Below are 72,089 nucleotides of genomic sequence, written 5' to 3' on the forward strand. Positions count from 1 at the left end.
TAATTGTGCCACATGGGATTCTATAAAACCATTCAAGAGCTAGCCTGACCAAGCTTTTGTGAAAGAGACATAAGAGGAAGACATCACTGTATGCCACTTCTTGGCAGTGCATGTAAAATTCTTTGATGTGGGTGACTAGGTCTCCATTTCCTCTAAATTTGTTAAATTTAGGTATCTCAAAATGCTTGGGGAATGGATTCATAGTAATGGCTCTATCAAATGGATAAGGACACACAGTCTCAAACTTGAATGTCTTTAGATCATTCCCTTCTTGGATGGCTTTTAGAGCTTTCTTCATTTGTTCCCATTCTGAATTGATAGGTGATGGCTGGGGTGCCCCCAATGTAGGAGAGCCTTGAGGTAGGTATGCGCTAGATGGGGCCACTAAATATGGATGGCTGTGAGGGATTTGCTGATAGGGATTGTACATTGCTTGGTTAGCTACATGGTGGATGACAGGTTGCTGAGGTGGAGGTGGCACATATTGCTACATGTGCTGTGAGGCTTGCTGTTGATATGGGATTTGAGGTTGGGATTGAGGAACATAAGCTGGCTGTGGGATAAATGGATTGTTTTGTGGAGGTAAGGTATAAGATGGTTGTGAAGCTTGGGGAGCTTGTGGAATGTGACTTTGGATTTTAGGAGTTTGACCAATATACATGGGTTGTGCCCCCATCTAGGAAGGTATCTGCATGGCAAAAGAGGCCAAGTAATTGGTGGTTGGTGGTGGTGGATTTCCTCCTAGAAGTGGCATAGAAAAATAGTTAGTAATAGGAGGTAATGGATTAGTTGGTGGTGGAGGTGGTGGGAATTGAAAGCTTGGGAATGGAACTAATGGGGTTTGATAGCTTGGTGGCTGGATTTGAAAGCTTGGTAGAGTGGTGGCAGGAGCTTGGGTCACTTGAGAGCTTGGCAGAATATTGGTAGTAGCTGGTGGGGTTTGATAGCTTTGTGGAGTGAGGGTAGTAGCTCATGGATTTGTGACTAATGGCATTGAGCTCAAAGGACCTAGTGGAAATGATGGAATTGTGTTCTGAGTTGAGGTAAAAAAGATGGGGGTGATGAAGGGTTGATTACTTGGCCCCATGGGTGGCATCCTTGTTGTATATTTCTGAGGTTGGCCAAAGATACTAGCATTGATTTCGGAGATGGGTGGATTTGGAAGGCTGGGTTGGAGAGCAGCAACAACAATAGTGACGGGAGTGAATGATGAGGTGTTTTGGGTGAAGGGGGTTTGGGATGGAGTGGTATGGACCAATGGTGGAGTGGTGGTGGCTAGATTGGCTTGTGGAAGGGAGATTCCAACTTGAGTGGAGGCTGGTATGTTTGGGTCTGTTGGATCATATGGGGTGGGTTGAGGCTCTTCTTTTGGCACATATTGAGGATAATTCAAATCATAAGAGCCCATGGGTGGTGGGAGTTGTTCAAATAGTGGGTGAGATGGCTCTGATAGGGGAGGAGGTCTTCCAAAGTTGAAGGCTCCAATGTTGTCCCTTCGAAATTTAGCCATGATTGTTTCCTTGTTTTTTTCTATAATGGTGTTCACCAATACTGCATTTCCTGGTTGGTTCATGAAAGCTTCAATGTCAGTAGGTGATGGTATAGTGTTCTCTGGGTTGAAGGATGGTTGACTGCTCAAGTGGAGCAATGCTGTTTGATCCAAATGATAGGGCTCCATTATTTCCTTCTTCTTCTTGGCTAAGCGAGTGACGACTGGCATGAAAATGCTCCTAGGGATGAGATGCAACAATGCTGGTGGATGCAAAAAGGGGGGGCTTTTCTATGCAAATGATTTCCTAGGTTGAGGCAAAGCTATGTGAAAAAACCTAAGGAGGATTGAGTTGGGGATTCTAACTTCAAAGATATGTTGCCAAAGCATGAAAGGTCTACGTTCCTATGTGCAAGCTTGGTGGTGATTGTGTCAACTTAAGGATAGACTGATGACCCTTTAGGAAGAAAACGAGATTGATCACTTGTAGAACCCAACCTTTAGCTCAAGGTGATGAGGGATAACAAGTGACAAAGCTAGATTACCATAGACAAAGCTCTATCAAAGGGATAGTCTTGGTGAGATTGATGGATTTGGAAGATGTTAGGAATGGAAAACTTTTGGCAAAGTGATAACAATTTTGAAGGCTTGGATGTGAAGTTTTTGGATTGCTGGCTAGATGGTTTGGTTCTAAATGAGATGGATGAGCTAAAATTCTTAAGGGGAGGGCTAAAGATGGCTAGCTTACCTACAAGGATGACTCTAAGGTGAAGCTTATGCAAGAAGATGTGGAGAAACAAAGGGGTCTAATCATAGAAATCATGCCTAGTTGGTAAGGCATAAGCAAGGTTAACTCCTGGATGTTGGATAAATTTGATAGTGTGATCTAACTAGGCTTCTTGAAGGGCTTCATCGATAGCTTTGTCTTCTACTTTGTGGAGTTTGGCAATTCGAGGGCTTGGTGTTATTTCCTTTCTCTTGGCCAAAATTTCTTGGTATACCTGAGATGGCTTGAGTTTGACTTTGTGAAACTTCTATTTGGGTTTGGGTTGTTTCGACATAAATTCTTGAATCTTCTTGGCTTTGGGGAGATTTATGTTGTTTTGCTTCAACTTGTTCAACTCTAAAATAGGTAATGACTATGCTAAGTGTGCCCTAAGCTAGGATTGACCAAGTTTGGCAAACATTCATTTAACAAGTAAAAAAACCAAGCAATAGATAGGAACAACCAAATAGAAGTTTGTGATTCTTAGAATGTGATACTTGCGCTAAGGAGTGTGTATGTTCTACAAATTTTTCAATCAGTCACTTCAAACACATTAACATCCTAGATGGTTGTCGGCAAGGCTGACAGTTGGTTTAGCTAGGGAGTCCTCGATATACCCAAGGTACATGAGGCCCAAATCCGTAGATGAAACCAAAAAGATGTCACACAAGAGAGAAGAGCGGTAACCCACTTCTCCTCTTTCACCTCTCAAGGGTATAAAGTTCCTTGAGGCTTAGCCCGAGTGACAAAATCTTGATCCCAAGAGAGGTGTCTTTTGATTCACCTCCCGATTCTTATACTCTGTCAGAATGTTGGAGTTGAGGTTGTCCCAAGGGGTGATGAAATCCCCAATCAGGCCTCCTAAAAATTTAATCAAGATTTTGGATCCTAATCTTATGCACCCAAGATGGCCTCGAAAGACGAAAAGGGGAGAGAAGACTTGGATGATCTTGGGCTAAAAGACATAATTCTTTTCCAACTGACGCTTAAGTTTTCTGATCTAGACTTTGCAAGCATTCATTTTTAAGATGTAAATGTTCAATTCCAACTTGAAATGCACCAAAAAAAGTAAAATTGATCAAAGAATGCAAGCAAGAAGAAGAGTTAGGGTCAACAAAAAGCAAACTCGCGTGCCCGAAGGCCCTCCATGTCAAGTTTCAATTTATTTTCTTTAAGGCATTCAAGATTGAGTGTGATTTTATTTTAAGCCCAAAACAAAGATGTGTGAAACTTGATTTCAAGTGCACGTCTGGAGGCCCTCCATGTCAATAGTTGTTCAATTTTTTATGCCCAAATGAAGTGTTAGTGAGACTAATGCACATTCAAAAAAAAATTTTAACTTAGAAAAACTAATAAAAACCCAAGTAAGTAGAGTTTGATTCTTGTGGATCACTTAACACCCTCTTAGGTGGACCCATCCCCATAGATGGCACTAAGATTGCAACCAATAGTTAAATTGATGGGTGATTAAAGAGGGTGAGTCCAACTAAAAACTCACTTAGAGCATCTTTATTTGATTTTTATAATTTAGGAATTTTCTAGAATGTAGATTCCTTTTATGCCCCAAAAGATGATTATTTGATCTATGGCATTCAAGATTGGATTTGTTGTTTTAATCATGTATTCCAATAAAAGCTTGATTTTAGTCCATGGCATTTGAGAGTGATTTGAGCAACATTCATTCAATTAAAAATGTGTTTAAACATGCAAATTCATTCCAAGAAAAATCTAAAAAATATGATTTTGTTGCTCCAACCTGCAATGAGACAAAAAATCCATTTGATTAGTTACCCAAAAATCCCAAAATCAAAGCTTAACTATGGGAAATTTTTTTTTAACTTTTATTATTATTTTTGATATGCATAAAAATTCTTAGAATGGTCTATTTCCTATGGAACCACTAAAATTCAAATTTTGATGAGAATACTTGCAAAAAACTAGTTAGAATAAACACACGCACTAGAAAATGTCAAAAATTCGAACCAAGCACTTAGCACAGCAAACCTGCGAGTCTAAGTAGTGATTCTATAGGGAAAATGCAATCCCGCTGGAGTTTTCTTCACGGGGATGCGTTCCTGTAGGTTGACCAAGCTGTGGGAATGCTGAAAAAACTAGTAAAAAAAAAACTAAAAAAACTAGGGAGCTCTTTTTGAATAGAGCAATCCCGTTGGTTTACGATCTTACAATGTTCTCGCAACGTGGGAATGACAATCCCACAAATGATAAGGTTTTACAATTTTTAAACAATAGTTTTAGAAACATGAGCATTCTCGCAAGTGGGAATGACAATCCTGTAGGAAGGAGGAGCGTTCCCGCGAATGAGAATGACGGTCCCGCTGAGATATTGGTCGGCGAGGATGCAGAGAAGATTTTTAAGGCATGTGGCTACTCATTGGTGTTAAACTATGAACTCGCTGTTGTGGGTTCGCATTCCCACCAATGAAATAGTAGTGTTCCCGCATTGTGGGATCGCTTTCTTGGAGTCATGGGGATGCAAAAAAAAGTTGACTGGGTCAAAACCGCTTATATGGCCGAGAGCGCAATTTTGAAGGAGGAACCTGCGTACCTAAAAAAATATCAACAAACCTTTTGCAAGAACACACAAGCAAACCATGTTAGACTTGGTTAGTTTGTCATAACAAAAAAAAACCAAAACATGATTAGATAGACCCAAATGTGGGGTCCCACTAGGCGTGGCAAAATGTATACACTAATCTAATATGCTAAGAACACTAATTTAATGAAAACAAAAGCATTCACACATTAAACCACCATAACATATAAGAGAGACTAAGATAAGCCCTCAATTGAGAATATGAACTATTAAGAGGTTCTCTCAATGAATGCCTTTCTTGTTTTGGAGATGAGTCTATTTGCTTAGATTTGGTATGTGTGCTCAAATGCTCAAGATGAATTCAATGGATGGAGATGGGTAATGGAAAATTGGTAGCTTTGTGAGCTCTCAATTTGGCATTATAAGGGTATGGGTACGGATTTGGCTCTCAAAATAGCATTATGACTTTACTAAAAGAATTGTGTTTAAATGGCTTGGGAGGGGATTCAATTTATAGGCCAAGGGGTAGAGGGATGGATGGCTTAGATGCAAGGAGAGATGAAAGCTTAAGGAGGGCTAGGATGCACTCAAAGGAGAGCACATGGATTGTGCTTGTTTAGCACCAATGGGAAGGTGACACTTGTCACAAGGAGGATGAGTGTGAGAGGATAGGATAAGGGGTTGGTTAAAGGCTTGATGAGGGAGGTTGAGTATGTAAGAGGGATGTAAGAGTCATGAGTGGGAGAGGTTTAAGAGTCATGAGTGGGCTTGTAAGAACACTTAAGGGTTTGTGGGCTTCATCAAGTTTGTGGTTGGGATATTTTGAGGGGAGACTTTGGTTTGGTTTAGGAAAGTCTTAAACTTGTTTAGGGAATGTGACAATATTAGGTGGTGGATTAGGCTTGGGTTTAGGATTAGATTAGGGATGTTAGAGATGTGCAAGTGGATGGCATTAATGAGGTTGGGTGAGTTAGTGGCTAAGCTTGGTTAGTATGGGTGGATGGGGTGGATTAGGCTAAATGGAGGATTAGGGATAAGTTAGGGGCTTTTAGATTTGAGAGATTTATTTAATAAATGGGGATTTTAGAATTAGATAGGAGAATAGGATTTAATTGATAAATGATAGGTTATTTGATTTATCAATTAGGACTATAGATGATTAATTAAATTAATTAGCTAGGGGATGGCAAAGGATTAATTAAATAAGAATTTAACTAATGATGCCTCTAGAGATGGCTAAATTAGATTATCAAAGTGGTGTAATCAAATTTAGGTGTCTACACCTCTACCCACTTTGTGAAGTAGTCTATAGCTATAATAATGAACTTATGTCCATTAGAAGAAGATGGGGTGAATCTATCCCACAAGATCAAATGCCCATTATTGGAATGGCCATAGTGTAGTAGATGGAATAAGCTCCCTAGCTAGAGTATGGATCAGATTCTCATGGAGCTGGTATTTTTTGTAGGACTTGGCATATTTGATTGCATCTTGCTCTATATTTGGCCAATAGTAACTAGCTCCAATAACTTTATGAGTTAATGTTAGGCCATTTGAATGAGACCCAAAAATACCCTCATGGATGTTGATTAATGTTTATTTGGACTCTTTAGGTTCTAGACACCTAAGGAGTGTTTTTTGTAGGACCTCTCCTAAACAAGTTGTCAGCAATAATGATATACCATGAAGCATTATGGATAAGGTGACATTTTTCATTCCAAGTTAGGCCATCTAGAATGGTTTGATCATGTAGATAGGAGTAGATGTGGTGATAGTGGGATGAATCTTGTCCTATAATAGAACAAATCATCTTAGATTTAGGGGTATCATAAGTAGGGTAGAGTAATTTTTCCACTAGGAAGTCATGTCAAAGATCATTTTCTAGCATTTGTAGCAAAGAAGCTAGACTAGCCATGGCATTAGCCACTTTGTTGTCTGCTCAAGGAATTTTTTGAAAAGTGATATGAGGAAAGTATTTTTTCATGTCATAAACCATGTGTTTGTAAGGGATCAATTTCTCATCCTTTGTCTAATATATATTATTAACCTAGTTGATTATGAGTTGAGAGTCCCCAAAGATGTTTAGTTTATCTACTCTCCATTCAGTTGCAATTTTCATGCCATTAATCAAAGCCTCATATTCTACAATGTTTTTGGTACAAGGAAATAGAATCTTGCATGCCTTAGGTAGTGAGTATATCTATGGTGTAATGAAGAGTAATCCAACACCAAATCCCTATTGTGTGAGGAATAGTTAAAGAACACCACCCAAGTTTCATGTGTTAGTGTCATAATTGATTCATCAGGAAAATCAATGTTAGTGGGAGAAGACTCTACATCGGTGCATCCGCTAGCTGATCTGCAATCACTTGTCCCTTGATATCCTTTCGTTCAACATACTAGATGTCAAACTCACTTAGTATCATGACCTACTTAGCCAATCTTTCTATTAGAGATACTTTACTGAGTAAGTAATTTAATGGATCAATTTTAGCCACCAGCTATGTAATGTGAGCAAGCATGTAGTGTCTCAAATTTTGGGAAGAAAAGATGACTACCAAACAAGCTTTCTCAATGATACTGTAATTCATCTCATAAGAGATCAGCACATGACTTATATACTAAATAGCCCTTTCCTTGTTGTTGTGATCTTCTTGAGCTAATAAGATACCTAGAGATATTTCTATTACTAAGATGTACAAAATTAGAGGATTCCCATAGATAGAAGGCATCAAGATTGGTGGATTAGCAAGATATTGTTATATTTGTGTCAAGCTTTGCTTGCAATCCTGACTCTAGTTATATTTTACACCTTTATGTAGAGTCTTAGTAAAAGTTTGTGATCTATCTGCTAGCTGTGAGATGAATTTGTGAATAGATTGAAGTCTCCCTTGCAAGCCTCTCATCTAACTGATATAATGAGGTGGTGGCATATTCATAATTTCTTGGACTTTCTCTAGATCCACCTTGATTCCTTTTGTAGACACAATGTATCCTAGTAGTTTCCTTGATGTGATGCCAAATGTGCATTTCTTAGTGTATTGCATAAAAATGTAACTAAAGGAATAAACACTAAGCAACTAACATCTATTCCTACATGAATATGAAAACCTCAAAATATGAAAGATACACATGTAACTAAGCATGACATAAAATCAAAAGAGTATAAACTATTCAAAATAGCACATATGCAAACCTTATGAAATCATCAAGTGTAGATGATTTCATTGTTGTGGGATGTGGTTGCTCACAAATCCTACAGCATAACAATGAGGTAGATGGTGTTTTTGGAAATGAGAAGAGGGTTCTCCTTTTATAGGAAAAGAGATGCAATAGACAACTGAGATTAAATGCAAGATGAAGGAATAAGATCTCTCAGGATCGATGAGGTGTCCATGAGGTGGAGGCCAAGTAGACTCCATATGGATTAGGGTTTTGACCAATTCAAAGGGGGCAATATGCTCACACATGTGTGAGAAACCTTTGATGGTGACATGATCAAGGGGTGTGAGACACCTTGACTCTCATGCAAGAGGACAAGTGTGGAAGAGGTGTGAGAAGGCATGGCTTCTCACACATGTGTGAGACACCTTGACTCTAATGAAAGAGGACAAGTGTGCAAGAGGTTTGGAACACATGAGGGATGAGGAAAGTATGAACATCTTTCACACACATGTGAGTATTCCTCACACATGTGTGAGTACACACTTAGGATTAAAAGTGGATTAGCTAAGTGATTAGGAAAAGCAGGCATGATTAAGGAAGTGGATAGGTTTAGTAGGATGGGTTAGGTTAGAGTGGTGAGGTTAGATGAGGGTTAAAGGTAGGAGCCATGTGCTCAAATAGGATTAAATGTAATATTTAATTCCAAGGGGGATTAGGAAAGGAATTAATTAAGTAAATGAAGTACTTAATTAAAGTGAAAGGGTTAGGATTTAAATAAACCTTAGTTCATTTAATTCAAGGAAAGGTGAAGATAATTAGATAAATATAAATTTATTTAATTAAAGGTAAGGTAAGGCTATAATTAAATAAACAATAAATATCTATTTAATTTGTTGGGAAAAGGGTATTTGGACAATTTTAGGTGTCTACATTTTGCCCCTCTTTGATATAGCATTAGTAATGTTATATCAAAGAAGAATAAAAAATAGTGGATGAAAGGATAAGACTAGTAGCATGATGCCCCAGTCATGGAAGGATTAGGAAGGATGATGAGAGTGGAATGGTATTCCCCCTCGAGAGGACATGTGGGTTAGGAGAACATGAATGTTCTCTCAAAATGGATAGGAAGATAGAAGGGAGAGGAAAAGCTACAATGGTGTGAACAACCTAAGTTTGATATTGTACTCAACACTATGCACCAAGGTATGAGGAACCAAGATGACAATGTGTTAAGTATGTGAAAACAGGGGTCTAATTCAACCAGATGGCTTATGAAACCATGATATGGAAGACCATGATTCCTAGGAAAATAGGATGCATAGACCATGATAAATGAAAAAAATACTAATGCAGACAATTAACAAGCAATCATGCACAAAAAACCAAAAGAAAACCAACATTTTGCCCCTAGTCAAGCTGAAAACCCATTAATGGATTCATTGATGATGATTGATTAAGGATGGCAAAGCTAATAATAAGCATAATGCACATCCAAGAATTGGGAAGGATTCATCCCATGATAATGATGTTTGAATATGGTTAATGGATTATCAGCTGATTGGGTCAAATTTGATGAATTGATTATGGATTGATGTACAAGATTACAAGATTAGATTGATTGGATTAGTATTGATTACATAGTGAGACTTTGTTTTTTTTTTTTGATTTTATGGAAAATAGATGAAACTAAAATGTAAGTAGAAGAATGAACATGGATGAGATTGGAAGAATGATGTTGATAGGATGAAGAATGATTAGAGTAGAATAGAAATTGATCTCATGTGAAAGAATTAGAAGAACTTAAAATTGATTGAAATAGAGGATGAATGAAGTTGATTGAAGTGTGTTGGAAGAATTAGATTGAATGAATGTGAGATAGAATGAATTGAAACCAATGACAAGGGAGATCCAAGGCATAGTAAATGGAGGAAAAGCAACAAGATTTGGTGGACGAAAGGGATGGTGAAAGGATATGAGGGGCCAAATGATATGGTGTTGGAAAATGCAGAGCCAAGGACCATGTTTCAAAGGAGTCCAAATGCCCCATACCAAGGATAGGAATATGGTGGGAAAGGATGCATGAAAATGGAAATATGGAACAAAGGCTAGCATATTGAGGAAAAAAAGGCATGTGCTCTTCCAAAGCATGTATGAACATTTTGGTATTGTGCCTCTAATAGTGATCATGAGCATGGGTATGAAAGTGGAATGAAGAGGGGATATGGGAGGGAGGGTATGAAAAATGGATAATGATATGAAGGGTATAGATGAAATGTGGGATATGTAATGGATGGAATGGAAGGAGTAACCAAGACCAAGGACATATGAAAGGGGGATGGAAGCATGGAGGTGGATGGAAAATGGATGAATGAACATGACAAGGATGATGGGATGAAAGATATGGATAGCATGTCAAGATCAAATATATGAAAGAAGTATGGAAGTATATAGGATAATGTATGGATAATGTGCAAGGGATATGGAAAGTGAGCATGTGGATGGATGAAAGGAAAGTGAAAGCCAAGATCAAAAATGGAAAAGGATAAGGAACAATAAATGGAAATATGGAAGGTATGTAAGGAAGAGTGGTATGGATGGAGCTTGCCCCTAGTGTAGAGTGCAAGTGGAAGAGGAAAAGTGAATGGATGGATAAGTGGAAGTGGAAGACAGTGGATATATGATAGGAAAATGAATGAAGGAATCAAGCATCTAGATATATGGGTGGTATCCCTTGATATTTTTTTCTTTTTTTCTTTGTTATTTTCAAGGAATTTGTACTATTTTCTCATAGATTTTGGTAAGATAGTGAAAAGAAGGATGAAGTGGATTGGGGAATGGAGGACAGAGACCAATGAAATACTTTGGAATAAGGGGGTGGAGTGGGTGGGAGGAAGACATGGTTGATGGATGCTAGGTTGGAAGACTTGTGAATGAGTGGATGAAGAATGTGGAAAGATCATCATTGGCACACACCTTGAAGGGTGATGGAAAGGAGGAAATTGTGGAGGATGTGTAGGGGAAAGTTTAAATTTTGGGATATAAGGACCCAAAATGGATGAAGGAGATGATGGATTTGGGATGGTGGATTTGGGTATATAAGGACCCAAAATGGATGTGGAAGCCTTTGGATTAGTCAAATTGGATACCATTTGGAATATTTCTTTGAGATTCATTGCTACATTAAGTAGCTTTGGGATCCACAAAAATTTTTCATTTTTTATTTTTAGCGTTTGTGGCCTTTTGATTTACTCTTTCTTTTGGATTAGATTTTTCTTTTCTTGAACATGTCTTTTAGAGGTGACATGTTGATCCTTGGATTTTTGTGGATTTTTGGCTTTATTCTCCTTTTCTTTTTGCATCCAATTTGCTACCATTGGCCGTGGTATGGGTGCATGGAGGTAAATGAGATGGAGAGCTTATGGATGGTGAACGTTGGAAGGAATTCAAGGAAGTGTGCCTTCGTTGATCTTTAGTAGGAGCGTGAGGGGATGATGTGGAAAATATGGATAGGGTGGATGGATGTACATAAGGACCCAAAATGGAAGGAAGGGATGAAGGATTTGGAGGTGGAACATAAGGACCTAGAATGGATCGAATATAAGGACCTGGAATGGACATGGAAGATGAATGATGGGAAGCTTTAGGTTTGGAAGGAGGAATTTTGGAGTTGGAAGAAGTGGAAGGTGCACCAACATCTTGAGATGTTATTTCTTCAATGGGATACTTAGCATTTTCAACACAAGATGTGAATCCAGGCATATGGGGTTTGTGAGTGGATTGGATAGGTGTGATAGGGGCATGCGGAGGATTAGGATCATGAAGGGGACTATGAGGGATAATAGGATCTTGGGATGGAGTGGGATCATGATAGGAAAATGAAGGGGTACTTTGATCTTGATTGAAAAGAGGATCATGTAACAGAATGAGTGGATCATGAGATGGAATGGAACCATGAGATGGAGTGATTTGATCTTGACATGGAGGAATATTAATGGATGGAGTGGAAGTTATTTCTTCATGAAGTGAAGGATCTATGAAGGCTAACTCATGAGATGGAGTGGAATTAGTAAGGTGTGCAGTACATGGAATGTTTTGATCTTGGTTAGGATGGGGATCATGAGATGGAATAGGAGGGATAAATGGATCTTGAGGGATAATGGAATGATGAGATGGAGAAATGCTCGGATCTAGAGGAGAATAGGAGTCTATAATGCCATGCTTTGGAGGAAGGTCTTCAAATGGAATTGGGGGTATGACCTTGGGTGATTGGCTTTCTTCATTTTGTATTTTACACTTAGCCAAGAATGATGAGAAATACCCCTTACGAGGTGAGGATGGTGTTTATGGAGGATTAGGATTGTGTGAATGTGGAACTATGGATAGGGGATTGCATGGAGGGTTGGGGTTGGATGGGACATGAGGACTATGATCTTTGAAACATGGGGGAAGAAAACACATGGCATGGAAGGTGGCCTCTTTTTGTTGGCTTGCTAAGAGATAATTCTTTAATTGTTCAATTTCCATGGCAAGGGCATTTGTGTTTGAGGAAGTGTGTGGGCTATGAATAGAAGTGTATGTAGATGAAGGATAATGAGGTGGATTTCCCTTGTCAAATGTAGAAGAATAATTAACATGAGATGGATGAGAGTTGGATATGAAGTGTTGAGGATAGATTTGATATGCAAGTTGAATGGGAGTTATAACTCCATATTGTCTTTGAAGATCATCAACCATTTGATTAAGCCAACTCAGATCCATAGATGCTAGAGGAAGAGGGATGAAAGATTCGATGATAGATGAAATATGAACTTAAGACTAGGAGCACCTTTGGACTTTATGTTGATTTGATTTGAAATGGATTGCACTTGATATTGAGTTGATTGAATTTGATTTGATATTGATATTGATTGGATAAGGGTTTGATTTGAGTTGATAAAAACACTATAATATTGTGAACAAGTGAATGTTGGATTTGAATGAAAGTCTAATATTCATGAAAATGCTCCTTTGTTCAAAGTAGAAGATGTGATGAAAAGTTGAATTAGAAGGAGATGTGAATGAGATTAGAAAGATTGATTATGGAGGAATATGTAAATGGAACGAATTAAGAATTTATTAGAAAAGAATGAATTTGGCAAGGAATTGGATTAGAAGAATGATGATGAACCATTGAATAAGGGAATTAGATCTTGATGTGGATTATGAACCATGTTTAGGATGAGGATTAGGGATTTGATTGAGTGATTAAGAAAATGAGGAAATGATTTTGATGAATAGAGATGATTAAGGTCTTGAGGAAAGATTTGAATGATTAAGAACATGATTAAGAGAAGATATGCATGATGATGATGAGATGGATGGATAGAAGAAGTGATGGAGAAAATGAGAGCTTCTTTTTTTTTATTGTTTTTGAGATTTTTTATTTTTTTCTAGATTTTTGAACTTTTACAATTTTTTGGATTTTTAGGTTTTGAGATGCAAAATCAAACAAGGAAATATGTACAAGGCAAGTGTGTTTCAAACACTCAAAAATGTCAAACACACCAAAAAACCTATAAGGTTGTAACTAGGATGTACAAGGATCAACTAGAGGGCATCCTCGATATACATAAGGTACATGAGGCTCAAATCTGTAGATGAAAAAAAATACTGCCACAAAATCTCCTCCTTCACTTCCCAAAGGCATAAAGTTCTTTGGGGCTTAGCCAAGAGTGACAATATTTTACTTCCAAGAGAGGTGTCTTTCGATTCACCTCCTAATTTTTATACTCTGCCAGAACACTGGAGTTGAGGTCATCCCAAGGGATGATGCAATCCCCAAGCAGGCCTCCTAAAAAAAGAAAAAAATGAGACCACTTATTTCTTGTTCACCTAAGATCACTCGAAGGCGCAAGGGGAGAAAATATGTAAGTGGCCTTGGGGTTTAAAAGACACATGTTCTTTCCCGATGAAACTTTAGGTTTTGTAATCTACTTGAAGACACATGTGATTAAAACATACATTATTCTTTCCAACTTGAAATTGTCGTCAACATAAATGAAAAGTGCAAATTCATCAACAAGAAAGTAAATCGAGCATGTGCATAAGAAAAATTGCTGAAAAAAAATTAATTTCCCTTAAGGTATTCAAGATTGTGTGAGTTTGTTTTAAGCACCAATTCCAAATGTTTGCTAGCCTAAATATACATGTCCATTCCCTTAAGGCATTCAAGATTGTGTGAATTTGTTTTAAGAACCAAATTGAAATGTGAGTGCAATGTTCATTGATCCTTAGACATACAAGATTATGTGATCATTCATTCCAAAATAAAAATGTTGTTCAATTAACCATGTATTCAAGATTGGATATTTAGTGTTTAACCATACATGCAAAGACAAGTGTTTAATCATACAAGTTCATTCCCAAAAATAAATTTGAAGCAAAACCTATAAGCAAGATGGTTAGTGAGAAGATATCCCTGAAAAAACACAAGTTAGGGCAGCAAAAATGTAGGACATATGCGAAACAACCCTACAATGAAAAGGTTAGCAAAAAGTTTGGATTTTGAAAAAAAAAAAAAAAATCTAAACTACATGAAAATTTTATGAAACCAACACCATGACGACAGGCTTAGAATCAACTTTTTGGTGATATTTTGTTTTTCGAAAATGAAGTTTGTATGCTCAATTTATGAGCAAAAAACTAAAGGTTGCTCCTTATGGCTTAGGAGGGCATGTGGACTACTGATGTAGTGATGATGTCAGCTACTTGCGAAGTGAAAATTGACTGCTAGGAGCATGTCAAGAATTTTTTTTTTGTTTTTGGATGTTTTTGAAAAAAAACAACAAAAAAAAGGAAATGCCTAGATGATTGAGTAAAAAAGATAACTTTTATGTGTAAAAATAGACTATTAAAGGACAAAAATTGTTGTTTTGTTTTTCATTTTTTTGTTTGTTTGTTTGTTTATTTTTTTTTTCTTTTTGAGTTTTTAACATACGAATTTTTTTTTAAAAAAATAAATAATAATATTAAATTTTTTTTTTAGCAAAAGGGAAATGGGCGGAGTTTGGTGGAGGGAGGAGCGGTGAAATGCAGGCCACAGTAGAGAGTGGCATAGTCGGTGACTAAGCAAAGGCAAGTGAGGTTTTGGCTATAGTGAGCGGTGTGGTGGAGCGTTATGGGTGGTAGGGCAGAGGGGGTGTGGAGTGGCAGACGATGGCAAGAAGAAGGGGAGGAGCGGCAGAGGAAGGAGTAGTGAGAGGAGATGCGATAGGAAGGGTTTGGGGTATCGCAGCGTGGAGCGAGTGGTTGTGGATGGACGCAGCAAAATAGGTCATGGCGAAGGGAGTGGTGCCGCGAATAGGGGATGGGCTGTGGGAAAGTGTAGGGTAGCAACGTTGAGCAAAGTTTTCATTGGAGGAAATAGTGAGCAGTTGGCGAGGGAGACAGGGCCATGGCCGCAGTGGGTGGAGGGTTTGCGGGGAGTGGGAGCGGAAGGGTTTTAGGCACCGCACAGGGTGTAGGGAGCAGTAGAGGGAAGAAGTGTTGTGGGTGGTAGGAGATGTTGTGAATGGTGGCAGAGCTATGAGGAGAGTGGTGGCACGGTGGAGTCAGAAATGTAGGGCAGAGGAGAACGGAGCTGCCGAGGTTACAGGGGGCCACGGCTGCAGCTGCACTGCTCGCGACTAAAAACACTTTTTAATATACTTTTAAAAAAAAAAAATAAAAATATATAAATATATATATATTTTAAATTAAATTTACACTAACATATATAAACTTAAAAAACATGTAAACCCCACCCCCCCCCCCCCCCCCAACCTTTTTTGAAAAATAATTATTATTTTTTAAAATTTTTAAACATAAATAGGATAAAACAAAAATAAAGGAAACCCCCCCTTAAAAAAAAAAAAAAAAAAAACCTATTTATTTGACAACAAAGGAGTTTTTTTTTTTCGCGTTTCTATTAACAAACAGTAAATTCAACATATATACACCTTAGAACTTGAAAATAAAGCAATAAGAAATGAAATATAGAGTGTTATATGTCAAAAGACTTCCCTTATGTCCTCCAAACGTGATGATAGGTTTTATGGCTCGATTAAAGGCTCCTCATGAAACTTGATTTCCAAATGCAAGCTTTTGACCTACAAGCTTAGACTCACAAAATACTCAAAAACACATTAGATGGTTAGTTTGAACCTATGAAGTGGGTCCCACCGAGCGTGCCAAAATGTATTGCATAAAAATGTAACTAAAGGAATAAACACTAAGGAACTAACATCTATTCTTACATGAATATGCAAACCTCAAAATATGCAAGATACACATGTATCTAAGGAAGACGTGAAATCAAAAGAGTATAAACTATTCAAAATAGCACATATGCAAACCTCATGAAATCATCAAGTGTAGATGATTTCATTGTTGTGGGATGTGGTTGCTCACAAATCCTGTAACATAACAATGAGGTAGATGGTGCTTTATGAAATGAGAAGAGGGTTGTCCTTTTATAGGAAAAGAGATGCAACAGACGACTGATATTAAATGCAAGATGAAGGGATAGGATCTCTCAGGATCGATGAGGTGTCCATGAGGTGGAGGCCAAGTAGACTCCATGTGGATTAGGGTTTTGACCAATTCAAAGGGGGCAATATGCTCACACATGTGTGAGCAACCTTTGATGGTGACATGATCAAGGGGTGTGAGACACCTTGACTCTCATGCAAGAGGACAAGTGTGGAAGAGGTGTGAGAAGGCATGGCTTCTCACACATGTGTGAGACACCTTGACTCTCATGCAAGAGGACAAGTGTGTAAGAGGTGTGAGAAGGCATGGCTTCTCACACATGTGGAGGCCAATTAGACTCCATGTGGATTAGGGTTTTGACCAATTCAAAGGGGGAAATATGCTCACACATGTGTGAGCATCCTTTGATGGTGACATGATCAAAGGGTGTGAGACACCTTGACTCTCATGCAAGAGGACAAGTGTGCAAGAGGTGTGGAACACATGAGGGATGATAAAAGTGTGAACATCTTTCACTCATATGTGAGAATTCCTCACACATGTGTGAGTACACACTTAGGATTAAAAGTGGATTAGCTAAGTAATTAAGAAAAGAAAGCATGATTAAGGAAGTGGATAGGTTTAGGAGGATGGGTTAGGTTAGAGTAGTGAGGTTAGGTGAGGGTTAAAGGTAGGATCCATGTGCTCAAATAGGATTAAATGTAATATTTAATTCCAAGGAGGATTAGGCAAGGAATTAATTAAGTAAATGAAGTACTTAATTAAAGTGAATGGGTTAGGATTTAAATAAACCTTAGTTCATTTAAGTCAAGGAAAGGTGAAGATAATTAGATAAATGTAAATTTATTTAATTAAAGGTAAGGTAAGGTTATAATTAAATAAATAATAAATTGTTGGAAATGATTGAAAAGATCATGAGGAAAATTGTTGGAATGATCATATGGAACTGGTAAAGAATGTTCTCAATTATTGTTTTGTCATTGATGTCAAACTTGCTACTTGCAGGAATGAAAATTGCTTTAGTGATCCAAATACTATCAATTGGTTGATTAACAAGGAGGAGGAAATCAATAAGATGTAACTAGAACGCCTAGAGAAAGGTTGAAGTTATGATGTTGTAATGAAGTCCAAGGATCAGCTAAGTCATTAATGAAAAAGTGTATTGATGACATACTCTAAGACATAGAGAATAGGAATAGAAACATATCAAAGATGTAAGGTTTTAGCTAAGTTTTTTGTAAAGACTAACTGAGATCATTAAGGAGTGAACAGATTCCTAGTTGAAGCCAAGCAAGTGTCGAGTGGACTTCAGATGTCGAGCAGAATCAAGTGCCGAGCAGAATTAAGTGCCAAGTGTCGAGAAGAATCAAGTGTCGAGTGCTGAGCAGAATCAAGTGGTGAGCAGATACAAGTGCCGAGTAACACAAAGATGTCAAGCATCTGTAAACCAATAGTGCTGAGTTGCTGCATTATTTCAAAAATTGAAGAGTTGCCAGATCTAAGCCGACATGGTGGTTATCTAGAAGTTTGTGAATTAAATGGAAGATAAGAATGATGAGCTGGTGGCACAGAACCGCATGTAGAATGTTTATGAAGATACAACTAGACTCTAGATGAAGTTTTTAGATAAGAGAAAGATATGAGGTAGATACATTGAATCCTACCTAATCTATTTGAAACCCTAAGATTAGAGAGGGAGAATTGAGCAGAAAAGGAAAACCAGATTTCTATTTAAGGAGTCATAAGGCTATGAAGCAAAGAGAGGAGAAGGTGGTCAAGCATAAAATCATAAAGTGCTGAAGGAGGTGCTAAGGAGAAAGAGAGCACAGTTACTCTATTTTGATAAGAAGGCCCCAGATATGATTGCATTGGCATGATGAGTAAGAAGACTCAAGGAGATGAAGCTTGAGAGGAAGACAAGTTGTCAGAGTTGAAGTGATTAAAGCAAAGCAAAAGGATAGAACTAAAGTGAGATCTGAAATCTGCAAAGTATGTTGTATGTTGTATCAGATCAAAAAGCCATTATCGTTACTCTCTAACAATTGTAATAGTTAGTTTAAATCCTATGGACTTAGGTTGGTTTAATAGCCATGAGGTAAATCCTTTAACAGGGTGACATTCCAAGTGAATGTTCTAAAGTCCTTTGATCAGGCCCATTCCTAACAGTTTGGTGAAATCCTCTAACAAGGTCACATTTAATAGTGTGTTGTAAGCCTTTAACAGGGTAGGATTTTAACATGGCATCACTTTAGAAGAGTGAAAATCAAGTAGCATGTTACTACTGGTTTTTCCCAAATTGAGTTTCCACGTAAATCATTGTGTCATGTGTTGATCTTACATATTTTATTCCTGCATGTTGATTTGTTGTAACTTGCTAAGATGGTTGATTTAAGTTTGGATGGATGGAAAGTTTATGGATTCATCATAAGTAGAGAAAAAGTATTATTAGGGCATTTGGAACTTAAATAAATGATTCACCCCCTCCCCCTCTCAGTTATTCTAAAGAATTCTAACAATTGGTTTTAGAGCTTAACTGCTGATTCAGTTTAAAGGGACTATAAGTAGGAAAGATCAAAATGCCTAAGAGAGTAGTGCCCAAGCTCAACAAAGGAGAATTTGTTTCATGGAAAAGTTTGATGAAGCTACATCTTGGATTCATAGGATATTATGCCCAAAATTCAATTATTACTAAACATGTTTATCCAATTGGTACTCTTACTGCAGAAGATTTGAAAAATAAATAGGAACACAATTAGACAATGCTGGAAATTGCCTCTACACTCAACTATGTTAAATTTGATGATATCAAAGGATGTGACACTATATTCAAAATGTGGAAAGCCCTATCAAAAATCTATGGAGGAGATCAGAATGTCCAAAGAGAAAAAAGAGAAAGCCTCAGAGGAAAGTTTGATGATATGAAAATGGAGGAAAATGAGAATGCTCTTCAGTATGGCACAAGAATAAAAGAAGTGGTAAGTGCAATAAGATGTTTGAGTGGTCAATTGGATGAAGATATTGTTAATAGTAATTTCTTAAGAACCTTGCTCCCTATCTATGCTATTAGAGTATCAACAATACAAGAACTAAGATGTGTACCAGGAAACAATCTAAGTATTGAAGGTATAGTGGGTAGACTCACTACATTTGAGTTATCTAACTTTGACAACTACAGACCTAGGAATTTTGAATCTACTTTCAAGGCCAAGCTATCACTGAAAGATGCTGAACAGGTAAAACCAAAAAAGGGAAGAAAGATGAAATATGTATCCAGTGATAGTAGCACTGATGAGGAAGATGTGAAACAATTGGAAGCTTTGCTAGCTAGAAGATTTCATAGAGGCAAAGGAAAATTCAACAGTAAGATGCCTATCATTTGTTTCAATTGCAATAAAGTAGATCATATTGCTGCTAGGTGTACACAGAAAAAGGATTACAAGGAAGGCAACAAATACAAATTCAGAAGAGATGATGAAAATAGAGATTACAATGTAAAACATTTCAAAGTGTTTGGTTGCAAATGCTTGATCCTTAAAGATGCTAGAAATGGAAAATTTGATGCAAAAAGTGATGAAGGCATATTCCTTGGTTACTCCACTAGAAGTAAAGCATATAAGTGTTTGAATACCAACACTAACAAAATTGTGGAAAGTGCAAATGTAAACTTTGATGAGCATACAAAAGTCCAAGCTGAAGAACTAAAGAGAATGAATGAATATAGAACCTTTGTGTATTCTTATGAAGGAATGCCTGTTAATGAGGATGTTGTCAATCAAATTGAAACTCAACAACAAATTTTAGTCTCAGTCGAGTCACAACTAATAAATGTCGAGTTACATTTAGAAGCCAAGTTGCAGAATGAAGGAAATGCACAATCTGATACTGAAGTTAGTACACATGAAATAAATGAAGAACAACGTAACAACTCAGTGCATAGTGACCCTGAATCAGAATAATCAAACATGGAAACACGAACAGAACTAAGATTATCCAAATATGTAAAAAGACATCACCCTGCTAAACAAATTATTAGTGACAAAGATGCAAGACCAATGAAAAGGAACAGACTAAGACATAAATCATGTGTGATTAGCAAATCTGAACCTAAAATAGTATATGGTGCATTACAAGATGGTGACTAGTATAAAGCTATGGAAGAAGAAATTGATCAAATAAAGAAGAACAAAACCTGGAGTTTCATTCCCATACCAGTTGACAAGAATGTGATTGGCACCAAGTGGGTATTTAGAAAAAAGCTAGATGAGAATGGTGAGATTACTAGAAAAAAAGCTAGACTAGTATGCAAGGGTTATGCTCAAGAAGAAGGACTAGACTATGGGGAAACATTTACCCCTATTGCTAGAATGGAAGGAGTAAGAATTTTATTTGCATATGCTACATATAAAGATTTCAAAGTTTATTAGATGGATGTAAAGTCTGCTTTTTTAAATGGTATACTAGAAGAAGAAGTCTACATTGAACAACCAAAGGGATTTGTTGATGAGAAGAATAGGGATATGGTTTGTAAACTACATAAAGCACTCTATAGTCTAAAACAAGCACCCAGAGTATGGTATGAGAGACTTCACAAGTATCTAGTGAAAATAGGATTTGAAAGAACTGATGATAATAGAAACATGTACATCAAATCAGAAGAAGGTAAGGATATTATTGTATCTAAAATCTTTGTGGATGACATAGTGTTTGGAGGAAAGGAAGTGCTTTGCAAAGGCTTTGCTGACAAAATGAAACATGAGTTTGAAATGTCTATGTTTGGAGAGATCAAATTTTTTGATGGATTGCAAGTACATCAACTAAAACATGGTATATTTGTGACACAATCAAAGTACATCAAAGAGATACTTAAAATGTTTGGATTGGAGGAGTCCAAACTATTCAGCACACCAATGGCAACAGGAAATAAGCTATCCAAAAATGATGAATCAACTGAAGTCAAGCAAACAATGTACAAATCCATGATTTGAAAACTACAATATGTTGTACATAGTAGACCAGACATAGCATTAGTAGTTGGAACAGTGGATAGATTCTCTGCTAATCCCAAAGAAAATCATCTCATAGAGTAAAAAGAATAATGAGATATCTTAAAGGAATTGATAACTTTGGTCTATACTACAAAAAGAATGGAAAGTTTGAACTCAATGCATATACAGATGCAAATTGGGGAGGCAACATTGATGACATAAAAAGCACAAGTGGAGGTGCATTATTTTTAGATACAAGGCTAGTTACTTGGACTAGCAAGAAACAAACATGCACATCCCAGTCCACTGCAGAATCAGAGTATGTGGTAGCTATAGTCAATTGCATAAACATTGTGTGGCTCACACATCTATTGATAGGAATGAAAGAACAGGTAAAAAAAATTGTGATATTGTATTGTGATAATACAAGTGCTATAAACATATTCAAAAATCTAGTAATGCATGTAAAAACCAAGCATATTGCAATCAAGTATCATTATGTCAGAGAATTGGTAGAAGACAAACATGTGAAGTTGGAATACATTCACACAAAGGAACAAACTACAGATATCTTCACCAAACCATTGCCCAAGGATTCTTATGAATATCTTAGAGGCAAGTTGGGGGTAATACCCCTAACTCAAGTAGTTTAAAGCAACAAGGATGCTACCCTACATCGACAAGAACAAATCATTGAAATATCAGAAGAATGATGCAGAAGATGACAGCAGGAGCAGAAACTCCAAATTAGTCACAAGCATGGTGACAGAGGGAGAAGACATCAAGAAACCAAAGCTTATACTTTGCATGTTAAAGATGTTACATCTTTGGCATTTATGTCAAAGAGGGAGAAATATGCAGAAACCTGATTAATACAAAGCAAGAGGGAGATATATATGAAAGAGGGAGATATATGAGATTAGTAGTAAGGATGCAAGCAGCCAGGAAAAGTAGCAGACAATGTATGCAATCTTGATGGTAACTAAGTTGATCGATTGATTAGTTTGGTTTTGCCATCAATGCCAAAGAGGGAGATTGTTGGAAATGATTGAAAAGATCATGAGGAAAATTGTTGGAATGATCATATGGAACTGGTAAAGAATGTTCTCAATCATTGTTTTGTCATTGATGTTAAACTTGCTACTTGCAGGAATAAAAATTACTTTAGTGATCCAAATACTATCAATTGGTTGATTGACAAGGAGGAGGCAATCAATAAGATGTAACTAGAACACCTAGAGAAAGTTTGAAGTTATGATGTTGTAATCCAAGGATCAGCTAAGTCATTGATGAAAAAGTGTATTGATGACATACTCTAAGACACAAAGAATAGGCACATTGAAACATATCAAAGATTTAAGGTTTTAGCTAAGTCATTTATAAAGACTAACTGAGATCATTAAGGAGCCGAACAGATTCCTAGTTGAAGTCGAGCAAGTGCCGAGTGAACTTCAGATGCCGAGCAGAATCAAGTGCTAAGTGCCAAGCAGAATCAAGTGCCAAGTGTCGAGCAGAATCAAGTGCCGAGCAGATACAAGTGTCGAGTAATATAGAGATGCCGAACATCAGTAAACCAATAGTGCCGAGTTGCTACATTATTTTGAAAACTAAAGATTTGCCAGATCTAAGCCGACATGGTGGTTATCTAAAAGTTTTTGAATTAAATGGAAGATAAGAATGATGAGATGGTGGTACAGAACCCCATGTAGAACATTTATGAAGATACAACTAGAATCTAGATGAAGTTTTTAGATAAGAGCAAGATATGAAGTAGATACATTGTATCCTACCTAATCCATTTGAAACCCTAAAATTGGAGAGGGATAATTGAGTGGAAAAGACAAACTAGATTTCTATTTAAGGAGTTATAAGGTCATGAAGCAAAGAGAGGAGAAGGTAGTCGAGCATAAAAGCATAAAGTGCTGAAGGAGGTGCTAAGGAGAAAGAGAGCACAGTTACTCTGTTTCGATAAGAAGACCCTAGATATGATTGCATTGGCATGATGAGTAAGAAAACTCAAGGAGAGGAAGCTTGAGAGGAAGACAAGCTGTCAGAGCTGAAGTGATTAAAGCCAAGCAAAAGGATAGAACTGAAGTGAGATATGAAATCTGCAAAGTATGTTGTAAGTTGTATCAGATCAAAAAGCCATTATCATTACTCTCTAGCAATTGTAACAATTAGTTTAAATCCTATGGACTTAGGTTGGTTTAATAGCCATGAGGTAAATCCTTTAACAGGGTGACATTCCAAGTGAATGTTCTAAAGTCCTTTGATCAGGCCCATTCCTAACAGTTTGGTGAAATCCTCTAATAAGGTCACATTTAATAGTGTGTTGTAAGCCTTTAATAGGGCAGCCTTTTAACAGGGCATCACTTTAGAAGAGTGAAAATCAAGTAGCATGTTACTGGTGGTTTTTCCCGAATTGGATTTCCATGTAAATCATTGTGTCATGTGTTGATCTTACATATTTTATTCCTGCATGTTGATTTTCTGTAACTTGCTAAGATGGTTGATTTAAGTTTGGATGGATGAAAAGTTTATGGATTCATCATAAGTAGAGAAAAAGTATTATTAGGGCATTTGGACCTTGAATAACTAATTCACCCCCTTCCCCTCTCAGTTATTCTAAAGAATTCTAACATAAATATCTATTTAATTAGTTGAGAAAAGGGTATTTGGAAAATTTTAGGTTTCTACACTTAGGATTAAGCCTAAGTCTAAATTTTTGCATGCACTCTAGGATAGGTCCCAAATCTTAAAGATGGGTATTGCATTTTGTGCTCTTGACCAAGGTATCATCCATGTAGTCCTCCATAGTCTCATGCATCATATCATGGAAAATTTTAGTGATTGCTCTTTGATATGTAGCACTAGTATTTTTCAAACAAAATGACATCACATTCCAATAGAAGGTTCTTCGTGCATAAGTAAAAGCAGTCTTTTTCTAATCTTTTAGTGCAATTTTGATCTGATTTTAAACAAAAAATCTATCCATGAGTGAGTACATCTCATATCCTATTGTCAGGTCCACTATCATATCAATGTTAGGTAGTGAAAAATCATCCTTAGGACATACTAAATTGAGATCACAAAAGTTATTACAAACTCTGATAGATTTGTCATGCTTGAATACTGGAATAATGTTTGATATCCATTTAGCATAATCGATAGCATGGATGAAACCAACTTTCAAAAGTTTCTCCAATTCAGCTTTCACGAGCAATGCAACATGAGGATGCATTTTCTAAAGTTTTTGCTTGACTAGTTTAACACCTTGTGTGATGGACAAGTGATGCATAATGAGGTCAGGATCTAACCCTAGCATATTTGAATATGTCCATGTGAAGTTTATCTTTTACTCTCGAAAGAAACAAATGAATTCCTCTTTTTCCTCTTGGGATAGGGACTGTACAAGATGTATCATGTGAGGATGTTCTTCCATTCCCAAGTTGATTGGTTGAGTCAACCCTATCAACATTGATGATCTTTCCTGAAAATGATTGGGAAGCACATCAAATATCTCATTTGTGGGCACCTTAGAGAGGTTTTCACCCTTAGATACGTCATTTATTTTCACTTTTTTAGGTTTTGACACTTCCAAAATATGGTTTTCACCATCAGACCTTTTTTTTTTTTTTTCATTTGATTGTATGACTGAGATATTTGATGTTAGCTTTAGTCATATTGACACTTTTTTTGCTAGTGGAATACATGGTTTGACAACATTTAGGTAGTAGGCAAGAGCATAGTCATTCTAGAATGTGGGGATTTCACTAGATAAATTGGGATTCCAGTCTATAAGCTCAAGATATGTGAGTGCAAGAGTAGTGATAGGTTCAATTGTGTTCATAATATAATCATTAAATGCTTGGACAAGCAATTCAAGACCTAGAGCGGTTTCATCCATAGGTGTGTTCAAATACCTTTGAGGACTAACATCATCAACTAAAGACTCGAGGACACTAGTTGGAGTAGACCCGTCTGACCTAACCCTAGATGTTTCACCTACTTCAAGTTAGTTCTCATAGACATGAACTTGATCGATGTCTTTATATGTAGTTGCTTCCAAAACAGGTCAAATTCATATTCCTTACAATTAGTGCTACATGGTGACAAACTATAGAATTCCCTGACAGTGATAGGGACATACTCTCCTTCATCATCTAGATTTTTGCATAGGTACTCAATGCATAATGCTAGACTAGACTCTCTTTTTTCTGAATGGGCATGATGTGAATTAGTATTGTCCTTAGAAGAATCACTAGTACCATCCATAGTGCTGACATGTGGCACAAAGTCATCAAGTTCAACAAAGAATTTAGCAAGATTGTAAGGAATAGGATAAGGATAAGGATCCTCATCATTAGTATTATCTTGTTGAACATCAAACATAGCTTGTGACTCATTTCTAGATTAACTCTAGGGTTCTAGTATGAGTTTTTTAATTCCTAAATGGAAGGGAACCTTCTTAAAGCCTATACTAGATGTATCTCTATTTCTTTGAGCTATTACTTTAATAGGATTGATTAGACCATTTTTGTTGCATCCAATAGGACCAGTCCCCTTATAGCCAAAGTGTTTCATGAGTCTAAGACTGGGTCATATTTCTCAAAAGTGATATCACGAGCCTATTTTGTGAGGTCAACTAGAGTCTCCTCTTTCTAAAGCCACACAACAATGGCTTTGTTTTCACTTTTTTCCTCGAAGGGGACTATAGCTTTGACAAAAGTACCATTATACTTAGTTTGAGATGTCAAAAAAAATGGATTCTTTGCTTCAAATGGTCTCCCACAATGACAAGGAGACTTAAGAAGAGATGTTACTGACAACACTAGTTCTATGTGATACTCACCCATTCGAGTTTCTTTTAGCCAGAGTGACTGTTTGATTAGCTTTAGCTTGACATCATGATAGTCAAAAGATTCCCTATTAGTAGGTGCAATTTTTTCAGCAACTTTTAGCATGTTATAGGTATAGCTAGTACTTGCAAGGATAGTAACTTTCGAGCTGTAAAATGGGAATTTGATGCATTGATGATAAGTGGATGGTACAACATGCATCTCATGTATCAATGGTCTCCTTATTAGAATATTATAAAAAAAGGGAATATCAAGGGCCTAACAAGTGACATCCCTTTCTACAAGATCAACACAAAGGGGCAACACCACAAGACCTAGAGACTTTCACTTGACTAGGTCATATGCTTTGATGGTGAGCTTACTACAAGGATTAATAGACTCCTCAGAATAGTGTAATTGTCTAAGTAGATCATTAGAGGAAATGTTCAACCTAGATCCATTATCGATGAGTACTTGATAGTTACATGTCTAATGTATCATGACCTCAATGTGTAGAGGTTGATTTTGTGGGTGACTCAATGAATTATCATCCTCCTCAGAGAAGAACATATAGGAAGGTGAGGTCAGATGACCTACCATAGATTGGAATCATTCAAGATCAAGATCTTGAGGGACATTTTAATTAGTGAGGGCTTTCTCAAGAATTTTCCTATGTGTAGGCAAGATTTTAAGCAACTCAAAGATTGTGATTTGAGCATTAGTTTTTTTTAACTGATCAAGAACACTATAGTTGGTGGTTGCTGAATTTGTTGAAAGTTTTGTACCTCTACTAGATGGACCAGCAAGGGTTTTATCTTTGAGTTGTTCAAGATTAGGAGTAGAATACACATGGTCTTTGAGTACCAACTTAGCATGAGAATGTGTAATAGCATTGGCAAAATATTACAAAGATTCATTACCAAGTGTGTGGGAAATAGGGCCCCTCAAGATGAATAGTGTCTTGGGTTTATTCTTATCTTGCTTGCCCTTGATGATAATAACATCACAACACTTGAAATCCATAGGTTCAACCATGTTGATGACATTGTCATCATTAGAGTATGTATAGTTGACCTCATTGTTAGGTTTTGGTTTTGAGATCTTTCCTTTTTTGTAAGATTGGAAGGGCTCCTTGAAAGCCTTGTGATCTGTGTTCTTGTTATGTCCATCCAACACAATTTCACCATCATTAATCATGTCCTAGACTTTCCCACATAAGTTTATGCAGTTTCTAGTTTTGTGTCCCTTATTTTGGTGGTATTTGCAGAATGTGATTTCATTCCACCATGGTGGTCGTGGTTGTGAATCATAAGGATGAGAGTTGTCTAATGGTGAAATGAGTTTGTTTTAAAACAAGGTCTTATAGACTACATACAAAGGTTCACCAAGAGGTGTATGCTCTCATTTAGGCCATGTAGCCCATGAGTTCCTCAATTTATTTCTTGATGTCTTGTTGTCAGGAGGAGGTTTCTCAACATTCTTGGTTGCGTTGAGACTATCTATAAGATTAAAGGATGCCTTAGCAGGTTTAGGATTGATGTTGTCAATAACCCCATCATGTACAACTTCTTAGTTCTTGTTGACATACTTGGGTTTGTCCTTGGTAGAGGTGGATCCTTGTTTTGTGTCCTTTTAAAGGGTTAGTTCACCCTTGTTGACCATGAATTCCTCTTTGCAGATAGCTTGTGTGATCATGTCCTAGAAGGTTCGTGGACCTTGAAGTTGGATTCTTTACCTAAAAATAGGTAGGAGATTATCAGTGAAGATGTCAAGCTTTTCCATTTCAGGAATCTTGCATGAATATTTATTATAAAGTTGTCTCCATCTTTGAAGGAAAGTGAGGAAAGTTTCCCCAACCCTTTGCTTAAGATTACACATATCTCAAATGTTAATAAGGTGTTGAATGTTTTGAGAATATTGTTGGACAAATAAGTTGGAAATTTCATCAAACATTTTGATACTAGGAGGCAAGTGTGAAAACCACTCCATAGCCTGACCACCTAGACTTCTTGGGAATAGATGCATGAGATATGTTTGATTATGCATAAATTCCATAGACAAGGCCCCAAATTCCTACAAATGATCATGGGGATGAGCAATTTCAAAGTATTTTTCATACTTAGGTAGCTCTACCCCTCTTGGAAAAGGAGGCATGTCTATACTCTTGCCAAATGGGAATGGACAAAGAGCCTCTAAGGTGTATGTTTTTGCAAGTGTGTCTTTATCACACATCATCTGGGCTAGTTGATTTTGCATGATTTTTAGTTTTTTTTGGAAAGTATTTTTCTTTCTCTTTGTTGAGTAGGATTTCCATGACCTTTTGGAAGTTTTTATCTTTACAACACTATGCTATGTGTTTAGGAAGTATTTCCACCTCTTCCTCATCTTCATCAATGTAAGGGTCTTTCTCTTTGTCATTCCTAGGTTGGTATTGGTTTCTATTGTAGTCACCATGTTTAGGTTCATAATCAGCCATTGTAGGAATGTGTTCAGTTTCAGTATGTTGTGATTGGAAAGATCCCTAAAAATAAATTCAAATGTGTTGTTTGGAGATATGGGACCTCTGCTAGTTTCAGGATCCTCTTGATACAAGGAGTTCATTTTTTTTTGAAAGTTTATAGAGAATGTTCTCTAAACCTGAGGTGATCTGACAAGTGAAGGAAATTGTGAAGATTCCTCACTGAATGAACTGTATGTAGACTGTGTATAAAATGGAAGGCAACCTCGACCATGATTATGACACCTACCTCAACCTTGCCTAAGTCTAAGGGGATAAAACATGTTTCCACTTCTTGTTGTGATAGTCATAGACAAGAATAAGAATAAAAAACTAAGACAAGGATCACACTAGAACATAGTCTCAAAAAGCAAGAGAAGAGTATGTATACTAAGGTATGAGTAGTCTAAGTGAAGGCTAGAATAGCCAAAGATTATGACTATTATGACATAGGGTATCACAAGCACTAAAGGAAAGAAACAAGATAATTGAGGGACAAGACTAGTTGAAGTGTAGATAAAAAATCATTAGCCAAGTAGGATGCCACTGTTTGGGATAGTTCATAGATAGAAAAGAGGTAACAAGTTGTAGGAATAGACAAGAATTAGAGCATAGATAGTTTTGATAGACTAGATTTGATAGTTTTGAATCAAGATTTTTTTGAAAGATTCTTTAGGAACTATGCGAGAAAGTGCATAGGAGTAGGTGAAGACTTGAAACAATAAATTAAACTTGCACAAAGACATAGACTCGGCCACACAAAGAAGTGCTAAGACTGACAAGCGAACAAGATGCTAACAATAAGGAAAATTTGCAAGATCTTGCATGGAGATTCTCATAGGCTCACACAAGAATCTGGATAGGGCCATGCAAAGAAATGATGCTTCAAAAGGTACTCATACGAGGTTTTGAAAATTGTGCACAAAAATGGAGAGAAAACTGACAACTGAAATTGGATCTTGAAGAGACTTTAAACATTTCATACTATTCTAGATAGATTATTGGTCAATTTTTGGTAGATTTTAGATAGATAGTAGGGTTTTTTTTTTAATTCATTAACAACATTTGGTTTATGAACAAGACAAGTATTTTTGAAGAGACATGGGAAGCAAGTAGTAGTCGAATACAATCCAACTGAAGACAAAACAACTCAAAGGGATGGGGGAGTCTTGACCTTTAGTTTGTCTAGACAAGTTTGGACATGTTTAAGACTCGATAAAAAACACACTTTATCCCTAAAACCAAAAATGGTAGAGAAGGAAAATATTTGTCCCACAACTTATGCACATGCATGCACCTCACACAACCATGTCACTCCCTAGAGGGTGCCCATGTTTTTTGTGTAGTCAAAGGGCTCAATAGCATATATGTTGAGTAAACACCCTTGTGGGAGGGTTCAAGCATGTACACCACCTTCAAACACCTATTAGCATGCCTATGGTGAATTCTATAGGAGAGATTCTTCCCCCTCCTTGAATAAAGATTATGCCTCCTTTCAAAGGTGAACTAGGTAGCAACTAATTAAAAGTTTTTACTTGGTTTCTATTCATATTAATCCTCGATGGCTCCACAAGTAGAGTTGAGATCAGAAGCCCACACTAGCATCTGAAAGTGCACACACTTGACTAGCAAGACTAAGACTGACACTAGCCAGACAAAGCCTCTTCTTGATATGTGATATTAGGAATGAAGAAGAGGAAATTAATATGGCTTTGGAGTCTTTTTCTCTACAAAGATTCTTTATTATAGTGAGTTAGAATCTCCAGAAAAAGGAGTGTGCTCACTTGGGTCATTCTTGGAGGTTGTATCACTCTGATAGGCCCTCTAAGGGTTGAATTAGATTGGTGGTTTGGATCTAAGGGTCAAAGTTTTTGATTTTCCTCAAGGCAAAAGAGCATACTCCTCTACATCATTTCCTTGGCAAAACACACAAGACATATTAATCACTGAGTTAGCTTAATCGATCCCACCTTGGCCTATTCCAAGACTTTGATTCCCTAAAAGGAAATCATCATGTCTTCATTAGAGGCTTCATTTGAGAGAACCACCAACTTGATTCCCTCCCTCAGATGCTATCTTTTAGAGGCGTCTAGGTTTCTGATTTACACTTGGTCATGACATCCAAGTGGTAAAGAGCATACTCCCCTATTCCCCTATCTTGCACCTTATGAGTAGAAGTGTGGAAAGTAGGAAAAAGACACAATGTTTTATGTGGGTTTGAAATTGATCTTCAACATTCCTATCTTTGACAACAACTATAAGGTCCCTTCCCTATTATCATATTATAAACCCTATATAACATGAATATGGTCAAAACTTGGAAGCCTATGTGAGAGGTCATGTCTTTGTATCTCATGCATGGTAAGTAAATTATAGACTATTACCATACCCCTAATGATAGAATGATGATAAGTAGGTTCCAAGATTTAGGTATGTCATGCTAGGCATCCTTCTTTTTAATATTGGACCTAAGATCTTATTAAGATTGATATACATCATAGTCATTATTGTCATAATTATCATATTCAAAATTTTATTAGTTTGGTAAGCTAAGAACCTATGGAATAAAGACCTGAGATGTTATCACTTAGAAACTATGTTGATGGGTTTAACTAATGATAGATTTTGAACCTAGGTAGTCATGATTATGAAAGCATCCTGATTTCCTGACAATTAGTAATTCTCGAGACATATGCTTTATTATGTAATATCTCATAATGATAATGAGTTAGTGTTATTAATCAAATTATATTTAATTGAATCAAGTATGCTAGTTGTGATGATTACATTTTGTTGGTTTTGATTTGAGGTATGTGTTTGGAACTAATTTTCATGTTGGCTAATTTAGCAATATAGATTCAACATTTTGTCATTTAGATAGGAAATGGATTATGATGTGATGCAAAATGTTAAAATGATTATGATAATTTATGTTTAAATGTGATGTGAAAATTTTGATATTTTAATGTTTTGAATGTCTTATTTGAAATGATTAAGTAAAGGAATTCCATTGAATTATGTTAATATAGATTATTTAACATTTAAATTCATAGGCATTTATGATATGTATTTTATACGACCTCCTTGTACTATTGATGCTTGAGTTTAGTGTGCAGGAAGTGGAACCATGGAAGTCTTTGGGGGAAACAAGTTCCACACCTATGTGAACATAGTTTAGCCAAGGTGAATCTTTAGAAGATTGAAAAGCCTCATTATGATGTATTTTATTTCATAAATGTAAGCTTGCTTGTGTGTGAAATTGTTAATCTCAAAGATGCATTATTTTTTGATGATGTGGAATGTTCCTTTATGTGTCACTTGACACTTGTGGATTTTGACTGTTAATCACATGTCATCTAGGGTTTTGGTCATGGTGGCATTTTACCCTAAAACTAATTACCTTGTTAATGATTAAGTAAACCCACTTGAAAAGGGGTGGGATGGGTCACAATCAAAGGAAATACGAATTTGGACTTGGCTAGGGTTTTGAGGGGTCATTAGGTGGTCCCAAGGTGTCTTTTATGATAAAATAAGTTACCCATATGATAGTATACCTAGCTAGGAGCCTAATTTTGACCATGTGAGTGCCTAGATAGCCTAGGGAGCCCCTTTACCCATGCATTCTTCCATCAATTCGAATTTGGAATTGTTACATGTGTTTTCTCCCAATTTCCCACTAAGTCAAATCTAGAAAATTTAGAGGAGACAAGTTTGCAAGAAGAAGTGGCTAGGTGTCTTTGCTAAAATAGTTAGTGGGAAGGCCTTATTAGAGAATCTTGGTCAAATTAGTGGGTGTTCACCCACTCTCTAAATTTAGAGATAGTTAGGGTTTTAGAGGGAGGCTAAGGGAGCTCTTCATAAATTATCACTACCATTAGCTTGGACCAGGGTAGGTGCCCAAACCATGACCATTTTGTTTTAGCATTACATAATGAATCTGCAAGTACAGAATGTCGTTATGGAATCTAGGATTTGTTATTGCAATCTTTGTGTGTGTTGTGATTGTGGAATGATTTTTATGCATTTTCTTGGTTTTCTTCCTTGATCTATTTGTTTTGCTTTGAATGTTGAAATTTTTCATGGGTGTGAAGGTTTCACTCACCCTTGGGAGGGAAGAGATGCCTTGGGTGAAGGGGTTAGTTGGGCTCAACATTGAAGTTAAGATATTTTCCTCTTGGAGAGGGTTTTTTGTTCATGGAGTATGGGCTCTAGTGAAGCCATATGCCTTATTTGGTATCCTTGAAGAGGCATTTTTATCATGGGAGGTATAAGTGTATTGATGTGATGAGAAGGATGTATTTGATAGCCTTGAAGAGGCATTATGAAATTGAAAATGCATATTTGCATATGGATATGGTATTCTCCTCTTTGGAGAGCCCATCTTCACCCATCGTTTCATGATTCCAATGGTGAATCATTGCGTTAAACCTTGAGGGTTTTGTGAATGTATTATAATGATATTAAGTTTGCATGCATTGTGACATGTTTGATTGTAAACTATTTGAGTCAATGGGTGGCTTCATAGAAGCCTAGGACAAAAAGTGAGCCTCCATAGTTCTTAATTTGTATTGTTTTGTGTAGGTTGTGGGAATGAATATCATGAACAAGAGAGGTTTCTCCCCTTGACAATGTTGGAGAATCCACTTTTGTGTAGTTTTAACATGTAGTTGAAGGAAACAATCCTCCCCATTTCATTCTATAATGTTTGGTGATGGAGAAATCTCCATTGTGGTTTATGTATTGTGAGAGGGATTCACATCCTATTGTATGTAGAGGTAAATGAGTAAGCTGATATTTGGATGTTATGCATATAAATGGCATTGTAGGAAAAGATGATATCATATTCATGGTGGTTAAGAAGCCTAGAAACAATTCATGTAAAGGAATACCCTTTTTTGTGAAGTACATGTAGAAGCTATCTAAATGGGATGATTCTTCTCTTGAAGAATTATGAATCAAATAATAGAAAAATTTCATTGTTTTCTTGTGTAAGAGACAATTTTTTGTAATAGATAATTCAATTCAAAACATGAATGAGTGTATTGTAAGATTATATGATATGTATTTGATACAACGTAAAGAATTTTGTTTGTGTCACAATAGCCATATGTATGTACTAGATATATTTCATTACATTCCAAGTAAAATGAGAAATTTTATTTAGAGAGTTCATGCATCATGGGGAAATATGCATTTGGTCCTGTGAGATTGTATCTTGTGTACTAAACTTCTGATCATTATAAATGATTCTAAGGATTAGATAGGTGCCAAAGAATGGCACCAAGTTACAATTTAAAGAAATAGGAAGGTCAAATTAGACCACCCCCAAACTCATAGTCATGGTCTCCTAGAATGAGAAGGGAGTAAAAATAAAAGAAAATAATAAAATGCATAAAACCCATAAAGAAAGCATACTTGTACATGCACATTTTCTTTTTGGATTTTGTATCGGAGAGGCAATTAATTCCCCTCCCAAATATAGTAGCATAAAATAATCCCCACCTAGAATTACAAAATTTAAATTAAAACAAAAATAGAAAATGAGAGACTACCCATTGGAGTTTTCTAGACTACAAGAAAAGAGGCATATCCTTTCAAAGTTGATTTCCCTTTATATTGGATAAGGTGCATCAATTGTCTTGGGGAGAGTGGAGTCATGTGACTCCACCTTACCCACCTCTTACTTCTCCCTAGGTACTTTCAAGGTCGTCCATCCACATGGATTCCACATTCCTCAAACCCCACTTCCCTTGGACCCATTCACCTCAGTAGCCCCACCGCTCCTCCCCATGGAATGTGTGCTTTTCATGGGTGTACACACTTCCATTCACCACTCTCTTGTTTTGTCCCATCTTTGTGCATCATCCAAGACCAAGGTCCCCGAGCACTACGCCCTCCCACTTTTCATGTGCCCCCTAAGCAGTTAGCCTTCACATGTGGGACATGAAAGGATGTGGGAAAATACGCGCTAATGTTTAGGAAGTTAAGTATAAATGAAAAGTGGGTTATGTGGATAAGAGGTAGGCTAGTAAGTATGAAGTGGCTATTGGTAGAGTTAAAAAGGAAGTTTGAGTTAGCAATAATTAGGACTGTATGATTTCTTTGAGTCATGTGTTATTAAGTGTGTTAGGTGTGTAGGTGATTGTGTTTAGAAAGGGGTTAGGAGTTTAGTAGGTATAGTGTAGGAAATATATTTAATTAAATAGAAATATATATTAAGATCCCTTTTGTAATATTAAAAAATAAAATAGTTAGTAAAAAGGTAGTAGTCGAAAGCAAAAATAGATAAGGATTAAATCTAGTAGTATTATTGGGTAGAGATGTAATAATTATATAGTAGTAAAGTATAGTTTAGTAGTGTTTAAATTAATTAGTTAGTAATTGATAGTAATAAATTAGTTAGTTAATAATTAGCATAGATTGTTGGTTAGTGAGTATTCACTAATATGTGTTAATGCCAATACAGAATGGTTAAAAGAACTCAATGGCTAGGAAATAAGTTGTACGAATATAGAAATGCATTAGTTAGTAATAAATATTTTGTGGGTTAGTAAATACAAATGGTAGAAAATATAATGTTTTGTGAGTGGACAGAGCTAATAGATAATAACTATGATAGTATATAAATGACCAGTTTTGGGTAAATTAATATCCACTAGCGAGTGTTAATTCAGTCCAAGATTAGTAGAGAAATTGGTTACTTATCAAAATGTTATATATATAACTCCTACGTGAACATTTAAGATAAATGCAATCCAATTGACTGCAAACGTTAATAGTAATTAATAGATTTAGGCACAATATTCTAAGAGGCAAAGAAGACAAGTGATGTATACATACTTATGTTATATGATATGAACTGATGAAGCTAATGACATATGAACTACCCATTCGATACAATTCAATTGTGAAACTAAGTTCAAAAGATCAAACGTGATGTCTAAGGCCCTATCTAGAATTATTCATGAAATTCAATACTCCTCACTATATCACTCTTCATTAAATCATCATTTGAAGAGATCACCTTCTATAAGTAAAAATAGTAGGCATCAATATTCTAATGAACTGTTGGTCAAATAAATAGTATTGAAAAATTAGTGTCAATACACTTAAACATTTTCATCATACATGCCGAGTGCACAATAGATGCCAAGCTAGAATTTTAATAGGTGTTGAGTCATACTTAGTGCTGAGCAATATAGGAATTGTTCATGTGTCGAGTAATAGAATCATTTAGATGCCGAGCAACTCAAAAACACATATGTTGAGTAACATAGGATATAATAGGTGCTAAGAAAACTAGGAAATGTAGTTGATGCCGAGAAATCCAGAAATAGTATGTGTTGAGCATTAGTAATTCTTCATGTGCCAAGTAATGCAGGCTAAGCATAAGTGTTTTTATATGCACAAACTAAGATGTGAACCATTTTTGGAGCTGAATTAGACAAATTTTGAAGGTGAAAAAGGATAAGGATGAATTACTTACATTCCCTATGCAATTTGCATGCAATCAATAAGAAAAATGGTGAAGGCATGCAACCAATAAGAAAAATGCAAAGTATGAGCGGGAATTTGAGATTCAATATGGATCATAGATCCATACCTAACCCTAAGCCTTCACATTATTTATAAGGAGAACAAAAGCACCATTGTATGAGTGGAAGAAAATAGCAAAAAGGGGAGATTATAGTGAAATTTTAGTTTGAAGAGTAAGGACTTAGTGGAAAGGATAGTATTTATATATTCAGTTGATCAAAACATATCCAAATATTAGATCTAGCAAAGATCAGAAGAGGAAGAGCAGATCAAGTGCCTAAATTCAACAATTTGAGATTGCATTCAATTAGGTCTAATGTTTTAACACTCTCTCACCATTGTATTAGAAGTTGAAATCCTACAATGATAGGTTAGCTTAACAACTAGGTAGGAGAGCCTTTGGAGAAGGTCAAGAAAATCCTATGTATTAGGTGGATTGAACAACCTTTTGTAAATACTTTAACAAGGTGACACTTCATGTAAAGTGTTTGTAAATCCTTTCAATAGGTCACTATTGACACAGTGTAGAGCCTTTCATAGGACAAATCATTAGAAGTGGTTGAACTCATTGTTGCAGTAATTTTTGGGGGTGTTATGTTTTGATGCACGCTTTCATTTTCATGTTTGTTTATATGCATATTAATTTCAATTTTAAAGGTTTAAAAGTATAAAAATTGGTTACTTCTGATTCACCCCCCTCCAAGAAGTACTCTTCCCATTTGAGCATTCCAACAATTGGTATTAGAGCATTGGTTCTCACAAGGAGAAGCCTAATAGCTTGGAGAAAAAGGTTAGAATATGGAAGTCTTCAAACTTGGGAAGATCATTGAGAATCAGGTGATTGATGTGCAACTAACTTTACATAATGTAGAGGAAGCCAAGGAGGTATTGAGAAAATCTTTGAAAAGAAGAAAGGAGATAGCCATAGCTGAAAATGACATACACTACAAGGAGATTGACACCGCACACATATTTGCTAATGGAGACTCCAAGGAATTTGATGCAGCAATAGCTGAATTAATGGAGAAAAATAGAGCACAAGCTGAAGAAATCAGATTACTCAAGCTTAAACAAGAATCACAAGCCATATTACTTTGTGAAATGACTGAACAAAAGAAAACAGCTATTGAAGAAAAGGACATGGTAGAAGACGAGAAGAAAAATCTCATCAATAGATTGGAGGAGAAGACAATTGAATTTGAAAAGATTTCAAACATGTAGTTGGATACCTTGAGCTAGATGATGAATGCTCATCATGAGCTAAACATGAAGGATATTGAGATCCCCACCTTGAAGATGTAGAATGAACAATTGCAGAATGAATTGAAGATAGAAAAGGAAATAGTAGAAAGTTACAACAAACCCAATGAGATCATCAAGTACTTTGAGCAATTGTTGTAATCACCAAGGGCTAGTAATGACACTTCAGGACTTGTCTACATCAACACTGAACAAGGAAAATCATCCAAGGCTACAGAAGAAAGAAGCAACAAAGATAACAACACTAAACCTACTTGTCATTTCTGTGGTAAAAAGGGACATACCTCTAATGTGTGTAGAAGCAATAATAGTCATTAGCATGATAAGACTACAAATGCAAATTTTTGTTACGAGTGCAAAAAATAAGGACAATTAGCACAAGACTGTAGAACCAAGACCATGAGGACACCAAGATTTGAGGGTCACTATTACAACTACAAAAAATATGGACATAGAGCATTTGAATGTAGATCAAAGCCTATGTGGACACCCAATCAATATATAAGGAGAAACAACTATGCACAACACTACAATTGGGACTATAATACAAGGCAAAGTTGTCACTACTCTTAGGAATATGGTCATATACCTCAAAATTGGATAAGAACACACTTCAAGGGGAACTACAGTAGATGGTTGAGTCAAACTACTTGTTTTAGTTGCTTTCTAACTAGACACATTAGTAGGAACTATCCAAGAAAGGCCAAGGCACCCAAGACTAAAGTTAACAAGGGAAAAGAAAAAGTTGATGTGGAACACATCAGGGAAGATATGAAGAAGATATGGTAGAAAAAAGGTGAATGTAGAACATCAAATGGAGAGATCACTTCACCCAAGAGGTCAAGTGATCACACCTCTTCAAATTAAGCACCAGAAAGATACATGGGGCTGATACATATAAAGATGTATCATACATCAGCTGAAAAGAACATAGGAGCATTGCAAAGAAGAAATTTGCATAGGTTAAGATGTCAAGATAAAAGTTGGAAGATGATGCTGAGTTACCTTTGGTTTCCTAGTAAAACTCTAGTACATGCCGAGTTCAACAGTCTAGTAGCTGTCAAGTAAAACTCGATAGTGGGTATTAAGTGAAGCAAGATCGGTAGTTGCTAAGTGAATGAAATATAGTTGATGCTGAGTTGGAAAAATCCTTTGGAAGCCGAGTGATAGTTGTAACCATGAAAGCAATAAAAGCTAGGTTTCAAGCCTAATAAAAGTGAAAATTGTTCATTTTTTTGTTCATTTGAATAAAGGCCAAAGATGAGTAGAGCGATCGAGCAATTTCCCACTTATCAAAAGGTAATTTGCAGCAATTTAATTGCAACCCAACTCTGTTTCATTGATTTACCAGGCATTTCACTCAAGTGCTGAGTTACGTAGTTTTAAAAGTTTGTTTCGATAGTAAACCCTAGTTTAGTTTAAAATGGCATCTGGTTCTAAGTCTGCAAAGGGAAAGGAAGGTTTGGAAATTTAGTTAGTTAGCAATGAAGTTAAACAACCTGAGTTCAAGCCAATCCTAGAGGTTGCCTACAAAAATGATCTCGTCGGTGCCCTATCTGTGATTCTAGATAAAGTAGTATGGTTTAGGATGTATAGAAGTGCTATAACTATAAGATAGGAGCAATAGGATATTTAGAGATTTTCTATGCATTTGATAAACTATGTGAAAATGGGATACTTAAGGATGAATTCTCCATAGTTGAGAAGAAGGGTCTGACCAAAACCCTAGTTTTCCCCATTGTCTTTAAAACAAAATGGATATGCATTGTGCTATGTAGAATCCATGATGGAGCTTTTTGGTTAGAAATAGGGCCAATAAAGTTCAAAAAGAAAACTATACATAGGGTTACTAGTATTCCAACCCTAGATCAACCCAAAACCCTAAGGAGTGATAAGAGGGAGGCAATTGAGAAAAACTCTGGTGCCAAGTGGAACAAAAGGGACATGGAAATTGACACCATCAAAGACCCCCTACTAGATTTTGTTGTAAGAGTTATATCTCACAAATTTTACCAATATAGCAAGTTAAATAGTGTACCTTGCATAGCTATAGATGTTTCCTACAAGCTAGTGCAAAAGGATCATACTTATGATCTTGAAGAGCTGATGATGTATTAAATTAATGAAAACTTGGGAGCCATAAGGAAATCCAAAGGAGATCAATGCAAATTTGGTTTAGTTTTGATTTGCATTTTTTTCTACATTATGAAAGAATTCCCCTCAATAGGCAAGGTGAAATGGGATCTAAATAAGATCATTGTTGATAAAATAAATGGATTCATTGATCAAATGGGTGAAAACTTTGATGCCCAATGACCAGTTATTTTGAAGATTTCAAACAATCCATGAAATAGAGAATGAGAATTCTAGTCTCATTAGTGGAGCAACATGAAAAAGACATTTGTTTTCTAGTGGATATTGACTATACCTACATACAAGTAGTCATCCCTAGAGTTAGATGGCTTAGACCACTAGGCTATGAACTTGATGTTAATCAGGCATCAACAACTATTACAACATTTCTTGCAGAGGAAATTGATAAAACTACAAATCACTTTGGAACACATGATTTTGTGAGATCAAGGGTGGTAATAGACCTCAAAATAGCCACAATAGTCAAGAAAAAGGACAAGCTTGTAAAGAAGACCGAAAAGAAATTTGGGGTAGATATTGAAGAAATAGGCACTCTAGAAGAAGTAGAGGAAATAAGTGATGATAAAGAAGAAGATGACAATGAACAAGAGTCTCTACAATTGACACAAGGCTTAAGAGAGGACGAAGAGGAAGGTGCAGAAGAAAAAAAGTCGAGGAAGCACCCCTAAGAACCAAAGTCACCAAAAGAAAGGCAAAGTCACCACTTGCTCCTCATCCCAAGCCAAATAAAGTAGAAAAGCCTATACCCAAGAAGCCTACTACTAGAGCTACTACAAGAGCTAAAATACAAAAGGAAAAAGAAGAGGAAACAAAGAGAAAGAAATCCATTGACAAGACTAAAGAAGAGCCAAAGAAAAGAAGAAAATTTGGGGCTCAACCTGATACAGATGAAGAAAGGATAGAATCAGAAGACCATAGTTAGTTTAAAGTGGTAAGTCATCCACCTAAGTCTTCTATTGAAAAATTATGTTCTAATATTAGGAATGGAGACTTAAATAATTTGAAGAATGTAGATTTTAATAAGCTCACAAAAGATGAGCAAAATAAAATAGAGAAATCTATCTATAGTATGATGGCATAATATAAACATACACCTCTTGAAATAGATAGTTCATTCCCAAAAGAATTATATAAGATTGTAGAGGATAAGCAGCATTTTTGTCTATAAACTAAGAAGGAAATAAGGGAGTCTACCTTAGCAATAATGTTGCCTGATTTGACTATAAGTAAAAAAAAAATGTAGTTAAAAGGCACAACAGTATATTTACTCCCAAATATAGGGCATTTAATATTTTAAAAAATAAAATTGAAGAGTTTGTGAGAAAAACCACAAAAGTGTGGAAAATTATTTACAAAAATATTGATGATGTATTTGAGGAAGAATACAAAGTAGAAGCTGGTGCTGAAACAAAAGAAATAAAAGAAGCAAGAAGGAAGAAGGTAGAGGAGAAGAAGCTAGAAGAAAAGAAAGTGGAGGAAGAAAAGAAGGATGAAGAAGAAAAGGAGGAAATGAGTAAAGAAGAGGAAAAGGGGATAGATGAGAAACAAGAATAGAGTGTGTAGGAAACTCAACTACCATCTCCTAGCCCTCCTTAGTTTCACCATCACACTTGTAAAGACAATCAAGATAAAGGATGTTGTTGACACTTTTGGTCAAAACATCAATCCATTAACTACAGAGGATCTAGCAAAGATCCTTGACCAATCAACACAAGTAGCTAGGCTATGTTCAATCCCAATATTGGTCAGTGTTGATGAACTCCAAAAAGTAGTAGTGAAATCAAGGGAAGTCAAGGTGCAAACACAAGAACCACCTATGACCACACAATCTACTTGTTTTCTATTCCTTCCTCCACCATCTCCACCATCTCCACCATCTTCACCAAAAGAAGTTACTGATGCATTTCAGGAGCTAAGTATAGTAGTAGGGAATGATAAAGATAAATTAGTACAGTCAACAGGTATACCCCCAATCAAAATGATAGCAAAAGAGAAGCAAAATGAAGAGAAAGAAGAGACAAGAGATAAGGAGGAATCTGCAATACAAACTTTGGTTGAACTACCAAAAATAGGTATCCTACAAAAACCATTCAGCATCCGAGCACTTAAATGTTAGCATTGCAAAATCATTATGGAATTCCTGAGCTTGATGAAGAAATAAAGATACCCTACTATGAATCCAGTACTCTCACTAAGGAGAAGATGAATGAAATTTAAAATGCATTGGATAGAAGAAGGAGACAAGAGGAACTTAGAAAGGACTACAAATACAGGAAAGTATTAAATGAAATTAAGGACATATTCATGGATGCCTTTAGTCTACAGTCTCCAGATGAATCAAGACCAATCATAGAGCAACTATCAGATATAGTTGATTAGGTAACAAATGAGGATCATGATACAAATGACAAACTAATGGAATGGCCAGAGAAGAAGTTCCAAGGTAAGTTCAATAAGAATATATCAAATGATGTCATTTTGGGGCAAGTTGACCTGGCTTTAAGAAAATGGATAGAGTCAAAATTGTACTTGGGAACATATTCTCCCTTTATAATACTTGTGTGATTCTCCCAATTTCACACAAGACACTAGCCAAAAAATAATGAGCTTGTAGAGAAATCTAAAGATTTCTAGCATGCAACTTCCTACCAATCCAACTCAAAGTGAGAAGCATTTTGCTCAGATGCTTCACACTCAAAGGGAACTAGCTATATTATTAGTAGAAGAGGCTAATATAAAAGCCAAGTGAATGCAAATTCAATCCTCCATCACCCCTCACTTGGAGGTACTCCACAAGGAGAAAATGTATGTTGAGACAATCTTGAAGAAAGATCCCAATCTTTCTACTCCTGGAGGTCAACAACTCATTTTTGTCCAAACATGGTATTACTCCATAGAACCCTTTGACATTAGTGTCAAAGAGGGGGAGATATATTATAGGGGGAGAAATAAGCAAAGGAGGAAATATAAAGATACTATGGGTAATTACCAAATTTTGACAAATTTTGATCATTTTGATTACATTCTTTCACTTCATTTCATTCATTTTGCAAATAAAGTGGAATGATTGTAAATAGCCAAAAAGGGGGAGACAAGGAATAAAGGAGTGAAGAAGAGATGTAAAATTATGGTAATCATATAGAATATACGGATATCACACAGATCAGATATAGCATATAGGCTTAGAATGTAGGAACAGGTCAAAGAAAAGAGAGGATTAGGCACATTGGCATAGAATTTCAATTTCAAATGCATAAACAACTTAGGGGGAGTCATAAGGTATATTGCTACTTAAAATTTTTGAAATTTTGCATGTAAGCCAAGAAAATAAAGAATGTGCTCAATAAGGCCAGGATCACGAATGCTTAGTTAAGTGTTTTTGACACTCATGTCAAAGGGGGAGATTGTTGGTCAAATAAATAGTATTGAAAAATGAGTGTCAAAACACTTAACCATTTTCATCATACATGTTGAGTGCACAATAGATGTTGAGCCAGCATTTCAATAGGTGTTGAGTCACAGTTAGTGCTGAGCAGATCATAGTGTAGTATGTGCTGAGCAATGCATGAATTGTTCATGTGCTGAGAAACTTAGAACAACATATTCTAAATAACATAGGATATAACAAGTACCGAGCAAACTAGGAAACATAGTTGATGCAAAGAAATCCATAAATAGTATGTGCCAAGCATCAGTAATACTTCATGTGTCGAGCAATAGAAGATCATCATAAGAGTTTGTATTTGCAAAAACTAAGATGTGAACCATTTTTGGAGCTGACTTAGACAAACTTTGAAGGATAAAAAGGATAAGGATGAATCACTTACATTACCTATGCAATTTGCATGTAACCAATTGGAAAAATGGTGAAGGCATGCAACCAATAAGAAAAATGCAAAGTCTGAGTAGGAATTTGAGATTCAATACTGATTGTAGATCCATACCTAACCCTAAGTCTTCACATTCTTTATAAGGAGAATGAAAGAACCATTATATGAGTGAAAGAAAATAGCAAAAAGGGGAGATTATAGTGAAATTTTAGTGTGAAGAGAAAGGACTTACTAGAAAGGACAATATTTATATATTTAGTTGAGAAAAATAGAACAGGGGACAATTCCAGAGATCAGATCTAGTAGAGATCAGAAGAGGAAGAGTAGATCAAGTGCCTAAACTCAGAAATTTGAGATTGCATTCAATTAGGCAAAAATTTCTAACACTCTATCACAATTGTATTAGAAGTTGAAATCCTATAGTGATATGTTAGATTAATAGCTACATAGCAGAGCCTTTGGAGAAGGTTAAGAAAATCCTATGTATTAGGTGGGTTTAACAACCTTTTGTAAATCCTTTAATAGGGTGACACTTCATGTAAAGTGTTTGTAAATCCTTTCAATAGGTCACTATTGACATAGTGTAAAGCCTTTAACAGGGTAGGCCTTTAATAGGGAAAACCATCAGAAGTTGTTGAACTCATTGCTATAGTAATTTTTGTGGGTGTCATCCCCACCCCAGTTTTACCTTCTTATTCCTGGAGGGTTTCTGTGTCTCCAAATCTCTTGTGTTATGTGTTGATGCATGCTTTCATTTTCATGTCTTTTTATATGCATGTTAATTTTAGTGTTAAGGGTTTAAAATGATAAAAATTGGTTACTTCTAATTCACCCCCCCCCCTCTCAGAAGTACTCTTCCCATTTGAACATTCCAATAATTGGTATCAGAGCACTAGTTATCACAAGGAGAAGCCTCACAACTTGGAGAAAAAGGTTAGAAGATGGAAGTCTTCAAACTTGGGCAGATCATTGACAATTAGGTGATTGATGTGCAACTAGCTCTATACAAAGTTTTGGAAGCTAGGGAGGAATTGAGAAAATCTTTGAAATACACTACAAGGAGATTGACACCACACACATATTTTCCAATGGAGACTCCAAGGAATTTGACATAGCAATAGCTGAATTAATGGAAAAAAATAGAGCAGAAGCTAAAGAAATCAAATTACTCAAGCTTGAACAAGAATCACAAGCCATATTGCTTTGTGAAGTGATCAAATAAAAGAAAACAACTATTGAAGACAAGGCCATCGTAGAAGATAGGAAGAGAAATTTGATCAATAGACTAGAAGAGAAGACAATTGAATTTGAAAAGATTTCAAACATGCAGTTGAACACCTTGAGCCAAATGATGAATCCTCATCATGAGCTAAACATGAAGGATATTGAGATCTCCACCTTGAAGATGCAGAATGAACAATTGCAAAATAAATTGAAGAGAGAAAAGGAAATAGAAGAAAGATAGAACAAACCCAATGATGCCTTCAAGTACTTTGAGCATTTTTTGAAATCACCAAGGGCTAGTAATGACACTTCAGGACTTGGCTACATCAGCACTGAACAAGGAGAATCATCCAAGGCTGTAGAAGAAAGAAGCAACAAAGGTAAGAACACTAAACCTACTTGTCATTTCTATTGCAAAAAGGGACATACCTCTAATGTGTGTAGAAGCAAGAATAGTTATTAGCATGATAAGACTACAAATTCAAATTTCTCTCACAAGTGCAAAAAATAAGGACACTTAGCACAAGACTATAGAACCAAGACCATGAGGACACCAAGATTTGAGGGTCATTGCTACAACTGCAAAAAATATGGACAGAGAGCATTTGAATGCATATCAAAGCCTATGTGGACACCTAATCAACATATAAGGAGAAAAAACTATGCACAACACTACAATTGGGACTATAATACAAGGCAAAGTCATCACTACTATAAGGAATATGGTCATATACCTCAAAATTGCATAAGAACACACTTCAAGGGGAACTACAATAGATGTTTGAGCCAAACTACTTGTTTTAGTTGCTTGAAGATTGGACATGTTAGTAGGAACTATCCAACAAAGGCCAAGGCACCCAAGACTAAAGTTAACAAGGGCAAAGAAAAAGTTGATGTGGAACACATTAGGGAAGATATGAAGAAGACATGGCAGAAGAACGATGAATGTAACACATCAAATGGAGAGATCACTTCACCCAAGAGGTCAACTGATCACACCTCTTCAAATAAAGCACCAAAAAGACACATGGGGCTGATACATATAAAGATGTATCATACATTAGTCAAAAAGAACATAGGAGCACTACAAAGAAGAAATCTGCATAGGTTAAGATCTCAAGATAAAAGTTTGAAGATGATGTTGAGTTACCTTTGGCTACCTAGTAAAACTCTAGTACATGCCGAGTTGAATAGTCAAGTAGCTGCCAAGTAAAACTTGATAGTGCCTACCGAGTGAAACAAGATTAGTAGCTACCGAGTGAATAAAATATAGTTGATGCCAAGTTGGAAAAATCATTTGGAAGTTGAGTGATAGCTATAAGCATGAAAGCAATAAATGCTAGGTTTCAAGCTTAATAAAAGTGAAAATCGTTCATTTTTTTGCTCATTTTTTTGACCTTACCTACAAGATTATCTCAGAATAAACTTTGGATTATTCATCTAAAAGATCCAATTGAAAAAACCTATTGCCTTCTAACTAGAAGGATTTTTCCTATTTTCTCTTAGACCAAGAAGCAGACAACTAGACCTTTTAGGATTTTATGCAGTGATATGATAATGCAATTAATCTAGATGAAAGATGGAGGTGTTAATCTAGAAATAAGAAAAAGAATTTAATCTATATGTATGCATTGTATTAAACTAAATGATATTGATGTTGAGCAAGAAAAGCTATGATAACATAAAAGAAGTGAGTATGCAATTCGGCAAAGATTTGATGCACTTCAAATTCCAACCCCTATAATGAGGGATTAGAAGTCTCTTAAATAGAATTCCTAAAACCCATCAACAATCAAGATTAATTTGGATGAACAACTGAGATCAGAAATAAGATTCAGTTAGAATGGAAAGTTTCCTTACAAAAAGGAAGTTAACTAATTTCTTTTGAATGGGATAAGGTATTAACTGATTTATTTCCTTTTCTAATTTCAGTTGACTAAGAGTTTCCATTTCTATACTGAAGAGATAATATTGGAGAAAATATTTGATTTAAAGAAATTAAATGTGACCTCATAATTGATTATTCTAAATTGAATAATTAAATTTAACAATTAGAATAAGAATATTTAATTAAATAAAATATATTTAATTCCTAATGTATATTAGCTAAAAGGGTTAAATTTGATTTAATTAAAGTACCAAGACTTATAATTAAATTAAATCAATTAAAAGGTTAATTTAGCCAATTTAATGAATATTCAAGAATTAATTAAATTAAACGATTAATACAGATTAATGATTTTCTACATTTGACACTTAGGTCGAGTAGAAATTATCAAAATTAGGATTGCCTAGTGACATAGAGCTTAAGGGTCGATCAAATAGACTAGAATTGGTTTGCATGGCAATGAGCCAATTTTGGGGTATTATAGGTCTCTGTAGAGATATTTGTTCTTCAATATTTATACTATTGGTATATAATTTCTCAATTTTTTTTTGGTTTGCACCAACTCACCTTTCAAAATAATGTTGTATTTTTCTAAGTTTGCATGCTCTAACTTGATAGATTCCAATTCAGATGTTACCTTGCTTAACTGAGATCTTAGATCTGCATTTTCAGCTTTTATTTCAGAGTCATTTTTTACTCCATTTTTCTTAAGACTTAACTTGAGTTCAACTATTTTTAACTCATGTTTAGAGATCTGATTTTCTTTCTTTAGATCTTCAATATCATCATTACTGTTTTTCTCACTAGACCCTTTTTGCTTCAGGTCATCTATCTTGTCCTTTAGTTCACCAATGTAAGCTTTTGTATTTGTCTTTTAGGCCATCTCTTTCATTAGTAAGAAGATCAATTTTTTGAAGAGCTTCTTCAAAACTCCTCTTCAATTGTTCCATATCCATAGGGATCTTATTCAAACTATTAACCCTCTTCTAAATAAGTAGGCTTTGATACCAATTGCTAGAAATAAATAATACTAAGGGGGGGTGAATCAATATTTTCAATCTTTTTACCCACAATTGAATATTACTAATTACTTTTTCACAAGCATAAGAAAGAGAACCAATAATGCTAAACAATATAAACAACCATGCATGAAGAGAACTCATAACACCATATTTTTCTAACTAGGGAAACCATGGCCAAGGGAAAACCTTGGTGGGGATGAAAGCCACAAGATGCTTCACTATATAAAGAATCCATTGAAGGATATCGACCTTGTTAGGAGTCTATGATGAATGTATAGTGTCTCAAGTCCCTATTAGGAGACTAGGCCTTTTCATAAACCTCAACCTTTTTAAGAGTTTCTTTAACCCTCCTAGGAGTTGGTAAATCATATACAAATGTGTGCAAGAATAGGCCACTACCCTAACATGTAACTATAGAAATAAGTTCTTCAAGAGAATAGATATACATACAAAACTAGATCACTTGTTGTACTTCATAAATCTTTTGATTGTTAGTAACTGCACATAACTAAATTACTTGCTATACTTTTCAATTCTTTTGATTATCTATTCTTCATACAAAGGGTAACTATGCATATATCAAATTGCATCATATCTCATGTCACATAGCATTACTTCACATAGCATTTTTTTTCATTCTCTTCACTCACAAAATTTGCAAATGAAGTTCTTTATATATACCAAACATATTAATAAATTCTTCCTTAGCTAGCTCACATATCATCCTTAGAGTTAGCTCATCAAGAATTAATAATTAAAATAATTATTCAAGTTGTTTAACTCATTCTACTAACATGCTCTATTTTGCACTATGAAACCACTACATCACTATTTCCTTCATAACTTGAACTTAGTTGCTCGTACAAACATGTGCACTAGTATGCATCATTAGGATGATGTCATGCATCTCTAGTTAACTACACCAGAGAATATTCCAAGGGATTATTTTTCTATCAACAAATCTTGTCATGTTATTGTAACACTATCTAATACTTAGACAATTTTCCTTCACAAATAATCATGACTAAAATGAAAAACAAATGTTGCCATAAATGACAACCACATATCTCACCTTTATTTGATTGATTGGTCATATTTCTTATTGACATATTAGTTAAGTTTGTTATTAGTGACACACACTTTTTTAGATTATGTATAGTTATCAAGCTCACTAAAATGTTTACAATGTTTACCATAGAATTCAATAGGCACCAAGCTTCTATAGTTGCTACCAAGTCTTTTGGACTAATCTTAGTGGTTACTGAGTAGATTCAATTAGTGTGAAGTTCATAAGTTCAAACTGATCATTTTAGTGTATACCATGTTTATCAGTTTTTACCGAGTTTGTAGTTCATGTGATGCGAAGCCTATGTTTACTGAGCATTGTAGTATCTACCAAGTTTATAGTTTAGGTGATGTGAAGCCAGTGTTAACCAAGCTACTTTATGGTAACCAAGTGATTCAATGTTTACTAGGTTGCACAATATCTACAAAGTCAGTAGTGTAGACTGAGTTCAAGACTACTTGAAAGTGATCAGTATGGACCGAGCTTCTACGTCTACCAAGAGCATGATGATACCAAGTAGTGATAGTGGATGTTGAGCATTAGAATCTCACCGAGTCAATCTTCAAAACCTAAGTATCTTCATGTGGGCTAACTTTGCAATATTTGTGTTAACTTGTGTCATGGACAACTTTGTAATTTTGTAAATTGGATTGGTATATATATGTGATGTATTGTATCATATCCAATGTAATATGTAATGAAAATTTAAGCAAGATCAAGAAAGTGCAAGAATGAGAATGTGAAAGCATATGTATTGTGAATGCAGAAAATAATGAATTTTAAAGGCCATATCAGTACAAGGAGTAGCAGTGACAAATCTATCATAGAAAGGTGATCAATATATTAAGGAATCTCTATCAGCAAACTTAGTTGCAAATCAGAGACCTACTGCTTCATCTTAATAGGTGAACTAGTCAAAGTCCTCTAACAAGGTGAGCCTAACAATCTTTTCTAAGTCTCTTTACCGAGTGCATACTTCATTGTATGTTTTTAAATCCTCTCACAAGGTGGACATAGTAGTCCTATTTGCTCCTAATAGGGAAAATCATTAGAAGTGATCAATGTAAACCTTAATAGGCCAACTTTATTCTACAGTACTAAAGTTTGTGGGTATCATCCCCACGCCAATTTTACTTTCTATTTGGAAGGTTTTTGGGTCACCAAATCTTTGTGTTCAAGTGTTGCACGGATGCTTTCATATTTTTAGTTTCTCATGCATGAAATTAGATCAAATGTGATGAATTAAGTGCTAATTGATTTAGTAGATTAAGAATTAAAATTGTTAAAGTTTTAAGAAGTTACTGATTCACCCCTCCCCTCTTAATAACTTAGCATAATCTTGAATATTTCCAACAATTTCCAACACACTTTATTGCTGCAGTAGTGAAGATTTTCAGGTGTCATCCCCACCCCAATTTTACCTTCTCACTTGGAGTGTTTTTGGGTAGTCATATATGGTGTTATGTGTATGAATGCTTACATGATTTAGATCTATATGCTTTGCATGTTATTTTAATTTACTCATTGAATGTCTAAGATAGATGTGTGGTAAAAAATTTATGGGTCCAAGTTTAAACAATTGATTCAACCACCCCCCCCCCCCCCCCCCCCAAAAAAAAAGAAGAAGAAGAAGAAGAAGAAGTTTACCTTTCCTATTGTATTTCTAAAAATTGGTATCATAGACTTATTCTTTGAAAGAAGAGCTTTAAAACTTTGAGGAAAGATCTTGAAATGGAAGTTTACAAGTTGGGAAAGACTATTGAGAACTAGGAGATAAAAATACATCTCATACTACATCAACTGAATCAAACAAGAGAAGACGTAAAGAATTCTTTGAAGAGAAGGAAAGAGATTTCCATTGCATAGAATGACACACAATACAAAGAGATGGACACTACTAAGATATTTGCAGATGGATACTAAAATGAATTTGATGTAGCAATTGCAGATGCAATGGAAAATAATAGAACCCAAGCTGAGGAAATCATAAATCTCAAATTAGAGAAAGAATCACAAGCTATACAACTATGTGAAGTGGCTAAAAAGAAGAAGAAAACCATGGAATACAAAGCCATGATTGAAGAAGAAAAAAATGTTTTGTCCAAAAGACTGGAAGAGAAATCATCAGAGCTAACCAAGATTTTCAACATGCTATTGGATACTCTAAGCCAAATGATGAATGCCAACTATGAATTGAATGTCAAGGAAATTAAGATAATGACATTAAAGTTATAGAATAAACAATTTCAAAGTGACCTAAAGAGAGAAAAGGAATTTGCTAAAAGTTTCAACAAATGAAATGAAGCCATAAAATACTTTGACCAATTATTGAGATCCCCTAGATCCAATAATGATACATCAGGACTGGGTTACACAAGTACTAAAGAAGGAGAATCATCAAAAAGTGTAGTAAAAAAGAACAATAAAGGTAAGAACTCCAAACCTACTTCTCATAATTGTGGTAAGAAAGGACATATTGCTAATGTGTGAAAGATAAAGACTACAAATCAGAACGTCAAACCTAAGAACATGGTTCACTACCATAAGTGCAACAAGCAAGGTCATCAAGAACATGAATGTAGAACCAAGACCATGCATACACAAAGATTTGAAGGATGTTGCTACAACTATTAGAAGTATGGACATAGAGCTTTTGAATGTAGATCAAAACCCATGTGGTCATCAAACACAAAAACAAAGGTAAGGAACAGTGAAAACTCTTATTAGCTATCATTATGGTCAAGAATATGGACATGTTCCTAAGAATTGTATTAGGACACACTTCAGTGGTAAGTATCAAAGGTGGTTAAGTCAAACACATGTTTTAGCTATTTGAATACTGGTCACATTAGTACATATTGTTCAACTAGGTCAAAGGCACCAAGTTATGAATTTGGTAAAGGAAAAGGCAAGGTAGATGTTGAACACATAAGAAATGAGATGAATAAGACATGGAAAAAGAAGGATGATTGCAACACAATGAATGGAGAAGGAATCACTTCACCCAATGGGTCAGGTGATCACACCTCATCAAACTAGGCAATTAAAAGGTATGTGGGACTAATATATAAAAGAAATATCATACATCAATTCCAAAGGAAGCTATTACTAAAAGGACTACATTTGCATGAATAAAGATGCAAGATGTTGTTATAAATTCAAGATAAATCTTTGATTTTTTCATGTTGTTGCCAAGTATGAAATATTTCCTATGTGTACTGAGTGAATTTTGAAGATGTCGAGCTAGTAGTCTGGCTAGTTGATGCTAAGCTCATAGTGGTTCCTAGGTGATGGAAATGTCAATGGATGTTGAGTGAGCCAAAAATTGGTTGATGCCAAGCTTACAGCTATGTAAGTACTCAACATTAATTGCAAGGTTTTCAAAGGGTATTTTATAAATTTTAGCTCATTTTTCAAGATTTCAATTTTGAGAAAGAGCAAGTAGAGTAGAAGGAAATCTGGAAATCTATCAAATTAGTTGCAGAAAGATCTAAGTAGCAATTCTACATTAGTTTATTAGATTTCACAAGGTATTTATCAAGAGCTGAGCTATGCTGTTAAAATTTTTGTAAATCCTAGTTTCTCATTATGGTGTCTAGTTCCAAGAATGTAGAAGGGAAGGAAGTTTTGAATGTTTAGTTAGTAATGAATGAGGACAAACAACCTATTTTCAAAGCCATTCCTAAAATTGTGTATAAGCAAGACCCTTTTGGTGCATTATCAATGATTTCACCAAAGTAATTTAATGGTGCAAGATGTAAGGAAATGGTATAACTATAAGAGTGGTAGCATTGGTGACATGGAGATTAGGGAGGCATATAAAAAGATTTTTAATAATGGTGTTTTGAAGGAAGAGTTCAAAATAATTGAAAGAAAGGGACTAATATGAGCCCTAGATTTTCCAAATGTATTCAAGATAGAGTGGATTAGGATAGTGCTTAGCTGAATCCATGATGATTCATTATGGCAGGACAATGGACCTATTAAAATAACTAAGAGAATAATCCATAGGGTGACTAGTTACCCAAGTCTAGATTAGCCTAAGACACTTAGAAGTGATTCTAAGGAAGTGATTGAGAAGAACACTAGAGTTGTCTCGAACAAAAGAGGTATGGCAATAGATAAAATCAATTATCCTTTTTTTTTTTTTTTGTAAGGGTAATATCACACAAGTTCTATCAATCTAGTAGATTAAATACTGTACCTTGTATAGTTGTGGATGTGGGATATAAGAATGTAAAGAAAGATCATACATATGATCTAGCTAAACTACAACTACAAAAATTGATGGAGAACCTTGGAGAAATCAGGAAAACTAAGAGTTCACATTGGAAATTTAATTCAATTTTGATTTGTATATTCTTTTATGTGCAAAACACATTCCCCTCATTTGGTACTGTGGGATGGAAAACCAATAGATTAGTAGTAGCTTAGATTGGTGAGTATATTGAGTAGGTAGGAGAGAATTTTGAATCTCTAATAACAAGCTATTTTGAAGACTTCAAGAATTTAATGAAGGAAAGATTAAGAATACCAGTATCCTTATGATGATGTATGTTTTCTTGTGGATGCTAACTATACATTTTTTCAAGCTACTACACCAAGAGTAAGATGGTTGAGGCCAGTTGGTTATGAAATAAATGTGGATAAGGCCTCTACAGAAATCAAAACCTTACTATTAGAAGAGATAGATAAAAGTGAAAATATATTTGGAAACTATGAGATGGTTAAGTCCAAAATTTCCATGGAATTGAAGACTATTTCAAATTTGAAGAAAAAGGAGAAGATAGTAAAGATGTTGAAAGCCAACTTCGGCGAGGGTGCTAAAGAAGAAGAAGTAGAAGAGGATGATGAAGAAGAAGAAACCCAACCATAAGAACCTCTAGCTTTGACACAAGGCATAGGAGAAGATCAAGAATAGGAGGAGACTAAAGGTGCCAAGGGAGAAGAAGCCATGGAAGCATCTACTCCTACCAAGAAAAAGAAGAGGAAGGCCAAGGCACAACTTGTGGAAAGGGCTAAGAAAATTGTTAAACCAAGCCAAGCTAGGTCTACTACACATACTAAAAGAGAAAGAAAAAGTGAAACTATGCAAAAAGCCAAGGAAAAGACAAAACAAATTGAACAAGAAGGTCAATAGCAAAAGAAACCAAGAAGAAAGTATGTGGCAGAAGTAGAGACTGATGAAGTGAATACAAAATCAAATGACAACAACTAGTTTAAGGTGGTAATTCATAATCCTCTTTTAGATCTTGATAATTTATGTGAAAATGTTAGAAATAGTATAGACCTATTAGGATTTGGTCATGTTGATTTTGATAAATTGGGTAAAGAAGAGAAAAGTCAAGTGGAGGAGGCCATATATTCCATAATGGAAAAATTCAAGACAACTCCGCTAGAGATTGCCAACTCAATGCCTAAGAGTCTATATGATTGAGTTGAGCAAAAATGGCACTATTGTCTAAACTTGGAGAAACAAATAAGAGAAACATCTTTAACCCAAGTGATGCTAGAATTAACAAAGGCAAAAATTTCTAAGGCTATGAAGAAGTATGTAGTTAGGTTTGTACCTAGATACAAAGCCTTCATCCTTTTGCAAAACAACATTAAGGATGTTGTCAAGAAGACTACTTAGATGTAGAAACTTACTTATGGGTTGAAAATAGTAAACAAAGGAGAGGAAGAACCCATTGAAGTAAAGGATGATGAAGGAGATGGTGAAAAAGGTGACACAATTCAAGGAGGAACAAAAATATAAGAAGATGACAAGGTAACAACTAAGCTTGAGTAGACAAAAGAAGTGTGCAAGACACACAATTGTCAAATGTTAGCAATCCACATGTCACAATTGAGACTACTAAGAAAATAAATATAAAAGATGTTTATGATCTATTAGCTCCAAATGTCAATCCCCTTACTAATGATGATTTGAAGAAGATCTTAGATTAGTTTACACTACAAGCCAAACTTTGTGACAATTGTGTTTTGGTCAGTGTGGATGAGCTATAGAAATCAATGACTGATGTTGCAAGGGAAAAGGTGAATCCACAAGAATAACCTTCTATCATCCCTCTAGTCACTAATGTATAACCTTTGGTAAAAATACCAAAAGCCATATCAAATAAGGTTGATACAATTGCCAAAATTGACATTGTAGAAAAGAGCATAGTGGAAGCACAGGTTTCTACTACAAAAATAGGTTAGATAGACTTATTTGCACCTACTATACAAGGACAAGGTGCAAGTTAGGTCATTATGGTAGAAAAGGGAAAGCCTGAAGAGAGTGAGATGACACCACAATTTAAGGATAAAATATCCATCCAAGCCCTGGTAACCTTACCAGTATCTAGCACTCCATCAAGTCATACTCTTTAGAAGCCAAGCATAGAAGCTACTCCATTGTAGATCTCAGTGTTAATCCCCAGTTCATCAAAGGCTAAAGAAGTAATTCAATATGGATGGTTGAGCCTTGATGAAGAGATAATTTTACCAAAATTTGATTTCGATACCATGAAAATAGAGCAAGTGGGCATATTGTAGTAGGCCCTAGCAAGGAAAAGCATTAGGAAATTCTTAGAAGGGAGTATAGGTAGAAGCAGGCATTTCATGACATCAAATACATCTTTTTAGATGCATTTAGTCTACCAACTTCATATGAGACCAAGCCACCAATGGATCAATTGACAAATATAGTGGAGAAGGTTAGTAACAAAAACTTGTATACAAATTCTAAATTACTTGAGTGGTTAGAAAAGAAGTTCCAAAACAAAGTAAATGAGAAAATATTTGGTGATATAGCACTAGCTCAAGTTGCATTGGTAACTAAGTTTAAGGATGTGAAGAAGATACTTGAGAACATATTCTCATTGTACACAAACTTATACAATCCAACAATCTTCACCCAAGAGACCAGAAGTCACATTCTAAGTTTGGAGAGCCAAATTTCTACATTAGGGGCAAGACTGCCAACAAATCTAGCTCAGAGTGAGAAGCATTTTAGGACATTGCTTCAAACACAAAGTTAGCTAGCTATATTGACAATAGATGAGGCGAACATAAGGGCCAAATTGACTAGCATCCAAGCAACCCTCACCCCCCATATGGAAATAATTCACAAGGAACTAGGCTATGCTAAAATCCTACTGAAGAGAGACCCCAATCTTTTGACGTTAGATGGTCTAGTTCACCTTGCTACCAAGCTTGCAATCCAAATCAAGTCATTGGATGTATATGTGAGAACTGGGATGTAACTCTTAAGATGATATTGGATGTTCACAATTTTTTTTCTAAACAAACACACAATCAGTGTATAGCCCATTGACATAAGTGTCAAAAAGGGGGAGATATTTTTTTTTGGGGGAGTATAAGAATAGAGCAAAGGGGGAGAATGAAATAAGAGAATAGGAGATATATATTACATTTGGGAGAATAAGAGAATACAAGGAAGTATCAAATGAAAGAGTATCAAGAAAACAATGCATTGAAGCCAAAGTGTATCAGCAGAGACACATTTACTCAACAGGAGTACCCAATTTTGGATATAGAACATACATATCAACTCAAGGGGAGTTATCAAATTTTAAGGTATCTAAGTTATTGAAAAATTTTAGAATTTTGAATTTTTGTATATAAGTCAAGCTAAGATATATTATGCTCATAAGATTAAGGATGATAATGTATACTCAAGTGTGTTTGAAACTCATGTCAAAGGGGGAGATTGTTGATCTTAGATTGGTTTTGACAACTAAGTGTCAACACACTTAAGTTACTTACTTATTTCATGACAAACAAGTAACATATGTTGAGAAAATTATAGACCAAGCCAAGTCATAGTGAATGTCAAGCCACTCATGTGTCGAGTCACTCAAGTGCTGAGAAAAAATATATGTTGAGTGACACAGGAGCCATGTAAATAGTGGATGCCAAACAATGTAGGTACTCAGTCATAGTAGAAAGATTAGTAAATGTCAAGCATTAGAGACTTTATATGCTGAGTGACATAGTTTTGACACAACTATGTAAACCATTTTTGAGCCAACTTAAGATTGAATTTCAATATTTTGGAGATAAGGATGAACCTCAAGTTGGATTCACTATGCAATTACATGTAGCCAATCAAAAAATGGGAAGGAATAAGTAGAAAAATGGATGAATCTTAGTTGTAGATTCATACCCAACCCTAAGTCACTAAGTCTTCTTACAGAGGACAAAACCCTAAGTTACTCTCTATCAATGAGTGTGTAAGGAATTCAAGGAGTGAAGAGAGATGTTTGTATGTGCAAACAAAGTATTCATGGTGGTTTAGAAGTTATGAAGTAAGATTGATTATAAAATCAGTAAGAGTAGAACAAAGGATAGAGAAAAGCATACAATAGAGAGACATTTGATCAAGAATGATCAAGAAGACAAATGTTTAGAGGTGATCTTTATCAGGAAAAACTATATGATCAAAGTTGAGACATTCTAACAAGTGATTTCAATCAAAATATCTTAACAAATTAGTCCTAATGGGCTATATGAAATCCTTTAATAGGGTTCTTACTTAATTGTGTGTTAAAGTCCTTTAACAAGGCACACTTCTAACAGGGTGTTGAAATCCTCTAACAAGGTGAGACCTAATAGTCTTTGTAAGCCTTTAACAGGGCAGACCTTTCACAGGGTAGATCATGACTCATGATCAAAACATTGTAACCTTCATTGGATACACTTTATTATTGTAGTAGTAAATATTTATGGGTGTCATCCCCACCTGAGTTTTACCTTCTCACTTGGAGGGTTTTTGGGTAATCATATATGGTGTTATGTGTATGAATGCTTACATGTTTACATGATTTAGATGTATAAGCTTTGTAGGTTATTTAAGTTTACTCATTCAATGTTTGGGATTGATGTGTGGTGAAAGTTTTATGGGTTTACCTTTCCTATTGTATTTCTAACAACATTTTATTTTGCATTTTATTGGTATGTTTTTATCTATGTGTTAGCTATTTCTTGTGTGTCTGCATACCTTTCATTTGTAGTTGGATTTCTATATTTGTAATCATGTTAAGATGGTCCTCTGGGTACCATGTGGATGAGTAGCATTTTAAATTATCATTTGGGATCAAAATATAGGTAGAAAAATGCTTCCAATGATACAATTTGAGCATAATGTGTTAATTCTATTCCTTTTATTACATTTTTTATATGTGTGTGTGTGTGTGTGTGTAAACATATATGTTTGTGTGTGTATGTATGTATGGATGTATGTATGTATGTATGTATATGTATGTGTAAATATATATATATATATGTATATATATATATATATATGTATATATATATATATGTAAATATATATGTATATATATATATATATATATGTATATATATATATATGTAAATATATATGTATATACATATATAGATAGATATTTACACATACATAGACATATATGTATACATTCATATACATATACATTTATATACATTTATATATGTATATGTATGTGTGTGTGTGTTTATATATATATTATTGGTATCTCTAACCATTGTTGGCTATTAGTGTCAACCACTTAGTCATTTAAAAGGTAGAGTTAGATGGTCATCATTGTGATTGAGCTATTCTACATTGGTTGAGTCATGTACATAGGATAGTATGTACCAAGAAAATTATATAGAAGCTGAGCAAGTGTATGGTTGCAAAGTAATTTTTTTTACATATGTACTAATCTCATCAGCAATAGAGAAAGTTATAAGCAACTGAGTACATTCCAAGTATACAAACATTGAGTGATATAGTATGTGTTGAGCATAATATATGTTGAGCATAAAAAGTTAAAAAAGTTTGACAAATAACAATGCCAAGCATCAAAAATAGTAAATACCAAGCAATGCAAAGTCTATATAAAACTTAGGAATGGAACAAAGTTTTAGGCAAAATGATTAAAAATCTGACTTTGAAAGTTTATTTATGGTTTGAAGAGGTTGTTATAGAAAATTCACATGACATGGATCACATATTCCTATGTATATTTTCAATGATCATGATGAAGAGGTAAAATATGGAACCATCTAGAAAACTATTTATGGAAATCTTTAAACAATGATGATCTTAACCTAGATCATATACATGATGAAAAGGTCAGAGAGGAGATCGTATGAGAATGTGAGAGGAGAAGATCAAAAGTCATTCAAGGGTTCTATTATCATATAATAAAGAAAGTGACCTATTCATAAGTAGTAAATGTGAAAGGGAAAGAAAAGTGTTATCAGATCAGAGGAGAGGATCAGTTAGTAAGGAGAAGACTTGAAATTAGCTTATAGAGAAAACTGACAATTGGATACTGAATTAGTTTTAATAGACTCGAATCAAGGTAAATATCTTAATAGAGTGGTCTTAATAGATCATTGTAAATATCCTAATAGAGTCCTTACATTTTTATAAGTGTCAAATCCTTTAACAAGGTGAAACCTAATAGTTTCTTGAGTCTTTGACAAGATAGACTCATAGAGTAGATCATATTTTATGGTCAAACATTACAACCTCAACTAGTTTATTTAATTACTATAGTAGTAAATATTTGTGTGTCATCTCCACCTCAATTTTACCTTCACCTGGGATTGTTTTTGGGTAACAAATATTGTGTTATGTCTTATTACTTTCATGAATGTGATTGAACTGATTTACATGTTACAACAATTTTACATTTTTAGTGCATGCACAAGTTATTGACGGACGTGGATGAATTTGGGAAAAATATAAATTGTTATAGATTTTGATTCATGGCCCCCCATTTAGTATCTAGTTTACACTTCCATAAATCAATAATTTTTAGGTACACACAGATATATATATATATATATATATATATATATATATATATATATATATAGACACACACATACACACACACACACACACACACAACTATTGACATGATTAGTAGATTAAGTTTTGTTCTATAATTTATTTTATATCATGTGTATATAACTTTAGTGTTGTTTGTCCTATGTTATTTGATGTCAATCTAGTTGTCTTCTTAGAATACAATATGGTCAACATATGGATTTTCTTTTAGTTTATTAGTTTTATGGGAGAAGATTGTATTTTGATGTCTACACCAACCTTCTATGTTTACATTTATCATAATTTCACTACAAAGTGATATTTCTACCTCTCTAATTTGAAAATTTTATATTGTGAATATCACTTGTAATTACATTGTTATTTTCATGAGATCTAGCATGTTACATATCAACTTCCCTACATAATTTTAAAATTTTCATCCAATTCATTGTGTTTTATTTTTCATTTCTTACCTTGCAACCTTGTACTTCTTGTAGTATGTTACTAGTTTCTTGATGGCCATAAGGCCATGGATATGTATTTTAATTACCACTAGAATATTTCTCTTTAGATTAAAATGTATTTCTATTTGGATGGATTTTTAGGTTTCTTAGTATCCTCTACGTATAGCCATACATTTATATCATCTTATCCTCTTGTGATTAAATCCACATTATCCAAGTCCTTGATAACAAGTTTCAAGAACACTGGCACTCCATTAGAAGTATATTTTGGGTTGTTAAGGAATCCGTGAAAGTAGTTTAAGTCTTATATTTTTGCATGATTGTATTATGATAGTATCTTACTTTAGTTTATATTGTTATCTCTACTTATGCATAATATTTATGGATTCACTTATTTTTATGGTGTAGTTACATTTAAAAAAAAAAATTAGCATATATTCTATGCTTTGAATTTTCCTTTGAAAGGAAATACACTTTCATCCTACTTTTTCTAGCTTTTAACAAGGTTTTGATCATGTAGGAGAGGATCAAAACTAGAAAACACATACTCTAATTTATCTTCTTCCTATGATTATCATGAGATTTTAAAAAAATACTTTAGGATATTTTTTAAAAATTGGCCATCTAACAAACATATGATTAGGGTCTTGTGGAGAATTATAATAAGGCTTAGGAAGTTGATACCACCTATCAAGGTAGACCTATTCCCAAATCTTTATGTAAGTATTCTAGAATCATATGAATGAGCATCTTAGTCTCGATATGAAATTTTGGATTGGTCAACAATTATTAGAATGAGGATCCTAACTAGAGTTGGATTTGGGAACCCTCCCAAATATTCAAGGCATTTACCAAAATGAGCAAGAAATTACTATAGGTTTGCTAATTCAAATGAAAATTTTTAAATTGTGTACAAGCATATTTGAAAAAGAATACATTAATATAAATCATAATGTTAGAAAAATAAAAATACAATAGCTAATAATGAATAGAAGAATTCCTACCCTTAGAAATATATTTTTACCTTGAAAGCATGCCTAATTTTGATAATCAAGTTCTTAGGATCCTAAATGTTTCCAAAAAATTATTGGAGATACCATAATATTTTTTTAGGAATAAAAGGACTAGAACTATGAAGCCTAAAATCTAATATAAAATAATTATAGGTTCTTCATTATAAAATTATCAACACAAAATAGGGAACACAAATCCTTTACATCTAGATGAGTGAATTCAGCACTACTAGGGAGATGTTGATAAGGAATGAACTAGGAAAGTTGTACAACTTTGGCTTGAAAATAGTGGAATTAATTAGGAATTCAGATTACATATAATATAAAAAAGTTTCAAAGGTTTATTTATAACTCAATTTGGGAGAAGTGTGAATGTGGAGAAGGATTTAGGTAAAAATTGTGTGACTCAAAATGGTATACTAAATCACCAACCCAATCATTCTACCAAGGACTTATGTTTAAACCCCAATCTTATAATTGCATTGGAAGGTACCAAGTGAAATATTATTTGGTGATTTATAAAATCTTGATTACAATGATTTTTGTTTTAAGTTTTGTCTTTATCCTAAACATAAATTTGTTTCTTTCATCATAATTTATTTATATGAAACATAAAGGTAACACAAGGAAACACAAAAGAATAAAGCCCAAAATTAGATCACAAAGAAAATTTACAACTGGAGGCATAAGTAGAGTGATAGGATCAACCACATCTAGGTGAGTGTCATTATACATTCCCAATATGTTGGGGTCATTCCTTTGAGCCAAAGAAATCCTATTGCACATAATTTCCTTTACTTGAGTACTCCAATGGGATATGCATGACCTAGTAATGTTGGCATTCTTCCCCTAGTTAGGGACCATTATCTATTGGAATACTTTAGAATAACTTAGACAGGGGTGAATCAGTTATCCAAGGTCAAAATGAACAAATAAAACTTTTCAATACTACAACTTATTCTTATCTATGTATTGACAATTCAATATCTTAAACATATACATATTGATGTCCTATGGAAAAATAACTTTGTAGCACTGCAAACATGCAATACCAAAAAATCAATCACAAATTTTTAGACAAGTATTTTACATGAAAAATCAGTTTGGAATAAACACCTAGTAAGATGATACCAATTTTCACTCTTCTGAAGTGAGTCGTGTGAGGAGCCAACTCTATTAAAGATTACAAAGCACACTATTAAATGTGACTTGGTTAAAGGATTTCAATCACTTTGTTAGGGATGAGCCTTGTTAAAGGAATTTAGAACATTCTATTAAAATGTCACCCTATTAAAGAATTTTCTAATGCTTATTAGGTCAACCATAGTCCAAAGGATTTATCCAGACTAATAAAATTGTTAGAGAGTAATAGTAGTACTTGATCTAATAACAATAATAATTCACTTACATAATACATATCTCACATTCTATTCTCCATTCTTCTTAGAATTCATCTTCTTCATCTCTGATAGCTTGTCCACCCTTCAAGCCTTTATCACCTTAAGCCTTCTTACTTTTTATGCCAACTATAGACTCTTGTATTCAAGAAACATACAAAGCAACAACTTAGAATTATTTTCTTTGATCATGTTATCTCTATAAATAGAGAATTTAGGTCTTTTTCCACTTAACCACAATCATCTATTCTAGGGTTCGGTTAGTTTAATTGAATCTAAGCATTTCTCCATTTTATCCCTTTCTAGAAACTTCCACCACAACCCTCTTTGAATTTTCCTCAAAATGGTTTATCTTGAATTATGTGACACTGACTCATCATAGTTATCTTCCACACACTTCACACAATTCACAAAATCAACTTTATTGCCTCATATTTGTTAAATCTTTCATCTAACTTATTTTACTAGTACTTGACAATAACACTCTATTTACTAGACAAATACTATAACACTAGTTTTCTTGATATCAACTAATCCTTTACTAGTGCTTGACACATTCTAACTTTATTCACTTGGCACCAACTAGATTTTTCTTGCTCAACTTATACTAAACTTACTGCTCGGTTTCAACTAATTTTCTACTCGGTCTACACTAACTTCACCTCGCTTTCACTATTTACATGGTTAGGTTTAGTAGAAAAATTTCTTTACTTAGCCTTCTTCTAGACTTTTCTCAAGTAACCTTTCATTATAGCCTTTATTAGATCAATAATACACTATATCATCAATGTCTTTCTTCTTATTAGTTATTTTTTAATACACCAAATAAATCAACCTTTCTCTAGGTTCTCTTGTTATCCTTTCTTTTCAAATCCTTTGCATCGATCAAACAAATGATAACATTCATACCAAAGTAAACAATTATCTTACCAACAAATAGTATGTTTGACATTAGTAACAAAATAATGATTATTCTATGCTAGGTTTCATCAATCCCCTTTCAACAATCTCCCTCTTTGAAATTGATGGAAAACCAATACCAACAACAATACCAAAAAGAAACTTTATACCTTTTATTGAAATCTTTCCCTCTATCAATATGTGTGCCTTCTTTTATATATTCTGATCTTAGATTTCTCCCTCATTTGATCTTGTCCCTATTTAACAATCTTTCTTCTTCCTTCTCTGATATGATCTCTTTGATATGTCCCTCAATACATTCTTTAGGTTTCACGTACAACTCTTTGTTATATTCTCCCTCTTTTTCTTATATCTCCCTCTTTGACAACAATGCCAAAGACTTGTCATCTATAGATGTAGATATAATCAATTTAGGTTCTCCCTCTATCACCTTGCATATGACTATAAATCTTCTACTTTTTTCTCCTTCCTTACTTTAGGTAGGTCCCAAAGTAAGATCTACTCCATCAAAATGTAAAATGTGTCATTCAACTCAATTGATGTAGGGCACTACTCTTACTTCTTAACTAGCTTTGGATAGGGGTATCACCCCTAGTTTACCTCTAAATATTCATGTTCATCCATAGGTAAATCTTTTGTGAATATATCATCTATCTATTCTTTTGCATTCAGATATTCCATTCTCACATCTTTGTCTTGAACCAATTCTGTTAAGTAATGATACTTGATTGCAATGTATTTTGTCTTTGTATGCATCGCAGGGTTCTTACATATGTTTATAACTCTTGTATTGTCACAATAGAGTACCACATGTTTAGTAATTTCCTCCTTTATTCCTTTGAGTAACTATTTGATCCATACCACATTCGTGCAATTCATTGCAACTCTCACATATTCAGCTTCAGTTATAGATTGTGATATACAATTTTGTTTCTTTCTAGTCCAGGCTACCAATCTTTTTCCTAAGAAAAATGCTTGACCACTTGTACTCTACTTGTCATCAATGTTTTCATCCCAAACATCATCTGTATAGGTTCTCAACTTAAACTTGTCATTTTTCTTGTAGTATTGACCATAGTCTTCTATTCCTTTTAGGTATCTCATGATCCTTTTAAAAACCATTAAGTGTTTCTCCTTTGGATTTGAAAAATACCTTTCAACAATCCCAATAGCTAGTGTAATGCCAGGTCTACTATGAACTACATATTGCAATTTGTTAATGATAGACATGTACAATGTTTGATTTACTTTAGTAGAATCATTAGTTTTGGATAGTTTGTGTCCTATCACCATAGGAGTACTAATAGGTTCGAAATCCTCCATATCAAAATTTTTCAAGATTTCCTTCATATGCTTGGATTGAGTGATGTAAATACCATATTTAATCTAATATTCTTGCAATCCAACAAATAAATTTATCTCTCCAAACATAAACATCTCAAACTAGTTCTTCATTTCATTTCCAAATGCCTTACACAAAGCATTTTTTCTTCCAAATATGATATCATCAATAAATATTTCAGCTAGTAAAATTGCTTTACCTCCTTCTATCTTCAAGTACATATTGTTATTGTGACCTATCTTCATAAGATAGTTGTGAAGCCTTTCATAACATGCTCTAGGAGCTTGATTCAAACAATATAAAGGATTTTATAATCTGTACACCATGTTCTTGTTGTTTGGATCAACAAATCTTTTAGGTTTTTCTATGTTAACCTCTTCTTCCAGTATACCATTAAAAAATGATAACTTAACATCCATTTGATCAACTTTAAATCTTTTGTATCTTGAGTAAGCTAATAGAGTTCTTACTCTTTCCAATCTTGTAACTTGGGAAAATTTCTCTCCATAGTAAATTCCTTCTTCTTGTGCATATCCTTTGCAAACTAAGTTTTCCTTATTCCTTGTAACTTCACCATTCTCATCCATTTTGTTTTTATACACCCACTTGGTTTCAATAATATTCTTGTTCTTAGGTTTGGATAGTAGTGTCCATGTTTTTTTCTTCTCAATCTAATCAATCCCTTCTTTCATGGCTCTACTCTAGTCTTCATTTGATCAAAAGGGTGATGTATTTTGACATACTTTGACAACTTTGGCTCAACTCTTCTTTCTACAATGGGTCTTTCATGAAGTTCAATTTTAGATTCACTATGTACTTTTCTAGGAGGTAACTTGACATCCCTTTCACATAAACTAATCTTAGTATCAAAATGTACCTCAACTTTTGCAAAAACTCAGCTTCTAAATGCAACTCAACATCCATTGTATGTGACTCAAAAGTTACTGATTCTTGTTGATTAACAACTTATTTTGTAGAATTATCATAAATAGAAGACATGTCTTTATAGTAGTACATAAAGATTCTATAATTTTTAGGTTCCTTCTTTGCTTCATCTTCATGCACTTTTGTATATTCATCGAACTTTACATTTTCACTTTACAAAACTTTGTTAGTATTAGTATTTAAACACTTGTAAGCTTTACTTCTTGTGGAATAGCCTAGGAATATACCTTCTTCACTTTTAGCATCAAGTTTACCATTTCTATCATCCTTAATAGTGTAACACTTGCTTCCAAAACCTTAAAATATTTAGGAAATGGGTTAGTGTTCATACCATAATTCAAAAGGTGTGAAATTTTTACCTTTCCTAACTTTTACTTTGTTCAAGGTCTAGACAGTTGTAATGATAGCTTCTCTCTAGTATTTCAAAGCAACATTCCTCTACATCAAATTAGTGTTCTAGCATAATCTATTACAAATCTATTCCTCCTTTCAATAATCCCATTTTGTGGAGGGGTCCTAGGTGCAGAAGTTTATCTCTTGCTTCCTATATCATTATAGAATTTTTCAAACTCATTTGATGTAAGCTCTCCACCTCTATGAGACCTTAGAAATTTGAAGTTATTACTAGTTTTATTTTCAACTCTTTCCAAATGCCACTTAAACATTTTTAAAAAATAATATTTTTCTTTTAAGAACATTATTGTCATCATTCTTGAGTAATCATCAACAAATAGGGCAATGTAGATGTCACCTTTGTAGGTTTTCACATCAATTGGTCCAAATAAATCAATATGAAATAATTCCATATTTTCTTTTGAAGTATGAGTCTTAATTTTAAAACTAGACTTTGTTATCTTGTTTAACTGGCATTGTTTGCCAATCACATTATCATGTTTGTTCAATTTTGGCAAACCTCTAACTCTTTTCATCTTATTGATACTAACCAAATTGTCAAATTTTGCATAACATAACCTCTTTTTTCATAGCCACACATAATCAAATTGTACAAAAAGACAAGTAGCATCATTGATATCAAGATAAATTATATTACCTCTTGTCTGAGCTCCACTTCCAATGAGTTTTCCATTAGCATCATAGATCTTAGCCTTTTTATTATGAATTTCAACTTGACAACCTAAACTATTCAATTGTGACACACTCAAAATATTATAGTTAAGTCCTTCCACATAGTAAGAATTATCAAAAATGATCTTATTTTTCAATCTTATTGATTATTTTCCTTTAATTAGACAAGGTGGATCATTACCAAATCTAAAACTATTTCCATTGTAATACTTAAGGGTAATGAACTTACTTTTGTCTCCAGTTAGGTGATGTCAACATCTACTATTAGTGATCCATGTATCACTTTTGTTCACATAGTATATCAATCCAGTTGCCTCATCTTCATTAAAATAATCCTTTATAGCATGATAGACAACTTCATCATCATGATCTTTAGATTCATCATTGGATTCTTCATTAGTAGTGTAACAAGCTTTCTTTCCCTTGTCCTTATAACCTTTGTTATTATCATCTTTTCTACCTCTAAATTTGTCTTCATTCTTTTTGTTTGGCTTATCATGACATCATGGTATAATATGACCAACCTATTAGATTATGGTGACTGATCAGGAAAGTACTATACATACTTCATAATTAGTGGGGTTTGAGGCATCGCCCCAAAATTTTTTTTTGGGCCGTGGCCGACGTTGTAGCCGACATATTATGGCCAACATATGGATGACATGTTGTAACCCTAAAATGGATAAAATAATTGTATAAAAGGGTTTAGGGTTAGATATTTTTCATTATGTTGTGATGCAAAATTGTTTCTTGTGGCGGTATTGAGCTGTAAGGGATTACGGATTGTAATCAAGTTGTAATCACTAGATTGTAATAAGATCGGACTTGTTGTTTGGTGGACATAGCCTAGGGATTGGGTGAACCATGTTAAATCTTGGTGCCTTGTATTCATTTTTGTGTGTTCTATTCTTTTTTGTTATTCGTTATATTTGCATGTAGTTTTAATTTCTGTTCATGGTTTATCCTAACAAGTGGTATCAAAGCAAGGTTGTCTTTCAGTCATCCTCTACAAGAAAGTCTCACAATTAAGTGGGAGTCTCACGGTTGAGTGGGAGCAATGACAGATGAGGGTAAGCTGAGGGTTGATAGGTTTAATGGTCAAAACTTCTAGTTATGGAAGATGCAAATGGAAGACTATCTATATCAGAAGGATTTATGGAAGCTGTTGGAAGGCAAAGCCAAGAATCAAGAAGCTATCTCAGATGCTAAATGGGATCTTTTGGATAGAAAGGCACTTGGAAGCATTCAATCATGCTTGGCACCATTGGTGGCAATTAATATTACAAAAGAAAAGATGACAAAAGATTTGATGAAAACCCTAGCGACACTATATGAAAAGCCCTCCGCTTCAAACAAGCTATTTCTCATGAAGCATTTATTTAATATGAAAATGGTAGAAGGTGGATCTGTTGTAGATCATTTAAATGAGTTTAATACTATTACTAGTCAGTTATCTTCTATGGGTATCAATTTTGATGAAGAAATTAGGGCTCTCTTGATTTTGTGTTCTTTTCCTGAAAGCTGGAATGACTTGGTAATGGTGGTGAGTAATTCTATTCCTGGATCTAGTACCCTAGAATATGATGATGTGATCAGTGTTGTTTTGAGTGAGGAAACTTGTAGGAAATCCTCAGGTGGATCTACATCAGGAAGTGCTTTGAATGCACAAAGTAGGGGTAGAATGACTGAGAGAGGAAGTAACTTTGGAAATCATGGGAAATTAAGAGGAAAGTCAAAGGGGAAGAGGTATCAATTGAGAGTACCAAATGATTGCTGGTACTATGGGAAACTAGGGTACAAAAAGAAAGATTGCTGGAATCAAAAGAAAAATGAAGGAGATAAATTAGATGGAGACAAGGAGGAAAATGTGGTAAGTAACAAATCTTAAGAGGATGCTTTGATTCTATCTTTAGAAAGTGTTGATGATTCATGGGTTTTAGATTTTGGTGCTTCATTTCATGCTACACCTCATAGAGGTTATTTCATTGATTATGTCGAAGGGGATTTTGGGCTTGTTTATTTGGGGGATAATGAACCCTATCAAATTGTTGGAAAGGAAAAAATTAAGATTAAGTTGTAGAATGGGAATCATTGGCTACTACATGAGGTAAGACATGTTCCAAGGCTGAGTAGGAATTTAATTTCAGCGGGACAACTCGGTGATGAGGGTTGTGTAGTTACTTTTAATGATAAAAATTGGAAGGTTTAAAAATGTTCCCTTGTAGTAGCAAAAGGTGTGAAAGTAGGCACCTTATATCTTTGTATAGGTCATATTATTCCTTCTACTTTGATTGTTTCAGAGAAAAATGAATGTTCAGGAACAATTGTTGTAGTTGAGCAGGGAGAACAAATAGCTGTTGTAGATTCTGATACAGTGCTATGGCACAATAGAATTGGGCACATGAGTGAGAAAGGTATGAAAGTACTTCATTCAAAGAAAATTTTACCTGGTCTGAAATGTGTTAATATGGATTTCTATGAAAGTTGTGTGTATGGAAAACAAAAGAGAGTGAGTTTTGTAAAGACTATGAAGGAAAACAAAAAGGAGAAATTAGAGCTTGTGCATACAGATGTATGGGGACCAGCTTAGGTATCTTCCCTTGGTGGCTCTCATTATTATGTTACATTTATTGATGACACAACCATAAAAGTATGGGTTTATTTCCTTAGACAAAAATCTGATGTATTTCAAACTTTTAAGAAATGGAAATGCTTGGTTGAAAATGAGACTGGTAAGAAATTAAAATGTCTCAGATCTAATAATGGTGGTGAGTATTGCAATCATGAATTTGAAGACTATTGCTCCACTAATGATATTCATAGATAGAAAATTGTTCTAAGGGCTCTGTAGGAAAATGGAGTGGCTGAACGCATGAACAAGACTATAATGGAGTGCGCAAGGAGCATGAGGTTGCATGTTGGGTTGCCCTTACACATGTGGGTGGAGGTTGTCAATACTACAGTATATTTGATTAATAGAGTCCCTCTACTCCTTTGGGCTATGGTATTCTAGAGGAAGCATGGAATGGTAAGAAGTTGAGTTATTCTTTTCTCAAGACCTTTGGTTGTGAAGCTTTTGCTCATATAGACTCTGAAAATAGAACCAAGCTAGAAGCTAAATCAAAGAAATGTGTCTTTGTTGGATATGGCATTAATGAATTTGGTTATAGGCTTTGGGATTTTGAAAATCATAAAATTTTAAGAAGATAGGATGTCATATTCAATGAGAAAGTGTTGTACAAAGATCTGTTGCAGCAACATGAGAAGAAAGAAGATGATTATGTAGTGCTAGATGATACTCCAAAACCTGATGTTCCAACCATTCCTCATGATGTGCAACATCTGCAACAACAAATACCACACACACCAGTGAATGTTAGATGGTCAATGAGGTAAATTAGACATCCACAAAGATTTTCTCCCTCTTTGTATTCTAGTTTACTTACTGATGCTGGTGAACCTGAAAGTTATGATGAAGCTGTGCAGGTGGATACTAAGATTTAGTGGGATTCTGCAATGAAAGATGAAATGGACTCTTTGCTAAAGAATAAGACATGGGATCTATGCAAGTTGCTTGTAGGTAAAAAGGCTTTACATAATAAGTGGGTTTACAAGTTGAAAGAATAGGAAGGAGGTCAAAAAAGATTTAAGTCCAAGTTAGTTGTAAAAGGATTTGCACAGAAAAAGGGAATTGATTTTGATGAGATATTTTCTCTTGTTAAAATGACTTCTATTCATACTTTTTTAAGTCTTGTGGCTACTGAAGATTTGCATTTAGAGCAGTTGTATGTTAAAACAACCTTTCTTCATGGTGGTTTGGATGAAGAAATATATATGGCTCAGCCATAGGGTTTTGAGCTCAAAGGTAAGGAGAACTTAGTGTGAAAATTGAAGAAAAGTTTATATGGATTGAAGCAAGCACCTCAGTAATGGTATCTAAAATTTGATAGTTTTATGCATGAGCATGGATATAATAGGTGTCATTCAGATTACTGTGTTTATTTTAAGAGGTTGGATGATGATAGCTACATTATTTTATGTTTATATGTTGATGATATGCTTGTAGCTGGGTCTAAAATGGATCATATTAAGGGGCTAAAATGCCCATTAGCACATGCATTTTCTATGAAGGATTTGGGGGAAGCAAAAAAATCCTTGGTATGAAGATTTGTAGAGATAGGAAGAATAAAATATTGACGCTATCTCAAGCTGATTATGTTGAGAAGGTGTTGCAATGTTTCTCTATGGAGAATGCTAAAGCTGTCAGCACACCTTTACCTGGTCATTTGAAGTTGACTATCAAGATGTGTCCTAAGACACAGGAAGAGGAGGATAAGATGTCCAAGGTACCCTATGCTTCAGCTGTAGGAAGCTTAATGTATGCTATGGTATTTAGTAGGCCAGATATTGCACATGCAGTGGGAGTCTTTAGTAGGTATATGAGTCATCCAAGATTTGAGCATTGGAATGCTGTCAAGTGGTTTTTTAGATATTTGAGAGGAATATCCAATAAGTGTTTACACTTTGGGGGCTCTACTACTAATTTTCAGGGCTATGTTGACTCATATTTGGTAGGGGATATTGATACCAGGTGGAGTACTACAAGTTATGTCTTTACTGTTGGTGGGGCAGCTGTGAGCTAGGTTTATAGGTTACAGAAGATTAATGCTTTATCCACTACAGAGGAAGAGTATGTTGCTACTACAGAGATAGTCAGAGTGCCATTCATCTTGCAAATAATTCAACTATGCATTTTAATACCAAACACATACAATTGCGGTACCATTTCATTCAGTCAGTTTTGGAGGATGGCCAGTTAAAGCTGGAGAAGATCCATACAAATGACAATCCAACAGATATGTTGACAAAGGTTGTAACAAGGGAGAAGTTGAAATCCTCTTTAGCTTCTATTGGTCTTTTAGACTAAACTTGAATCAAAGAATAGCAGAGTCCAAGGTGGTTTGATCTAGTGGGAGCCCCATGTGGTAGTGGTATTGCTATAGGATCAGTCTCCAAGTGGGGGATTGTTGTTTAGTGTGGAGTCTGATCAGTCCCCAAGTGGGAGATTGTTAGATTATGGTGACTGATCAAAAAATTACTATACATACTTCATAATTAATAGCCAACATATTATGGCTGACATATTGTAGCTGATATATTATGGCTGACATGTTGTAACCCTAAAATTGATAAAATACTTGTATAAAAGGGTTTAGGGTTAGGTATTTTTTATTATGTTGTAATGTGAAATTGCTTCTTATGATGGTATTGAGCTGTAAGGGATTATGGATTGTAATAAGGTTGTAATCAC

This window comes from Cupressus sempervirens, chromosome 9 (assembly GCF_028749045.1).
Source record: "Cupressus sempervirens isolate cs-2001-9-10 chromosome 9, ASM2874904v1, whole genome shotgun sequence".
Classification (NCBI taxonomy): domain Eukaryota; kingdom Viridiplantae; phylum Streptophyta; class Pinopsida; order Cupressales; family Cupressaceae; genus Cupressus; species Cupressus sempervirens.